Genomic DNA, 50515 nt, shown 5'->3' with positions numbered 1-50515 from the left:
CTATCTATTGTGTATATAAATACTCATGGTATGGTAGAATTTGACTGTGTTGATAACTATTTCCTAGCTGCAGTACACCGCTATTATGAGTCCAGGAGAAGAACGTACAATGACTCCCTACCTCATAGAGTGGCAAAGGTTGCTGAGAATAAGAAGAAGGCAAAAGAGAGGATACCAGGACAGGGTAAACATTATACACGCTGTACCTGACTACCTCGCGCGGTGTTGTGTTTATGATTTGTAAATCAAAATTCATTCCTGTATAGCATTTTTGTAGTGCTGACTCTACTGAGCAATTATGATGACAGAATGTTCATAAGAGTATTTTGAGAAGAGTATCCTTAAAAAACGAAACAGTCTTTGGTGTTGGAGACTCTAAATCTTATCACTAATAACTCTATTAGAATGGTCTTAGCTTTGTTCTTTGATTTTATCTTTGATTAGATAACTAACAGTTGAGGAATCCAGTGCAGAAGTGAATTTCAAAGTTTAAATGTAAACTTTAGATTAAACCATCACATTCTTACAACTAGTTTTTAAACCAGTCACGCGCCCACAGTGTACCTGGTTCACTGAAATTGTTTTACAAAAAGTGTGTGTATGCTTGTCTTTCCACACCTGCACCTGTGCGCCAAAGCAACTTTCTGGCTAAATCTACCGTATATTAAACTGTAGCTAAGCTTTAGCTCAAGATAACTTTCGTCTTTGCTCAAACTGAGTGTAGTGACAAATCTAAGTAGAGTGGCTGCATGGCACGTGGTTTTTAGAAGTAGCACAACATCAACTTGTTCCTTTAGATGCTCACTGCAATCTACGAGATAATGTTAGTGAGCTTTCAACACAATGTCAGGGTCGATAACACAAAAGATTTTCAATATGATAAACAAGCAATGGTTCTGCTGTTTAGTGCTTAGTTTGTTAAAGCCAAAGAGAATTTGTGATCTCAATAAAATCTCATATCTAATATATTATTACAATGGCCTGTATTTTATTAGATAGTCAAGACTTGTGCAAACATTTGGGATTAATTCTCATGTTTTAGAATTTTGTTTCACCAGCTAAATATGATAAATCTGTTTGTTTATGTTGCTTGCTTATATACAACTGTACAGGAGAAGAGAAAAGGTCATCAGGTCAGATGAAGAGCGAAATTTATGGGAGCAAATTGATCCACTGTACATGACAGAGGAGAGCAGTGACGAAGAGAGTGGATCAATGAAGCTTCACCATCTTGAATGGCAATCCGATGGTAATGTATGTGGTTAAATTGCTGTATTATACAATGGTTTTGGCAGAGTTAGAAGAACTGAAGCAAGTTTTAGACGACTGCATCAATGAAAAGGAAGTGTGTGCTGGTCGCTTCTCTGCCAAGCCTAGGATAGAAGGCGTTCCAACTTCACTGCCCATTCCAAGGAATGCAGTTCAATGGGCAGTGAAAAGGTGATCATGAGATTGAAGTTTTTATTATTAAAGTTGTTGTTTGCAGTACTTTACGTCAAGAGTCAGACAGAACAGAACATGCTGTGGTAGCTGTATATTTTGGTTCAATTTGATAATAATACAGTCACCCAACACCAACTTCTAATGGAAATAGAGGCAATCATTCCACCATGTAAGCTAAATTAGGGTAACCGTGTATTTTAGTTCAATTTGATATTAATACAGTCAGCCAACACCAACACCTAGAAGCAATCATTCCACCATGTAAGCTAAATTAGGATATACCGTACTTGTGTTATGTTTCTTACAAATCCACTGACACTGATCAGCGTCCTAGTGCAATCCGTCAGCCACCTTTACAAAGGTAGTTTTGTTTCTTTAGAATAATTAGGTTTATTTGTCAATATTTGTAGCTCATCATCGGCATCTGTGCAAATACTTAGATTTTGCTTTGATCATCGGCATCTTCTTTAGATTTTGCTTATTCCGCTATTCTGCGTTTTATAGTATCCCGCCCTCAATACAGCGTATCTCTGAATTTCATGTTAATACTGTAGTATAGTGGTTACTAAGTGGCGTAACTGACAGGCATCAAGTGATCATACCAGTATAGCTGAAATCTACTACAAGTGTGATATAAATGTTTAGCAATGATGAGTATCCTAACATGTTTTTGAATAAAGAGAGATCATTAATTTTATCCGACTATGTGGAAAAAGTAATTGAACCTCAGAACATAACTGCTTGGATATCTGGTATACCCAGTATAGTTTCACAGCTCTACTGAATACTATTCACTACCATTCCCTGATAATTTAGATTGTGTTTAAGTAGTGATGTACTTGTGGCTACTATTATCATACAAGCACGTTCTTGATATGTTTGCGTACCAATTGTAAAAATTTGACAATAGGTAGCCCCTGTGATTTTGTTACTTTGTGATGTACTGTATAAATGCATTGACATTGGTCCTAGTGTAATTCCTTTGGCTTTCTTAGTATAACTTGATATACACTTCATTATCTCTGTTTATAGTTCACCATCTTTGCATAGTCTTCTGCAACAGCAATCGTAAGTATGCAAACAGATGTTTTCTATTGTATTAAAGTTTGCCTTGCATAGTCCACAAATCAGTGGAAACCGTAACAGCACTGAAGGGGGCAATGCTACACCCAGGCGACCCAGGGGGTATGTGACTAACTTTACTATTATTTCATCTTGTTAACCTTTTTCAGATTCAGCAGTACTCAGGGAACGAGAAATTGCAGGATATCTTCAAGTGACCGGTATGTATATAGTAGGGCTGTGTGTCCAGTGTTACTGTGTGTACACAGTGTACAAACATGTGTTTAATGTGCTTCTCCAAGAAGTTTGTTTCTCCATATGGAACTGGTTCCATTGTACCATCAGCCTTTTGTCTAGTTTGTCAAGACTTGTCTGCTGGGCCCTTCACAGCTACGGCATGAAAGAGTTTGATGAGTAAACCAAGTTTCTTGCGTCATTCATTAAAACTCTTGGCCACCGGATATCTAATACCATAGTATCCTCCTCACTAATTTTCAGGGATATAGTGTTTGCGGTTAGGTGGCTGTTTTGATCAATACTTTCTTTGATTGCTGGAGACTATGTAGCTGGTATTAACTAGGGAAGCACCCTAACATGGTATTTATTGGAGAAACAAGTGTATGTTCTCATCTCACTTAGCAGTGCTGGGGTTGGAACTTTCCCTGGCTAACTTTACAGGGTGGTATATGTAATCTGTTAAGTAATGTCTGACCAGTGAGGGGAATTTGTGTGCTACCCAAACTGCAAACTGACTGAAACAATTAGAACATCAGATATTTATTCAGAATTTTTTTTGTGCAGACTGACGCTGAACTTAGAAGTTTGATAAAGGCTTTTTTGCTCAATCGTCACCTGCCAAAGTTAATCAATATGTGCTAGTTGCATCCTAAATGCTTATTTGAATGATCATGCTGTTTGCTTCTGTTCTATAGTGGTTCGTTCACTGGATCAAATAGCAGCATAGTGACACTGCAACGGTAAGTATTGTGTATGTTATATAAACTGCTGGCAAGCCTCTTTTGTCTTTTTTTAGTGGATTATTATTGCATGAGCCTGTCGGTGGGAGTAGTGATAATTACCCAGCTGCAACTAGAAATCACAGGTATAATTTTACTGTTCTAATATTTACACTTAAATGCGTACTCTTACTTTAGTCAGTTCAGTTCATCTCAAGTGCTGCAAGCAATTGGTGTTGATGATGAGAGTGACACTAGCAATTAACTGAACAAACTATGTATGCATTCTAGTATTGATTCATTTTTTGTTGTTGTGAATCATTGTACAATTGAATTACAAACAGTGTTTAAAATTAATTGAATTACGAGCAATATTTTGAAATACGGAAGACATTTGTAAGCTATACGGAGGCATAGTACTATCGGATACTATTGGTCAATCGACGAGAACACTGAGTAGCAAGCCCGGTGACACTGGGAATGAACTTCGAGAAGGCGGTAAAGCACTGCCGGTAAAACTGCTGGTCAGTGTAATTTTTGTCCCACTACTGTACATAAACGGTGATAGTGTGGCCGGCGAAACTGATGGCAGTAAGACTCAGACTAAGCGAGGTAAGCGGTTGATATACTGTCGACAATACCGATCGTTTATTTGATACGCTTTTGCTGTGCAAAGGCAACAGCAATACCAATCTATGCTACAATTCATAATGTTTATTCAATAAATTCTGATCAAGTTTTTACCAAATTAGTCTCAGAAGTCAACCTTTTCCTGTGAAGGCATGCCCCAGACTCCCCTAGTTAAATTATGCTTTGTATGCCAAATGTTCTTTGCACGCAATTATTATAGTCAACCAGTTATGGGCTTATCTTCACCTTGTGCTTTAGATTTTGCTGCTACACGCCTGGAATATGAATAACTGTATATCTTATCAACAATAAAGTGATTTTGGAGATGTGAATGCCCTTCTGGTTAAATACGTACATTTTGAGATCTTTGAGTATAGTTTCATCATAAATTGATTTTGCTGTATAGTACGTAGCACTGTATATACATGTTGAGGGAAGCAGCTAAAAAAAAAGAAAGGTGGGTTTTTCTCAACAGAAATAGCATTTCAGTCAACCATATGATTATTATAGTAATGTGCAGTAAAGGTGTCAATGTCAAGACTAGACATGTGTGGTTTGGCCTTTTTATAGGTTTGGGAAAGAGTGTGTGCTTTTATGGCTTCCCATGTTGAAAACTTTGATTGGTTATAAATAATGTCAGACATTATATTTTTATTGGCTCAAGCAGTACTACAAATGAGCCAATTTCAAGAAAAGTGTTTTTGAGGGCTATAAGCTCAAAGTGTAGATACAGAATATTTGGTGCTTTTAAGAATCAATCAATGTCAAGCAGTTTTAACTCACAACTTCTATGGGGGTTGCATCACCAGATTCCCTATTTTACTATAAAGATTTGAGTTGTATATGCTCAGGGGCATAGGGAGGGGGGTTCCAAGGGGTTCAGGAACACCCTGTAAAATTTACACTTCTGAGTTTACAGCAGGACCTTAACACACCATTTAGTGTGGCTGGACAAAATGGGTAAGTAATAGTGTATGGCACAGCAAACAATTGATAAAGCTTGCATTCATCTCTCAGGGAAGGATTTACAAAGGTAACATGAGAAAAAGATCAATATACTCTAATAGAGCAGTCAGGTATATACTCTAATAGAGCAGTCATGTATACTCTAATAGAACATGCATGTAAATATACATATGCTAAGGAATTTCATTAGTGGAGTTTTTCAGACATTCAATAAATGCAAAACTGAGCATGACCTTATACTGCTATAGCTTTGGTGTGCAATATAATAGAACTCCAGTTATTTATCGCTTGGGCATGCAGAATGAATCTATGCTATGCGTAGTTATAATTGTAAGTCATTCCATTTATATCAGTGGATTCATGGTTCCTATACTAGTGGGATAACTATCACTTACAGATGTCTATATGTGTCTCTATGTGTTATGCTGTCTGTTTCCACTAGGTAGCTTTATCTAGTACTAGCTTCATCCCAGGGGCACTTAATTAATGTACTATTTTTGTATAAAATACAAGCAAGTTTTGATTCATTAAAATATTGAAAGTCAGGTGGGTGCTGTGCCCCCAGACCCTTGCTTCTGATAAATCAATACTGTTGCTGGAACTCCCCTTCAAAAAATCCTGGCTATATACACTCCTGTATGCTGCATCTCTTGCTTGTCAGACTACTATAGAGACAGTAATGAGTGATTGTTTTTTAAACATGCAGCAACCCACAATAAATTGCTGTAAAATTGCTACCAAATTCGTTACATTTCTTGTGGGAATGCCCCCAGACCCCCTACATACCAAGTAACTGTACAGTGACCTCCACTTGTGCCTCCTGAACAAAATCCTACGTCTATTCTCATTGCTTAAACCTAAAACTCCTCTAAAAGTTTCTAGATCCACCACAAGTTTGGATGACTGTAGCTCTACTGTACATGCAATAATTTTGTATTATGATTTGTAGAGGTTAGCCACTCCACTACATCATGCAGCAGACGATGGCTTCAGTGACGTGGTTATGTCTCTCCTGGAAGCTAAAGCAACTGTCAACTGTCAGGATCAAGTAAGTTGATATAATATTATACAACTGTATATCAATGTACAAACACTTGGGTGTGGGACCTACATTGCATGTACTCAATGTGCATAGAATAAAATGCTTAGTGTACATACATGAAATAGTTGTATAACATGGGTATAAGTGGTTTGCCTAGTAGGTATGTCTGAGGGCCTCATGTAGGCCCAAGAGCTGAGTGCATACATATTAGTCAAATCCCAAGTACCCATGTTACAGCACACATGGTGGTGTGTCATGCGGCCAAGAAAGCAGCACATGACACCATGAGTATATTTACTAGAAGAAAGAAAATGCGATATCCATGCATACATATACACTATTCTTGTACCACAATTGCTGTAAATGTCCTTGACCTTCAGCACATCACATACCAAATTTGAGCAAGATTGTCTACTGCAATCATGAAATACAAGCCCTCAAATTTTGGCTTAATTCCTTAGTTTTTTTTCTTCTTCATTTAGGGGGTTGGGGGGCTTATATTATTCTTTTTGTACATTTTACAAAAACCTTATAAAATGCAAATGTGTAGCTCAATCCTTTTTAAAAGTTTGCAAACTTTAAGAACATATTGTGGAAAATCACATACCGGGTTTGATACTATTCTGATAAATAGTCATAGAGGTACATATGGTTATTTGCATTTAAAAAGGCCACATAATAAAATTATTCAGTGTTATATATATATATACACATACAGCAGTATTAATTATTAAAGCTCAGACAAACCTTTGAAGTGAGTTAATGTCTTGAAGTTTCTTACAAACTTAAATAGAAATAATTCTGGTGTGCATAGCGTATAATATTATGTGTATACTGTATAAGTGTTTGTTCTCTACTATAAAGGACAACAACACTCCACTATATCTGTCGTGTCAGAGTGCACGTATGACAATTGTTGAAATGTTGCTGGTGTACGGTGCAAACATCGAATGCAGAACAAAAGTGTGTTTGTTGTTGTTGCTGTAGCTATGTATATCAGTATAAGTACAGTGGAACCCCTCTTAACGAACACCCCTGAATGAATGGCAGACATCCTCTTTATAACAGACAATTAATGAAGTCTCAAATGCAACTTCCAATATCTGTGTGTATTAATACCCCTTCAATAGCGGTCACCTCTCTATTCCGTAAACCGGATCGCACAGCACAATTCCCAGTCATGCCAAGCACTGCAGTACAACACCTCGCTAATTGCAGACAAAAGTAACAAAGGTTCATTGCCAGTTTCAACAATCGATCTAACTACACATCATTTAATGCAGAAAGCACTGTCTCTATAACTATTGCCTATTCTAAAAAATGAGAGACAAAGCGCTGAAGTTATGAGAAGTCATATGAATGCATATACAAGTACCGCTGTTAATGTTCTTACCCAGGTCTTCTGAAAATAGTAGCTGGTGCACTTTAAGTTTAAACTGCACTACAGGATAAACTACATAATCTGTTTAGCCAACCATCTTAATAGCTAATCAAATATGGAGTAATCCAGACAAGTCTTTATGGGAGCATGTATAAACTTTTGTGGTGCCTATAATTGTCTGGATATAGCTAGTAGAGGCCACGCATGTACACCATAGGTAACCCATGCTCGATAACATCACTTCTGTTGCTATTAAACTGATCACACATGGTACCATAACCCATCTTGCTCCACCACTTGGTCTGTCTCATGCATTAATTTAAAATTTAGAAACCCCTTAAATAAGGACACCTCCATATAAAGGACATGATTCATTTCCCCAATGGTGTCCATCTTAGAGGGGTTCCACTGTATGTAACTATATGTTGAGTGTTTTGTGTGGAGCTTGTGACTTTTTATTGTAGGAATCGATGACATTTGTTGTCTTTCATGATCAATATTGCATGCAGTGTTGAATAATAATGTAGATTCACACACAAATATGTTTTTTTTATGCTTTACAGAATGGTTGGACTCCATTGCATATATCATGCCACAAAGGACATACAATGATTGTGAAAATGCTGTTACAAAACAATGCTAAAACTGACTTCAGAACAAATGTGAGTTAGCTTGTAATTAATTGCTGTATTGTTTTCATAAGCAGTTTGTGTAGTATTAGGCAAGAAAACAGAATCACATATTTTGTGATTTTCCAAACCTTTTGCATGTGGCTTTCTCTTTTGCTTCATCCAATCTGTACAAAAATTGGACTGTATATATATTCACAGAAATATGTTGAAACTTGGTCTTATAGTGACTCTTTGAAATGTTGCAAACAGGAAAGTGACAAATTTATGTAGCAAGAATCAGAGAAAAAAATTAAAGGCATGCATCTTGAAAACTATACCAAGCCAATTCAGCTCAAATTTAAATTTTGTAGCACAAATGGTTCATTTTTGTCCAGCTATAACTCAATTACAGATGGGTGAATGTTGCATTTCATGCAAATGCTTAACTAATGCACACCCACTTCTCTTATGTCTTGATTGTCCATTTAACTTTAATTTTGTCAACATTTGCAAACTTCCTCCTACCTTTTAGCAAACCTGTAAATTCTTGAATAAGCAGGTAGGCTTCTTCTCAACTGTCCACGCAAACCAAATTGGCTGCATGGTTGCCTATAAAAACTGAATTGACATGTGGAACTATTGAAATTGGTGTAAATGTTTTGTATAGTTGTGTAGCGTGCTTACAAAAATGCACAATTCTTCACTTTTACAATCTATATTATTTTTAAGCATTCAAATGAATGTAACTGTGTAAAAATAAACAAACACTCTCCTGATTAAGTGTAATATGTTTTTGTAGGATTACTACACACCACTGTATCTTGCAACAGCTAAGGGATATAATGAAGTGGTGAAGATACTGTTGCAGTCAAATGCTGATGTAAATTGTGTTTGCAAGGTATGTCAGTAGTTACAAATTTCCTGTTTTACACAAAGCAGGGGCAAGTGTAGCATGTAGCTAGCAGTTGTGAAGTAACATGCAGTGTTTAATTTACCACTGTAAATAAGGTTAGCAGACAAGGAAGCCTCTGGTATACTTGGTATTGAATCCCAACTGGAACCCACAATTGTTAATACTAGATACCATTGCACATGCAAACAACCATCACGTGATCTATACTTGTGGCAGAAGGAGTGCTATTTGGAATCGCTCATACTGAATTGAGTCATAAAGATTGAAGCTGCCGAACATGCCAAGAACAGTCACCCACCCACCTTCCCTTGACTAATCACTGGCATCCACCCTCAATGCAATCATGCCATGCTAGCACACTTTGTATAAATATATTATTCCACATTTTGGGCACCCAGGGAATGGCGCAGTCAGGCTGCTCCATATGACTAAGTACTGGCTGTAGCAATAGAAATACAGCAGCTAACTTCCTCACTAGGGCCTAGCATCTAAGTCCTAGCGTCTATGTCCTGGGCTGTCCCATTTATCTCCAAACTATATGTAGCTCTAATGCATGCCATATAGAGCAGTAGTGCATGCAGGCCAGCTGATGTAGGATGTCAGTTACAATAAAAACTGGAACCCCTGGTAAAAAAGGATATAGGTCAAGTTATGAATAGTACTAGTTATAATTCAGTTGATTTCTACTAAATATAACACAATATGCGCTGTGTATGGTTGCGTACTGTAGTATAACTAGTATTTATGTTTGTTGTGTAGAAAAACTATACACCCCTGTACATAGCTGCCCAAAGAGGGCACAATGAAGTGGCGAAGACATTGTTGCAAGCAAATGCTGATGTGAATTGTATGTGCAGAGTAAGTCATTTTAATTTGCAACATACATGTAATTTTTCCTTACAATTTGTTTGTTTCCTTTTCAATTTTGATGATGTAAAGTGAATACATTTAAATACAGTTGTCATTCTTACTGTAAATTATGTATATATATCTTTTATGACCAAACTACACCACACACTATATTTAGTGCGGTACACTGCAATGAACAAGGAACAATGAAAGTCATTTATAGCACAACACAAAGCCATTTTAAGGCACATGAAAAGACCAACATTTGCAGTATTATGCACTTCTAATACAAAGCCAAAACATATTAAGTGTGTTTGAACAGGTGGAGAAAGGAGAAAAAATCATAACTGGACCTGCCTTGAACCTGCAGCCATCCGATTAATGCTTGAACGCTTACAGGAGTCTGCCAGGCAGTCAGGATGTTTTCTCCTTGTCAATTTCAAGTGTATATGAGCGCACATAGAAAATCTATTGGTAGATCTACGAAATTATAAATCTTTACTTAAACTTAAATTAAACGTTTCATTCATAAAGTAGAAAGGTGAACAGCCATAATAGCAGTGGATCTGACATTAAGGATTTGAGTGTTAGGTGTGAAGGTCCCTGGTTTAGTTTGAATCTTGGCAATTATTTTTCTGACATTTTTGTGTACTTTTTACCTAGTGGTAACTGTTCTATTAGAATATATATATATATATATTTCAACCCTGCAATTTTACACTTGTTTGGTTTTTGCTTTATAACTATATATAGCTGTTACTCCACTGTTTTCAAATCATCAAAAGACACTTTTATCATGGTTAGCTTATGTACAAACCAATTTTCAAGTTATTCCCATATGCCGTTCACCCTGTAGCTGTGACAAAAGTCAGATCTTTTACATCCACAACACCTTGAATATATTTATCACACAAAACAGCCAAGCTGTGAAAAAATGATGCAGCCTTAAAAATCCCTGGGTGAAAAAAGTTGCAAAATCAAAGGTGGTGGTTAAGAAATGGCTGCAATGATGTTAATGCTAATAAATTTGATAATAGCTGTTATTAGCATTAACATCATTGCAGCCATTTCTTGGCTGCAATGACAAGGCGCAGAAGGCACAAACTCATCAGAACCCCAAAAGACACATCCCACTGGTAAGCTTATTATTGTAGCATAAAATGGTGGTCATGTGTTCCTTCGTTTGGCCTCTAGCCTTGTGATTGTCTCAAATTTTTTATAACTCTATATCCAGTCACCTGTAAATGTTTTCATCTGTACTTGATGTTAAACAGACTAATATTATTCCATAAAGGTGATTTTCATTGCGTAAGATGTTTCTAGGATGATTTCTAAAGCAGTGTTTTTGGCAGTGTGCATTTTTGGGAGGATCCCTACTTAAACAGTACTACCATATATACTGTTTGATAAATTCATCTTTATAATTATTCTCTTCATCTACACTAAATTTCAAGCATATCAAAGTACAAGTTGGTATTTTTGCACAGCGTGCAAGAAAATATAGAAAGCTTAATCCCTACAAGCCCTTATCAAAAATGACATAGAAAAAATTCAAAGTTTTGGCCACCCATATCTTGGAGTGAATTCAGTCAAATTTGGTGCATGGTAAAATGGCACGCTTTGAAGAAGTTATTCATATGTGATAAATCATGTTTTCTTCCTTCCTGTCAATACATGTACAGTGTTGCATGCCAATGTACTTGGCTATAAAACATGCTACCATAGATTTTAGAGAGAGGATAAAAAACTATCACATGATTTATTAAAATTTGTTGTGACAATCAGTCTTATGCAATTCTTTATCACAAACTAGTACAGGGTACCACATAATGGTTTATAGTACTCTCTGGTAATGCTTACTCTTGTATCTGAGCATTCCATGACTGCCTGGTTGAGTTTTATTCCTGTGCGCACTCCTCACCTACACGAGCTTGTGGTACACCTTACCAGCGACAGGAGTGGAATTTGATAATTCTTGAAAGATCTAATCCTTCACTGATGGATGTCATACATCCGGGAATGTAATAAAACATCAATGATAAAGTCCTCTGGTCATTATGACTGAAAGCGGCAAAACATGTTCAACTTCAAATGATCTAAGTGTAATTTGTGGCACGGCTTACTCCTTGATATATAACAATGATTAGATGGCTCTGCTTCAAGATACAAAGTCACTTTGTGCTACTATACACCCAGCAGTAAACAAATTTTCTCTACAAACGTTTATAAGTTTACAAAAGGTGTAAATGGAACTAGGTGAGGAGTGCGCCCACAAAATTAAGTTTTCTATCCCCCTCTATCATCTATGACACTACCATGTGTCTTGATCTAGGTACTTGCAGCCAGCTATGTAAATGTTACATTGTGTGACATTATGTGACATTATGCTGTGTATACCTATTGCTACAGAACCAGGCTACTCCAATATATGCTGCTATAGTTCAAGGTCACCTGGATGTAGTGAAAACACTACTGGATTACAATGTGAATCTTGATAATGTGAACTTGGTGAGCATAATGAAAAGATTGTCATCTACAGTACTTTAATAGTGTACAATTACTATAATATAAACAATTTAACATAAAGCTAGTGCTTTCAAGTTTGCCACCACAATTTTTGTGTATTCGTACAATAGTACCAATAACGTCATTTGTAGGATGTCAGAGTAAAACTGAAAGTGGTAAGGCTAAATCAGCCTAAATGTGTATGCACTGAGTGCAGCCATGGACAGCTATAGTCTAGGGGCATACAGGTAATTTTTGGAAATGAAATGCTATCAGGAGGCAATTTTGGCTGATAGTGTTCAACGTTACCAATGGAAGAATTCACCTCTGTACTTTAAATGTTACCATTTCTGTTCATCAGTAAAGAGATAAAGTGTAAGGAATGTTTACAAAGCCAAAGCTGAATAGAGCAATAACTATTTTAGAATTTCGTACATGAATGGAGATGACATCAAAGCCATTCTAGTTAAAAGACAAGTACTTATTGCATCATAATTAATTTAAATTTACAGTAACGTAGTTTTGGCTTTACCAAGATTTGAAAGTTTTTAAACTCAGCCAAAAGAGAGTGAAGCTTTTGCCTCGCTTGTCACACTTACTCATATGCCTTAATTTGTACCCAAAAGTACCATACTGTAGTACTAAGTTGGGGTATGGTATACGTAAATGGGGCCTAGGATATAAAACTGGATATAAACATACATATATGTCTACATAACATCTCTGTAACTGATATGTCTTTATCTATTCACTATACAAATCTATTTTAGTATAATGAGACTCCACTGAAACTTGCTGTGGAGATTGAGAGAAGTGATATTGTGAAGTGCCTTGTAGAAGATGGCAACATTGACATTACCAGACTTGATCAGGTGAACTATTAATATATAATTTATTAGAAGTAGGGATCCAAGCAATAAAGGTGGTGGTATTACAGCATAGCTCTGTGAGAGAATCCCTACATTGGCAAGGGTGGATTTAGGGGGTACATGGGGTGCTGAAGCACCTCCTCCAAAATTTTACTCTAGAAAGCAGTAGAAGCTACAGTAGAGGTGTAGTTTATCTTATAATCATACATGGACAATGTAAAGATGGAAAGAGCATGAATGGAAGAGCTCATCTCTTCCAGGAATCAACAACATAGGGTCAAAATTATTTGTGCTAAAAGCTGCTATAAAAAAAAACTGATACAGCACATAATTCATATGTGACCAGATTTTACAAAATCAATCCAAATCACACATCAGACAATCAAACTAACACCACCAGTGGATAGCTACACTATCGTACTACTAGTTTTGATCCTCAGTACTACTCAAACTACTCAAGGCTGGTTTTAACAGACGTCTTTTCTGGGTGCTGTGGAGAGCTTGAATGGCAATTTCCGGCCTTGTGAAGGACCTGGCTTGGCAAGAATCAGTGGTTTACTCTGATAATGTTAGCTAGATATTTTTTCAATCTTAAATATTGAAAAGGGCAGCCAAATAACCAGCTAATTAGTATTATAAGAAATTAATTTAGGATGAAACAAATGTGAATTTAGAACACAGCTGGATGATTAAGGTTCAATGTTAAAACTTTGTTAATTGCAATTAGCAACATTCATTTTTGGCTGCTTTAGATATCAGCTGTTTCAGTTGCCAGTTACTTTTACTTTCATGGATGCACTTGTTTTATAGCTATTGTTTCAAAACTTTGGTAATTATAGTTAGTTGTATATATTAACATTGATTCTTGGTCACTCCAGATATCAACTCTTTAAATTACCAGTTATTGTTACTTTCATGAAGTCTTTTTCTACGGCTGAGCTGTATTTACATTGGGTTACAGGTACTTGTAGTTTCTTGGACATGCCCTTTTTTACCGTGAAGGTGTTTTGGGGGGTATATACTGGTATTTGCAGTTTGGAATTATGGAATTATTTTATCAGGGGAGGAAATGCACAGACATTGAAGGGAGTTTTGCATGGTAAACTCAGTTATTGAAGGGAGTCTTGTGTGGCAGACTTGAGTCCAGTTTTTCCCATTCCAAGAGTAGTTTTCCTTCCCAAGACTAGCTTGGGGTATGGGTTGTTAGGATTGCCTTGGAATCCCTGTGGCTTCAAAGTCAGGAATACCCAGGTATTTCACCTCCAAGCTTCATGTAATAAAAAGCCCATATCACCTGCGGTTGCATATACTACATTTAACATATTAATTTTAGCAAAAAGACCAATGCATTGGCAGATCAAAGGAGCTACCATGGGTATGTTTGTAACGTAGCCCAGCAGACAATTCAAGATACACTTTAAAAAGTAACCATTGGAGAGAAGATGTCATTTTATTAAGAGCTCAATGGGTATATGCTTGGGTTCATCAGTCATAATAATGTTACAAAAGAGTAAACATATAGGTATAAGGAAAATTAAGAATTTTAAGTTCAATTAGTGATCATAGAAATAAGAAGTAGTGAAACAAGGGAGATCGTCTATATATATACACCTGAAAATATACTAGATACCAGTGGACTTTTTATCCATAATTAGTCAAGGGTACAGACTGAAATATAGGGATTTAAGGTCAACTAGTATATCTGCAGGTATAGGTGACCTCCCTTGTTTCACTACTTTTTCCTTAAAATGATGTGTAAATTAACTTGATGTATATCTCAGTACTTTCAAGAACGAGTTACAAATCTCCTTCAGCTTGAAGCAGTTCTTGAAAAAAGCAAGACAGAGGTACACAAAACACTACTAAGGATACAGAGTGAACCTGCCACACATTCACCTGTTACTATCCCTAAGTCAGTGCTTTGTAGATCAATCAGTTCTTACACTTCAAACATGACTCTTAAAGAAGTTAACGAAGGATACATCGATGGCTCATTGCCAATAGTAGATCCACGTGCAGTATTGTTAGGATGTGAAGGGTCTGGGAAAACATCTTTGATTGACACATTTGTGGGTAACAGCTTTCAAAATACCCCAGCAACAGAAGGAGCAGATCAGATGGAGATCAGTGTCACAACAATGGCCAACTGGGAACTCATGAATGAAAAGCAAAAATTACAAGATCTTAAAAAGCAAGCTCTTCTAGAAGCAGAGTTCTTTTTATCAATAAGGAAATGCTGCCAATCTCTTGACATGCCTCAATCAATTTTGTCATCTTCAACTTTGACAACTTCTGCTCAACCAAGTTTGCATTCTACTACTGCTGCCACTTCAACACTTTCTGCTTCAACTGCATCAGCTACCATCTCATCATCTTCAGCTGATAAAGAGGCTGTGGCAGGAATTCCTAAATCTTCTCCTCAAGCGCGTTTTAGCCACTGTAATGCTCCCAACCATTTTAAAGGTAATTTTGTCTACATCACAAAAGAGGAATTTCAGGAGTTAAAAACCATGACGGAGAAGTATGATCCAAAGAAAAAGTACATTCATCTTTGGGACTTTGCTGGTCAGCAGATATTCCAACATTTGCATGGCTTGTTTGTTTCAGAGGAGGTTGTCTGTTTGATTGTATTCAATGCTGGCAAGTCACTCTATGAGGTACCAGGACGACGTTACCCCAATGATATCACTCCAGCTAAATCAGCCATCAAGGTGATATGCTACTGGATGGAATTAGTCAGTTCTCGCATTAGCAGAAGAAGCACTGACGGAGATGATTTGTCAGAACTTTTACCAACATTTATCCTGGTCGGTACCCATATTGATGAACTGGATGCTGATATAGAAAAGGCTGAAAAGTTGGCTTTTGAGTACATTGTACCAGCCCTGATCAAAGAGCTAGCAACTAAACCATTTGCCAGGCATATAGCTGGATCCAAAAACAACACATTGTTTGCCAAAGGCTCTTCATCTATTTTCTTTTTAAGCAACAAAGATGAGATGAGAAACCAAGTTGTCATCAATAGGCTTAAAAGAACAGTGATGAAAGCAGCCTCTATTACCAGAAAGGTTCGTCCAATTCGATATGTCAAAATGGAAAGGAAATTGATGCTACTTGCTTACCAGGAGAATGTATATGTTATTGACAAGTTCATGGCAAGAGAAGTTGCTGAAAGTTGTGGAATTACCTGCACTGATAAGCAGCTAGTTGGGATGCTACATCATTTTCACCAGAAGGGTGCCCTTCTTCACTTTCACAAAGTTCCTTCTCTGTCTGATATCATCATCCTCTCCCCTCAGTGGCTGGCCAAGCTGCTAACATATGTTCTGACCACTTTGAAATGTCAACCTGTGGGACCACCACTTGCAGGCTTTGTGGAGAAACTTGAGAAAACAGGATTGCTTGAACAGGAGCTGTTGGAATGGAGTTTGCAGCAGTTTTCTAAAGATGAGGAATCCAGGGGACACAATATGTTGGATATACCTGGTATGAGTATTGCAGAGCTACTTATCAACTTCAAGTTGATGGTTAACATTAGCAATACCTCACTGGTTGGCCGAAAGCCCAGAGGTGCTGGGAAGCAATTGTTTTTGGTACCTCATCTTTTACCTGCAGAAAGGCTTGTTCATTCAAATGTTTTTGGCTATTACTTCTATTACTATTTCCCAGCAAAGTTTATTCCAGAACACTTGGTTGATCAACTGATTGTGAAGTGTGCCGAATGGAATGGGAGCAAACAGTATGACCTACTCAAGTAAGTGATATATGTAGCATATTAGTTATGTACATACTATTGGTGCCACCATACAGGCTGACATACCAATGGGTGTGCCTGGAACTGGGGAAACATCAAATCTATGAGCTTGAGCCTTATTTTGATCACCACATAATTTGCTTGAAAATTATCCCTGAGCCTAACCTTCCTCTAGAAGCAAAAGAGAAGGCTTTTTCTGACAGTAATGAGCTTGTCAGATCAGTTCACAAATTCATTGATGATCTAATGCTACAACACATGACTGCTACATTTGCAAAAGCTCCAGTGATTTGCTACATACCATGTTCACAGTGTATGAAGATGCACTTGAAAGTGGACAAAGCAACTGAGAATAACACCATGTACTGTCCTGTGAAACGTGTTCATGCTGACATTACTGACTACCACCAGATTTTAACAGGTATGCAGCCATTTCTCAATTTTTTTATGTGCGTAATTTTGTTTCAAGAGTTTGTAATATTTCATGATATAATTTGTTGCTTCTTTGTAAAGCTCACCTCTGTAACTCTCCAGGACAAAACAAACTTTTAAACAGCAACTCATCTGCTACTGCTGTAGAGATTAATGATGATTATGATCTTCCAACTATCATGGAACAAGGTGCGTACAGCATAAGTGGACTATATGTTCACCAATTATCTTACATCCAAATAGCGCCAACAATGAAATGTTTACATCAACTGGTGATCCACAAGGTTGCAGCAGAATGGAAAACCATTGCAGACTTTTTGGACTTTGAGTCTTCAACAATTAATATCATACAAGATCAGTGTAGGGAAAATCCAACTAAATGTTGCACTGAACTTTTCAGGGAATGGTTACACACTGATCTTGGACTGAAACCAAAGACCTGGTCAACACTGTTTGATGCCCTCAAAAATGTCAAACAACTGACAACAGTTGCAGAAGAAATTGGGCAAAAACTAAAAAGTAAGTCAATTGCATTATATTACTAGTATCATTCAATATGGAAAGTTCAAAGACCTCAACTTCTCAATGTTTCTTAATCATGTGATTTCAAATATTTACTCCATGGTCAGCATCCAGTTACAATTCACTTGCAATGCTGTTTGTAGCTCACCACTTATAGCTAGGTATACCATGTCTGTATGTAACATCCTTTCATTGTGTTGTAGATAACCAACCAGCAGATACAGCTCCAACTCCTGACAGTAAAGATAGTGATATACTCAGTCATGGTGTGTTGATGGTAGTGTGTATCTCGTGTACATGTCATTATGTTGTTATAGCACCAAAAATGAAATATCTCAACAAGTTTGTGATAGACAGAGTTGCCCCTGACTGGAAAAAGGTAGCAGATTCTCTCGAGTTTGACATACAGACAATCAGATTGATTGAGAAGAAGTGTGCAAATAATCCATTGGACTGCTGTGATGAGTTGTTTCGTGACTGGTTAAGTTCTGATCATGGGCTTAAGCCAAAAAACTGGGAAACACTAATCACAGCTCTTAAAGATATTCAGAAATTACAAGCCACTACTGCAGATATTGAAAAAGACATTAAAAATATTCCAGTATGATGTCACTGATGTGGACAATATTTATTGTAGCCCACAGTTGCATTCACATTTTAATCCATGCATTTACATTATGTTATATAGTAATGTGTAGTCCATTATCATATGAAATTATATTTTGTGGTTTTGTAATGTTTTGTGTATGTATCTCATTGTATATGAGTTGCACTGTAATGACCGTAAGAAAACTGTTTTTGCCAGATTAGCTACCGCTTAAACTCGGCTGGGTTACAATACTCAGATCAGTTGTTAATTATTTGTTTCTTGTCGTCCAATACTCAAAATAGCAATGAGGGAGGGTGGATTTTTATATTGCCCTAATATAGTTGAAATAGATAGCTCACTTGGCTTGGAATGCAATTGTATTATTATAGAGTAGTGTTTGTTTAGAATGTTAAAGGTGATAGAAGCTGAGTTGCAGCTGGAGTCTAAATGACTGCTTCAGAAACTTGTTATATACATTGCGAAGTATTTTACACAAGACTCCAAATAATAAATATTTTGTCACTGCCTACATTGTGAGGCAGCTGCAGATCAGGGAAAAAATTATTCAGATGTAGTTTAACATCAACATTTTTAATAGTATGCTGTTTGGTAGGAGGGAGGGGGTGCGCAAAAAGAGTACTCTCTGTACACTTGTGAAAATCTAATGATTCCTAACTCAAAATTTATGTAAATTCGTAGTTTTAAATGTCAGTAACAAAGCTGCAAAATTAATGACATACTCAGATTTTAGTAGTGGATCCTGGCGGATGAGTAGGATAGGCCTTAATCACAGCCGGTCTACCACTTGATAAAGTTGATGCAGTCAGTGCAGTTATATAATGATACTTAATTTGTATATACTGTAGCTTGAAAATTACCTGAATTGGTCATCACAAAATCACTCATATTTTGTATGTTGATTTTATAGAACTCTTGGAGCTTTAGCTATTAGTTACTGAATCTTTAGATATCAAATCCTTTTGATTAAAGCCTAATAGTATTCTTATTCAATAATACTATTGAAATATTGCTAAGAAGTTATGAGTTTTGACTCTTTATCACATGCAGATCTATATAATTATATTGTCAATTCACATTCACCTGGCCTCTGCCAAAAACAGTAATATCAAATAAGTGAACGCTTCCAATGGCATTGTAGCATGTCATTGTGTTGTAGTTAACATGTTTGCGTGCCTGAATTGCCCATACTAGGATATTTTCAAAGCTTATCACTTTTTCTCAAGGCACTTTCTTTCTACACAAAGGCAAAAAACAGTGTCACAGTGCACACGTTTAGGCCCAAAGTGTGCACCATTACACTATTTTTGTGTGCAAGCACACTTCATTTCTTCACAGTACTACTAAATGTTTAGCAGCTGGAGTATGTAACAAGTTTTATTAACACAAAGGGGCAGAAGCAGCTTTAGCTACACTAGGTAGCTATATAGCCAGAGTGGAACCACTCTGAATATATGACTACATATCAATGGAGCACCTGCCGAATATTCATAAAAATTGGTTAAATGTATAATTATTTTGTTTAACCCTTCGTTCCCAAGTATTGTGCAGCATTTATACTACTTCACATAATGTTTTATATCTCATTCATACATTTAGCTATCATCATGAAATTTTCTGCACTACTTCTCTACACCCCAGTGATCAGTTGAGAGCATGGGTGTGATCATCAAATAATCTAATTAGGATTGTGGTTCATTTAAACATTAAATATTTTCAATAATTTTTACTACATACAATGACTGCTCTACTAGGAATCTTTGGATAGCCACAACATTCAGCTACCTGTAGAAAACAATTGGAATAGAAAAGCAAGTTCTGTGATGTTTTTATGACTAGAATAAGGTTGTTCGCTACCACATGAAAGAATAGGAATACAAATAGCCATTATATTGCTTGAAGGCATAAACAAGATTAAAGGAAATTTCCATTTCTAACCTGTGCTTAGAGGTTACTAACCAAATAAAAACCAGCAGTTTAAAGAAAGAACTTTCCATCTCAGAAAAAAAAGATTACCAGGATGTACAAAAAAATGTATGGAAAAAAGGTGCTGGGAACCAAGTGATAAACTGACCATAATTAAAAGTATGAATTTTTAGTTTTCAGATATTACCCTATACAATAATCATACATGCTACACTGGAGTGGATCAGGTATGCACTGGTTGCCACTGTACAACTTCATCAAAGCCATTCTACTGGTTTGTTTATGCTACTGTCAAATTACCAGTAAGTACAAAATTAGTCCAGGAGAACTTTTATGTTTTTATGTTTACATAGTGCATGACATGATTTCACAAAACCACTCTAAAGTTGTATATATGTTGTTTCTATATATGGTCACTTCTTCAATAGAATACCGTAAAAGTTAATGTAAGTTGTCAAACTTTAATTTGATTCAAGGTTATGACATCATGACTGTAGACTAACCATGAAAGAATCATAAAATGCTAATATAACTTAGCGGAGCTATATAGCTATAAGCTGCAACAATATGGAGTACACAGAAGTATATACCTTGTCCATGTTCACCCATTAGCCCTCATCTTTATCTTCCATCTGCCAAAATATTATTGTTGTGAAGTCCTTGTCAGTTAGTTATGACTGCTGAGGTCATCAATAATGTGTATTGGGGGTCAAGTTCTGAACACACCCTACCCTATCTTCTCCTGTAGCTACACCTTGTTATTGCTGAGTCCAGGGTGTCCATTGTACGTGATTCCCCCCTCCCCTAGTAGGTCTGTAGGTATCCTAGCTTTTCTGTAGGCATATAGTCTATCCCTTTTTAGTCTAACAGTTTTTAATTACTTCTAGGTTTCCATAGTGACATGTGGGTGGAAGGGAGTACCATTAGGGCCGATTAATTACTTTTCTTTCCAATCTGTTATTATCATACAAAAAAAGATTCTGCAGCACGTGACACTAAAACGGCCACATGTACGGACTAACCCCGCGTGTGGGCTACCAGATTGCTAATTCGCACTAATTAGATTGCCGTTATAGCTAGTCAGGCTACTCTTTTCTGCCCACCCACTGATCCTGACGCCGGCCGGTTGTTTATAGTGTGTGTCAAGTCCTTGGTGTGTGTGATGGAAATGATTACTGAAAGAATACTGATGTAGCTACGTATCGCCCTGAACACTCAGACACTCAGAGCGGACTGCTAGCTACCGGGTAGTCTCGCGGCGCCCGACAATAAAAAGAGGGTCTCGTGAAACTGTGTACAAAAAGTTTGGCGCTGCCGGAATGTTGGAAGCTCCAATCAGATCGCTCCATTTCAAACTGATTATGTAATGCGTACATTTCAAAAGATTCGCGGCTTACGGTTAGGCCACTCCAAATAAATTCTCTGTTTCCCGTCCACCGCCCGCATCTGGTTACTGCCAGCTCTAAATATTCCGTATTCTTCCATTATTTTCCGGTTATTCTTGCATACTGATAGGCTCAGTAAAAACAGTGTCAACTCATGTGTCAGCAGTGCTATCAAGTAAGTACAGACTTTGCGTTTGTGTTATTTTTGCAACTTACAAAGGAAGGAACAAGCTTAAGCATGCTTTTATGCAGCCTTTTTTGCAGTGCCAGGAAAATAATGGCTTGAATAGCTAGCCAATCTTATAATGAAATAAGGCCACTCCAAATAAATTCTCTGTTTCCCGTCCACCGCCCGCATCTGGTTACTGTCAGCTCTAAATATTCCATTATTCCGTATTCTTCTATTATTTACCGGTTATTCTTGCATACTGGCAGTCTCAATAAAGCTCACGTGTCAGCAGTGCTATCAAGTCAGCACAAACTTCACGTTTGTGTTATTTTTTCAATTTAAAAAGGAAGGAACAAGCCTAAGCATGCATTTGTGCAGCTTTTTGTGGTTGTACCAGGCAAATACTGGCTTGAAAAGCTGTCAATCTTATAATGAAATAATGGAAATGGACCGCCCGCCCGCATGCAAATATGCTTGAGTCCAGGAGGGGAAACAGAGAATTTATTTGGAGTGGCCTTAATCAGTTACATCCGGTGACTCTGCTGCTTAAACTCATTGAGAAAACAGCCATACAATTCTGTTGGGTTCGTTTTAATGTTGAATAAATAAAGTAGCGCTATTGGTTTGGTCATGCTGTAAGCGGATCTGGTTAAATGGATGTTGTGACGTAAACAGTGCACTTACGTAACACGTAAAACGTCATCCAATAAACATTCCAGAGCTCAAACTTTTTGTACACAGTTTCACCAGACCCTCTTTTTAGGGTCGGGCGCCGCGAGACTATAGCTACCGGGTGAGATCGAGTCACGACTAGACAACTAAATGAGTTTCACCTCGAGTTTCGCTGAACTCAGTATTTCAAAATGACAGATTTGACTACAAGAGTTGGTGGGGAGTTTACCCTAGGAAAGAAGAGATTGCCAACTAAGGTAGGTAGGTAGCTAGCTAGCTATGGCAGATCAGCACTCAGTTCTAATTAGTAATCCTATCGTGTGTTGTGTTCTTTGTTCTCGTCATTGTTTTTATATTAGTTTTGTTGTCCATTTATTGTAGTTGTATACCAACTTTTCAAACACACCTTCTGTAGCTAAAGTCTTTGAGCAGGCTGTAGGACCAGGTGTCCTACAGACCTTCAGCATTTGTGCTTTAAAGCATTAATAATTGTGTATCTGGGGAAGCCTGAACTGGCTTATCCCAAGGCCTCACACTGTAAACTACCATCATTATTAAGATGAGAGAATGTGATACGTTAAACATATGCGAAAATCCTCGTTCACATGTGACCACAAAGACTGGCTCAAAAGTGAAACCAGCGTGGGCATGGCAAGGGTGAAAGTACAAAAATATAATGCTACAATCACCTCTAATTATAAGTTACAAGATTCAGAGTTTAAGTAGGGCACAGCCACTCCCTGCTGTCCTGTGCCATAAATATCTCAGTTTTGAGATGCTGTAATGCTAACCTTCGAGACACTGCCGTCTAAAATTTGTCTCACTGGTGCTTTTGATATTGGTAAATCTTGAGCAATAAAATGGAGGACATTCAAAGTGTTCTTGACAGAAAATTGTTGGTAATGTCCCAGTACACTAATTTCAAGGGTTTCATAGAAGTTAGAAAAGTTCAGCCGATCTAATTCTGCTAGAATTTGATGGTAGCTATTCTACTTTGTTTTGCTTACGGGATCAAGCCTATGATGAGAGGTGATGATTAGAATCGAATGGACATGTAGCTAGTTATACTGTATTGAAATAACTAGCTGCAGTAGTAAAGATCACACTGTTAAAAATGAAGTGCTGTAGCACCTAGAGGTGCTATTTTTTTTGACTGTAGTAGTCAAAATTTAGCACTTTTAGGTGCTACCATAAGATTTTTAGGTGCTATCACACCACTCATTTTTAGCACTGGATGTACTTTAAGCAGCTGCAGGTGAGTATCAGTACTGTAGCAAGTATATTTACAATGGTATAGATATTATAGTTGAGGCCATCGTGTGTTGGAATTAAATTTTTAAATTAATTTTCAGTTTTGTGATTCGTACGCTACATATAGTTAACATGTAAACCTATACAATTGTGCTTTTGATCCACAAGTTGTGTTACTTTGCAGCATATATACTATTAAAAGCAGTTGCTGTTGTGGTGTGCAGTCACTAATTTTAAACTTTTAAATGTGTAATCTCAGGCTACTGGCCATCTTCAAAATATTAATTTGTTTGATGTATGGAGTGTGTATAGGTTATTCTATGCAATAAATTTTATATAAACATCTTATAAGAGCTTTTAAGCTCACTGTATTTGTTGCTTGCGTGTACGAACAGGTGGAATCTGAACTGCCATAATCATCCTCACTCAGGCTGTTGAAACTGATTATGTCACCTACAGTGCTATGGCACCTACAAAAATGCTAAATTTTGACTACTCCAGTCAAAACAACTGATGCTACCATAGCTCTTTAGTTTTAACAGTGCTGTGAACTATAGTATTCCATGCCACATACCAAGTAAGGATTTAATTTTAAAATGCTAGCAAACCATATATAGTAGCCTTTAGCAAGCAATATGATGGTCAAGTAGTTGTGTGGTCTCTGTATTAGTTCAAGGGGCTTCATGATTGTGGAAGCACTATGATTTTGTGTTTGATTCACCACAGGTATGAATCTTAGTATTGAATGGTATACTAGATCTTGACTCTTACCAAATAAAAAATTCTTTCTTGATGAAAGAAAAGATAAAATGAAAAGGACCCTTACTAAGGCAATTGTTTAATCTGGTTTCTTTATCAAATCTCCAAGGAAAGTGGAGACGCTGCTATATGATCCATAAATGGCATTTCCCATTATATTTTATATATCTCATGGCAATTGGACAGATTTGATAGGAATTGTTTGGCCCAATTTTGGAGGCAAAATCCCAGCTTGGAATTAGTCTAGACATTTTAATGGTGGTGACAAGACATGATTATATTGACGAAATCTATGTAGCTATGTGTAACATGTATAGGCATGAGGCTGTTGAGCTTATAAACTTGAGTATTATGCTTTTGAGAGAAGTGTTCAGAAAATTCACCTATTATGCTTTTCAAAATTTGAGAAATTAATGCCACAATTTTAGCTAATAATGTCACCTTTTTGCAGTATCAGACCATGTTTCAGCTTCTAGACTTCTTCTCTTTGTTTGGTTGCTGTATTAGAGAGTATTTATTTCATCTCCTATTTGTAACCTATCATTCTTACTGCATGACTGCTTTATTAGAGTAACATAACTAACGTGACTGTTGTATTAGAATTATTGACTGCTCTATTAGAGTATTTCAATCTTTTACCGTTACAACTGTTAAAGCTTTTAAAATACCAGCATAATTCCTGATTCTCATTGTTCCAGCATAATCACTGCATCCCTTGGCATGTAGCTACAAATATTATTCAAATCCTTGGTCTCATTTCCAAAATTACTCATGGCATTTGCGCTAGTGGTAGAAAGAAGGCGGTAGCACCGGATGTATCCATGCATAGTCAGAAGAAGAACAGCATGCATATAAGGACATGCACTGTCATACACATATATAGTTGGTTGCTGGCTTTTGAGAGGCTCTGCAGCCCTTCGTACCATAGTGTACTGTGATGTGACAGCATTCTATTATGATATAATGGCTGCTTCCATGACATTGTAAATGACTTTGTGACCACAAGATGTGTATGTTCCTTCTGAAGTGTCCTGATGCCATCTTTAGTAAATAGCATGTCTTTTAAGTAGTTCTGTGATGTTACTTTTGAATATCACCAGGTTTTCCGTATTATTGCTGCGAAGTAATAATTATAATGTATAATTTCTAGTACACATGTTCATTTACATCATTTTTATTACTTCATATACATGAGGGAAGACACTTAACTGGAAGTAAATAGTGACATTTGATATAGGATAGCTCAAAAGTGTGCAGTCTGATATGGTGCATTAGGAATTGTATAATGATACATACTAATTAGCCATTCAGTCCATAATAATGTATTGATGATCGATTGGAACATACACATGTAGTACCTCCATTATCCGAATGCCTGTGTGCCAGTTCAATCATAAACGCGTTCAGATAAATGAAACCCATTCATTAATACAGAGTTCTGTTCAAATACTCTAATAAAACGTTCACCTAATACTCTAATAGAGCAGTCACTTACACTGTTCAGATAATTGAGGGTTTGGATAATCAAGGTCCTACTGTATATACAGTCATCATTATAGTTGCATAATGACCCTTTTTATCAGTATAAAGACAATTACATGGTGTTGTGACTATACAATATAGTTGCAAAATCCTTAAGTTTATATAACATACAGAATACAATAGAACCTATAGTGGTAGGGGGCATGTACCTACATATCTAAGTCATGCATAAGGTGCTTACATAACTTGTTTTCTTTATACATTTTAGGAAGAACAAATTCTGCTGCTAAATGCTATTATAGATGGCAATATTGGAGTAGTGACTAAGTTATTAAATGATGGAGTTGATATGGATAGTATCATATATGAGGTACATATGTACATTATTGTGAAGGATAGTATTATACTGTCATATGGTACAGTAATACTGTATGGTAGGGTTCCTCTCCAAAGAAAAAGTGGCATCACCATAAAATGCTGCCATTAAAAATGATCATGATATTATAGAAGCATCTCTTCACAAAATAACATGAAAATCTTCTGTTAAATACCATACAAAAAGCACGATATCATTTAAACAAAACTGGTGAAACTTAATATTTAGTCTGCTCGCCTACTGTAGCTGCCTGTCTGATCACATTCAAAATGCTAAAGGCTAATGATGCATTCTGCAGTGTCTATTTTACACGGTAATAATGAACTCATGCCTTTTGGATTTCCATGAATAATATTTGCATTTTGCTCCATTACTTTACATCTTCAATTCTTCTTGTCATCTTCATGTGAGGAAACCTTACCTATGCATAGGTCTTTCTATGTGCATACATACGGATACAATAGAAATTTAAATTTTAAATGACTGACTCATGACTGTTGCCTTCAGACAAGCATAGATTAATGTCAACACAAGCTGTAACTTTCTGGAACATGTATATTGTTGTTTGCTTTATAGATACACATGAGGTGATGGAAATGTCATACACTAATTTTTCTTGTAGGAATATCAACAGAGACTTCTACATGTTGCTTCCTACAGTGGCCAGAACAAAATTGTGATGATGTTATTATCCTTACATGTCAACATAGAATGTGTGGATCATGTGAGAAAATATCAGCAGCGTATTATTTAGTATTGTGTATGAGTGGATTGATTGCAGAGGTACATTGGAGCATGGGTATTAAAGTGGCTTTTAGTTAGGAGTGTACATTCAGAGACATGAATTAAATGCGTCTGGTTCCATTCTTTCTTTGATGCAGTATATATGCACAGACTTATCATTCATAAATTATTTGCAAAAATTAAAACAAACAAACAAATGCTAGGAATTTCAAATTTGAGTAGGGCTCAAAAACAAGGGAAGTCACCCACACATGCAGCTACACTAGTTGACATCATTTAATCCCTATACAGCTATAGCTATTGACAAGTTACATATATTATATGACTGAAGTAGGAATTAAATGTGTACTATACATATGGAATCTATACCAAAACTGGCAAGCTATGAAAAACAATGTGGTCCCAGAAAAAGTGAGTTGTGAAATCAAAAGTGGTGGCCAAGAAATGGTGCAATGATGTTAATGCTAATCATTTTAATGATGACAGTGTAGTCATAAAAAATAATTGGCATTGACATCATTACATCCATTTCTTGGCTGCTATTTTTAATTTCACAACTTTTTTTCATCCAGGCTTTTTCGGGGGGCTGCACCCTATTTTCACAGCTTGGCTATATTGGTATAGACATCACTCCTTTTCCATATAGCTGGACTACGTATGTCTAGCTGTGAGACTTGCTTTTTACTTTCTTTATACAGGAATAAGAGAAAGACTGAATATTGGTGACTTTTATATAAACTGGGTTAACTTGTTACATAAAATAATGAACATTCTACAGGGTGACTTGTCTAAAAGGTGACTTATTGCATATATAGCTGAATGTAACTTGCTACAATGCTGAACTTTCTATATACAAGTTGACTTGTTATGTACAGTAGCTGAACACTCTGCAGGGTGATTTGTTGCATAGCTACACTTGAAAAGGTGACTTGATACGTAACTATGTAACTGAACTTTCTACAGGCTTGTTATGAAACTGAATATTCTACAGCATGACTTGTTACATAGCTGAACGTTCTAAAGGGTCCCTTGTTACACATATATACATACATTCTACTGTATAGCGGGTTATTTTCGAACCAGAAAATTTTGCAATAGAGGCAAAATCTGAATTTCGAAGGATTTTAATTTCAAAGAGTGCATATTTCAAAGTCTGAGTGAATTTCAAATAAACGGAAATCCGTGTCACAAATTATGAAGATACATGAATGTTTGCCCAAAACTGACTTACTGGTGGAGTAATCCCCATCGCTGTGCACTGGAGAGAAGACTGGGGAAGTCTCGAGTGGACTAAATTCACTGGCTCAATGAGCCTTATCCGCAATTACGTCACAACGCGAAAATAATGCAAAAATGGCGAAAAGTGTGGGGTCAAGTGGGATACTTTGTATGGAAGGGATAACGTTTCGAGATGTTTCACGTGAGGGAAAGCATGAGAAAACTCTGGTGAGGCTTATTAACTATCTTACTATGTAGGGGCACGCATTTTCGTACTTCTCCAGTAGTCCTACGGTCTGCTTTTGGTTTCTTCCCAATGGCTCTCTGTACAAAAGGCCCCCACACTTTTCGCCATTTTAGCGTTGTGACGTAATTGTGGATAAGGTTCATTGCGCTCGATCATAGCTAGCTATTAATGGCCATCTACCACAGATTCTAGAGCAGACAGCATCAATTCCCATTTTGGATGACCTGTTTTCTGGTTGTTGGCACAGTAATGACGCAGATTACCTGTTATCATCAGTAATACTGAGGGGAATACACAAGCGAAAGTTGGATTGATATTGGCATTGTTTTCACTTGTGGGGATTTATTTTCGAAGAACAACCGGACGTGGGAATTTATTTTTGAAGAGAAGAGCCTCTTCGAAACATCCAAAGTAAAAGCCCTTTGAAAATTACCAGCTATACAGTATATACAGGTTTTTCTTCTACAGGACCAATATCAACATGTTTTTTAATAATGTATTGATTTTGTTATATTTTTACAACTGTGATTACATAACCAACTTTAATTTTATAAGCTGAATGCTCTATTAAAGTGACTGCATGCACTATTAGAGTATTTCAATCATGCCCTTTCTACACATGTTGCAATGTTTTAATAGCTGATTTATTCTAAACAACCTTCTATGATGCCTAATCTATGTACAAACTGATTTTCAGCTTGTTCCCTTTAGCAGTTTCCCAGTAGGTGTGAATTGTTTTTTATTGCAACACCTGATTGTATGCTTGTTACCCATCTTGGTTTTCACATTATAACAGGGACGGATCCAGGGTTTGGAAAGAGGAGTGCACGTAGGTATATGGAGTGGGGGGTCTAGGGGGCACTGCAGTGCCCCCAAAAGCTAAAGCTATTTATATGTTTCAGACTGAAATTTTGATGTAGAGTAGTTCATGCACAAATGTCTAAATTGCACTGCTCTCTATTGTAAGTCATCTTCATTCTTCATTGATCAAGAGTTGTATACTAAGTGATAGTCATGAGAAGTTCAGCTAGCTTTATTGTGTATGCCTAAGGAAGGCATACACAAGACCATATTATGCATTTCATGCATTTTCTTAGCAGGAAAAGTGTGCCCATATATGGGATATGGTGCTGCAGAGTTTAATTTTCATACTCAGCAACTATGGAGGATTCTCAATAGTGTTATCTGGTGACTGTTCTATTAGAGTATTTGACTGACTGTTCTATTGGAGTATCTCAATCTTGTGTATAACTTTTTTTCTTTTTGGGGAGAGAGGGCCACGTGCCCCCTGTTTAAATCTTCCACTGTATAACACCATGGTTGTTATTCTGGTTTCTTTCAAACTAAAACAATGTTCGTATTTCAATGGCTACTTCATCTACAGATGGATTTTCAACTCAGTCCTTACAGTGGTTGGCCTGACAGAAAATCGATCTTTTCACGTGATTAATGTACTTATGTAGTGTATGCATGTATGTATGTATGTATGTATGTATGTATGTATGTATGTATGTATGTATGTATGTATGTATGTATGTATGTATGTATGTATGTATGTATGTATGTATGTATGTATGTATGCATGCACATGCATGCATGCATGCATGTATGTATGTATGCATGGATGTATGTATGTATGCATGGATGTATGTATGTATGTATGTATGTATGTATGTATGTATGTATGCATGCATGCATGTATGTATGTATGTATGTATGTATGTATGTATGTATGTATGTATGTATGTATGTATGTATGTATGTATGTATGTAAGTATGTATGCATGCATGCATGGATGTATGTATGTATGTATGTATGTATGTATGTATGTATGTATGTATGTATGTATGTATGTATGTATGTATGTATGTATGTATGTATGTATGTATGTATGTATGTATGTATGTATGTATGCATGCATGCATGCATGCATGGATGTATGTATGTATGTATGTATGTATGTATGCATGCATGTATGTATGTATGTATGTATGTATGTATGTATGTATGCATGTATGTATGTATGTATGTATGTATGTATGTATGTATGTATGTATGTACGTATGCATGTATGTATGTATGTATGTATGTATGTATGTATGTATGTATGTATGTATGTATGTATGTATGTATGTATGTATGTATGTATGTTGTATGTATGTATGTATGTATATACAGTGGCGGATACGGGGGGGTTGCAATGGTTTCAACTGAAACCTCCTCTGAAAATAGTACGCACCCCAAATTTATTTACGATTCGTGTGGGTGATAAAATCACCAGGAGTTATACATAGTGTATTATATTGGGACATCGACATTTTCTACTGGTAAAACTCCATACTTTGCCTTTGAAATCACTGAAAAAGATATTACGGTGTTTAAGCATGTTTAGTGCCTCTAAAAACAATTATCATTTAATGAGTGTAAGTGCTGTTTTGCTTCTGCGAATGCTTGGATTGGTAAGATTTAAACAATATTATGGAGTGATTTTTATTGATTCGTTGCTAGCTATAGATCTATGTAGCTATAGGCCACTGAGCTACAGTTGTAAGTTAACATTCACCCCAGCTGGACTATACTACACTTCTCAGTTTTGAAAACTTCCTGAACCTGAAGCCCCTTCTGAAAATTTCTCGATCCACCACTGATGTATGTATGTATGTATGTATGTGTGTGTGTGTATGCATGCACGATGTTCAATATGTGTTTTATATATAATAGCGTTTAACCACTCCACTGCATCATGCAGCAGAAGATGGTTTCATTGATGTAGTAATGTCTCTCCTTAATGCTAATGCCAATGTTAACTGTCAGGATAAAGTGAGGGTATAAGTAAATATCAGACTCAGTATTATAATGTGATACATGTGCAATGTGATAATTACTCAATAAATAATTGTTTACTTTATTGTTATTTTGATTCTGAGGCTCAGATCAAGAATTACTTTCCATATGAAATGAATTACTGCCATATATCTATTGTTTATATAGCTACATATGAATATAATTAGAAATTTTGCCTTGATTCAGTGTAGCAAAAATTGTTTACTACCATGTATGTATGTGGACATTTTTTACATGTGTAAATTCAGTTACCTAATTTTCCATAGACAGAAAGGCTTTGAAAACTGGATTCCTAGTAATTTGATACATTTTTTGCTACAGTATGAAAGTTGTAGTTTTATCAGACACAGTACAGGTCATTGAAAGTTTCTGTGTGAACCAATGAAAATGAGCAATTGCTTAAAAAATTTAACAGTTTGAAAATCATTATTAAACTTCAGTGATAAGAGATTTTGCTAATTAGCCAATATCAAAATTTACACTATGGCTGGTACTGATAACCGATCTGATGTTTATGTTTACCAAAATTCCACATGTAAGAGTACCATTATTAAACATTACTTTTGTCTTATTGGTATGAAAACAATACAGGTTTTTACAATTGAATTCATCATGACTTTGTTCCGTTTGCAGTAGAGTTCATTACTTTTGCAGTAGAATCTGTCCCATTTGCAACTGAATTCATCAGTTTTGCAATTGAATTCATCACATTTGCATTAGAATTCGTTGCGTTTTTACGAGAATTCGTCATATTTATATTGACTGCAATAAACCAGCTGCTCATCACAATTAGGTGGATCATTTCGCCATGGAGAATACTTGAGACACTACAGGGTAACTGGACTCGTATTGAGTTGGTTATATGTAAAGCCGTTCAAGTTAATTAGCTTGTTCGCGAGTGACCACTCCAATCGCCAATGATGAAGCACAATTGTGAATGCTGTTGAAGAAGCTGTAATAGAAGTATTATTGCCTTATAAAGAGTTATTTACAGCAGTTGTACTTCAACAAGATCATGAAGCAGCTGCTACATCTTGTTTTCGTGTTTACTGCAGCTGCTATATCTTGTTTTCGTGTTTACTGCAGCTGCTACATCTTGTTTCTGTGTTTACTGCAGCTGCTAATCTTGTTACGGATGAATTCTTGTGCAAACATGACGAATTTTAATGCAAAAGCGACAAATTCAATTGCAAAACTGACGGATTCAATTGCAAACAGGACAAATTCTACTGCAAAAGGGATGAACTCTACTGCAAATGGGACAAAGTCAATTGCAAAGGTGACAATTCAATTGCAAATGTAACATCTAAGGAGTAGTAACATTAATCGGCTAAGTAACTTGTTAATTACCAATGACATCATTGCTAAAATTTGGCCAATAAACCAATATCCAATTATTTACTGATTAATCAGTGCATCACTACAATAGTTAGGCTTATTCTGTGGATTTGACTTACCCATACTTCTGTATTTGTGACTGAATTTGACAAAACAAGGCTTCGACGCACAAAGCTTTGTTAGGAGATATGGCGATTTTAAAGAATCATTGTGTAATAACTTCCCAGTGCCTACAGCTGTGCAAACAAAATTTGCACCAATTGTTCATCTGTTCACTAGCTATCACTGAGTGGGTGTATACATTTCTGATACCCAAAATTTGCCCTGTTTTGAGCAGCTTTTTTCGAGCTGGTAATAATATCACAGATGGTAGTAATAAGGGTGGGAGGGTGGGGGTGGACGGTGGTCTTAATATACGGGTATAAAATGGTGTAAGAAGACGATTGGAATCCAGAGGCCAAGTTTGGGCTCTCCATGGCCCTCCATGGCCCTCAAATTACTCCAAATTGACTGAGAACACTATTGGCGAGCTCTCTGTGAAGTCCCAGCTCACTACACACCATTATCACAAAGCCACGGCCATTTAATGGTGCCAATCTCACACTCGTGGCTTTGACAGGGTCGGAAGAAAGCTGCTACAGAAACCAGACTTGCCAGTGCTGAAGGAAGTACAGTGTGAAATATGATAGTGTATTAGACCAGCAATCCATTTCTGGTAAAATCGTAAGTTTGAGTTTGTGTGTGTGGAAGCCTTGTTATATGAAATCCGGTCACATTTATTTTTGAAAAATAATGTGTTATGCTACAATGTTGTATGGTGTTGAGTGAAAATTTCACACAACTCATGATGTACAAGTTTGTAGGTAATGGGTGCTTGCAAGATACTTGTCATTTACAGCATAAAATTTAATACTATGCACTTTGGCTACCACTACATAATGATTGCACAATCCATTCTCCAAAATATGACCAGGCAGGAAGCCAGATTGAGCCTTTTATATCAAGACACACGGTAGTGTGTTGTGCGGCCAAGAAAGCCGGCGCACCACACCGTGAGTATATTTACAGGAAGAAACAAAACACAATTTTCACGCATATGTAGCTCAGTGCTCACTTCTCCAATTGGAATCATTTTTATACTGCAGATGCCCTCCATCTTCAGCACCCCACATACCATATTTGAGCAAGATTGCATAATGTAATCATGAAATATAAGCCTTCAAAATCCGGCTTAATTTCTTCATTTTTTCTTTGTTTTGAGGGCTTAGATTATTTTCACACACTTTACAAAACCATTATAAAATGCAAATGCATAACTTAATTGTCTTGAGCTTTGGTACCCTTTAAGAATGTATCGTGGCACAATCACATACCAAGTTTAGTGCAAATCTGGTTATTAATGGTCATAGAGCTATGGACGATTATTTGAATTAAAAAAGGCCAACTTGTTGTCACACCTACAGAGTAAACCACTTATGGGAATAACTTAAATATCAGTATGTGTATAGGTTAATCATCATAGCTCAAACCTTTTGTGGTTTACAAGACATCACATTGACAGCTATAGAGTTACAAGGCAAAAACCAAACAACTGTGAATCGCAGGGTTGAAATACTCTAATAGAACAGTCATGGGGTAAAAAGGTGCACGAAAAAATGTCGAAAAAACTTACCAGCATTTGAACCAGTTACCTCCATATTGAACACCCTAATCCTTAACCACTGAGCTGCTGCTATCACGGCTGATCACCTTGCTTAATTTCTACTTTATAAATGAAAATTCTAGCTAAAATCTACTCAATAGTAAAAGTTCAGATCAATATCTCTATCAATGGAAAATCTAGATTGTTCTAGAACATTCTATGTGTGTTCTATTAAAAATCCTCAAAAAAATTTAAGTAATCAAATAAACTCTAATACAATACTATTACAACTTCTCTATATTCCATTGAATCATAAAACCAATACTATAGCCGTTTTGGTACAGATCAGTGGGGTAGTACACTGCTGTTAAGACCTATTCATGCCAATTATCATCACCATCATCATCATAATCATAATCATCATAATAAGTGCTATGCTATTAAAACTTGTGACAACAGGCTGCAAATTGTATTCTAGTTTATAAGGTGCAGGATTTGCTTTGTAAAAGTTGAGCAACTGCAACTTATCACGTTTTGCATGAAAAATCGAGATACTCTAATAGAACAGTCACTGCAAAATCTTAATAGACAAATAGTATACCTAACTTAAAAGGAATTTAAATACTATTGCAAATAAATTCAGGCACTACATATATGCTACAACTTTATATAGCCATGAACAAGCAAGCACAAAATTATATCAATATAAATTGGCTTTAGTATCGGATCAGTAGGTAGCTATTTTTCTGTATTGGTAGAGCACTAGTTTGATATTATCATCTTCATTGCATCTGTAGATAAGAAGAACAATGATTTGTGTATAAAAAACCTCAAAGCCAGTTTATGATTGACTTTGGGTATATATTTAAACTACAAAAAGAAATCCCCACAAAAACAGCTCAGCTGTATAAAAATGGGTGCGACCTTCAAAAATCCTGGGTGAAAAGTTGTGAAATCAAAGATGGCGGCCATGAAATGGCTGCAATGATAATAAATGGCTTTGTGCATTAATAAAATTATGATCAACATCATTGCAGCCTCCTTTGATTTCACAACTTCAGGCTTTCTGAAGTCTGCACCTTTTTATACAGCTTGGCTGTTGTTGTGTGGATATTATATGCTTGCACAATAAAATTTGTGCGAACATTTGATGATATAATGTATTCATATGATTTATGGCTAGAAAGGTTTTGATAAGTAATGTAAGGCTGAGGATTAAAAGTTTTTTTTGTGATAAAATTCAATATTGGTGGGTTTGCAATTATTTTCTTATTTTATAATGTACACTAAACAAGGCAGCAAAAATTCATGAAAATTCCATGAAACTAGTTCTCAGAACCATTACTTTTATTTCCCAGTAAAACTTTTCATGAATAGAGTGTCACCTATTCCAATTTGGATGAATCAGTGCACAGTAGTGTACATAAACATGCGTGTGTTCTCTTCTGCACAGGACAACTACACTCCATTGCATATATCATGTCACACTGGACACGTGATGATTGTTGAAATGTTGCTAACATATCACGCAAATATTGAAAGCAGAACTAAAGTGCGTTGATCTTCACTTACGTAGAGAATAATGTATGCACATAGCTCTAGCGATGTGTACATTTCAAAGCCAACTACGTATGTCCCAACCCTCAGTGATGTACCAATGTATTTATTATGCATTTCCCTTGCCAGTATTTCTACTATATGGAATCATGAAACACTTTTGTTTATTTAATAGGACAGCTACACTCCATTACACATAGCATGTTTCAAAGGACATGCAATGGTTGTGAAAACATTGCTACAAAACAATGCCAATTCTGAATGCAGAACAAACAAATCAAAAGTGAGTTGGCTGATAGTTAGGATTGTGTAAAGAAATCTTGCAATTTTGTATACTTGTGTGCGTGTGTGTGTGCGTGCGTGTGTGTCTAAAAGCTTGCTTAGGCTTATATAATAATAGTGCATTTGGAGAAATCTTGCAAATGTACAAAGGAATTGCACTTGACTAGTGATTGCTTTGTTAGGGCATCTCTGAAATTTGTTCCAAATTTTGTTCATTACTTACTGTATATACATAATTATTAGCATCACAGACACTATAGTCTTTAGTTCTACATATGACCGAACTTGTAATTGTGTAAGATTAGATAGATACATTTTCCTGATGAAGTATTGCCGTATTATCTCATTGTAGGAATACTATACACCACTGTATATTGCAGCAGCTAAAGGACACAATGAAGTGGTGAAGATATTGTTGCAGTCAAATGCTGATGTGCATTGTATTTGTAAAGTGAGTTGATTTTTATGTTTTACTGTCTTAGATAGCAAGTACAGATGCAGTACATATATTATAATATAGACAAAAGTTTCAATGGTTTTTATGGATGCATAATAAACTTGTATGTATTGTCACAAACTAGTCTCATCTTGACAGACAGAACCCCATCTACTCATTTACTAAATTGGTACTTGTAATTTGCAGGTTATAAGCACTGCCAGTCTACCTACTTTGTATAGCATGGTATTACCATCATTTGATAAGGAGTCTGCCCACACAAAACTAGTTACAAACTATACATGTGCCATGAATTGGAACATTTTGCCTCCTTAAAGGAAATTTCATTCGTAGACATTTAACAGTCTGTGGATAACAATCCACAACAATGCAGATCAAGTATATATCTAGTTGTTGCTAGGAGAGTATGCATCACTGAAGTTAAAAGTATTCAGGAATCACATTGCAAGACTGTAAATTGTACAACAGCTGGTTTAGGACTAGCAAAGTTAGGCCAAGTTGTATCAACAATCATTTATATCAAAGTTAGTTACATAAGACTTATACCAGCAAACAAAGGATTTGCCAAGATAATAGCAAAGACAACTCTTAGGATCAGCTTAGCTTAGTTTATGTTATTCAAAAGGGTGAAAATCAGGTATACCTAATGGTGGATTATCCAATATTTACATTATATAATACATGTTGCTGATTCTGCCTAAACAGTGTGTTTGTTTTTTTGTGTAGAAAAGCTATACACCCTTGTACATAGCTGCTTATAGAGGACACAATGAAGTAGTGAAAACATTGTTGCAGTCGAATGCTGATGTGAATTGCATGTGCAGGGTGAGTCAAAGTTTGCCCAAAATTTTATATGTATTTAGATACACACACTTACATAGCTGTACAATATTTGGCTGGGGTGGCTCTTTGGGTTGCCGTAGCACTCTTCTCCTTTACAAAAACAGGCATATTCCCTGCAGTTGCCTGAATACCAACGCACCTGGTTACTGAAATTGGTTTAAAAATACTTGTGTGTGTCTGCATGTCTGCACACACCCATGTGACCAAAAGATTTTATAAAGAGTGTCAGAATCTTTTAAACCCTGAAGGCTGCACTGGCTGCACTGGCTGCACAAGCCTCTTCTGCTCAGCTGAGGCTTTAAATCCTCTCACATACTGTCAGTGGCGATTCTAGAGTTGACCTACAGGGAGCGCCAAGTAGGGAACAGCATGACTATTGTTGTATGGCTGTAATATAAAGTAAAATTTCAGGGGGGTCTGGGAGTGCAACCCCCAGAAGCTTCAGGGTATTTTAAGGGATGAAAACAGCCTAAATTTTATGCTAAAAACATGAAAAATGTTAAAAATAACTATGCCAATCTATACTGCAACTTTCCCCAAGATTTTTCAAAGCTTATTTTTCAGCAGGGGTAGGGGGGGCATGGCCCCCTCTTAGAATCGCCTATGCATACTGTGTTACAAGCTTCATGCAGCAGTGAAGCTAGTATGAATAAATAAGATGATTTGACTTCGAACACATCAGTAGATATTTAGCCTCATTGACACATTATGTTATTAAAAGTGAAACAGAAGCCAGTTAAGCTCTGCAAGGTATCAACACCTGGACAAAAATGGTGATATCCTACTCATAATGAGGCTTAACGGAGTACACAATTAGCTACATGCTTATTTATTTTAAACAGGCAGGGGGGCTAGTTCCCCCCCTTCAGAATTTTTTTATAGTGTTGTTCATTGAACATAGCTAGGCACCTTAGACATAATTCAAACATTTTTGATGCAGTTTATGACTATGTATAATATACTAAATCTGTCTCTAGTAAATTCTTGCCAATATAGGCATAGCACAAGGGGAATTAGGTGGGTCAGAGCCCCTTCTATATTGAGAGGTCAAGATACTCTAATAGAACAGTCATTTACTCTAATAAAGCAGTCAAGAGTAGCATAATTATAAAACACTGTTTGTCATTTTAAACAACTAAAACACCTGTTCTAAATTGAGTTATTGACTCTATATCTACACCCTAGTGACTATAGAAATTCTCTGGAGATGAAAAATCATGCAACTGCACACCACATGCCAGCATAATGTTTAAATCTTTTTTGATGCTTGGACCTTATGCTAATTCTGTTTTGTTGGCCTTTACACTATACCAATTTTAATTCAGTAGCTATACTATTAACATTCATACTTCCAGTGTTGAACTATCAACAAATTTCAGCCAAAATTGCCACCAAATTCAATCTCAGAATGCTAAATTTCCTGGGGGGAAGGGCATGCCCCCAGACCCCCCTTCGCATTTCGCAGAGTATGCTTCACACACTGTGGAGTGACTTCTACCTGTGTACCCCTCCTTAGCAAAATCCTGGATCCACCCCTGTTAAATGCTCTCAAGTTATGAAGCCTGCATTAATGGCCTGTGGGAAACATGTAGCCACAGCCAGAGGAAACATACATACATATAAATCAGGACACATGATAGTGTGTCATGTGGCCAAGTACAGCTAGTGCGGATGCGTAACAGACAAGTGTGTATTTTACAGGAACCAAGAAAATGTTGTTTTCACGCATTTGTAGCTCAATAGTGCCTGAATGGAAATTAACAAGTTTTGCTGCGGAAACTCCCTCGGGGTAGGGAACCTCCTATTCCAAATTCCAACCAGCCATCACTGAGATATGCGCCTTCAAAATTCATCTTATTTTCTTCATACTTTTCTTCATCTGCTTCCGGCTTCTTTCTTCTTTTCGCTATAACTCGCGCATGCTTTAGTCGATTGACTTCAAGTTTGGAAGGCAGTAAGAGTATAATGCAGCACATTTACAGGCCAATTTTCATAGAGATCGAACTAAGAACAATGGAATTATGCGTGACTTTGAAAATTGTAAAAGCGATTTGTTGTCACGCCTACAGGGTAATCCACTTGACAGAATAACTTGAAAATTAGTCTGTTTACTGTCATAGTGCAAACCTTTTGTGGTTTGAAAGTACTGAGAGTATTAGCTAATGAAATATAAAGCAAAATCAAACATGCAAAAAAAGCGCGGTCGAGATTCTCTGATAGAACAGTCACTGACATGTAAAAAAAACATCAGAAAGAATTCTCCAGGTTCAAACCAGGGACCCTCCACACCTATATACCCAAGCCCTTACCACTCTGCCACTGCTGTCAGTTCCTCACCTCACTTAATTTCTATCTTATAAATGAAAGTTCCACTGGAATGCACTGTGAAAAAGGTGGGATATATGATGGTATTTCCAGTGGCTTATTGAATACAAATAAGCCTTAATATAAACCCTGTATTATACTCATGTTATACTTTAGTATAATGCATACTATACTATTACATATATGGTTTCAGTTTATTTACCACATTACCTGAAATAGCTTATATCTACTATAATGTCCACACTATACCATCACATATATGGTTTCAGTATGTTTAACACATTAACTAAAGCCTTACATGAGATTGTTAGTATAATACAGGTTATATCAAGCTTTTTTGTATTCAATAAGCCACTGGAAATACCATCTTATATCCCTCTTTTTTCACAGTGATGATAACCCATAGATCTATCAGTTGTAATTCTAGAACATTCTATAGCTATGTGTTGTATTAAAGTGCTCAGAAAAATGTGTGCTCTATTAAAGTAAATGTGTCGTGCAGCCAAGTACAGCTGGTGCGGGCGGGTGACATACTCGTTTTATGGAACCAAGAAAATGCCGTTTTCATGTATCCGTAGCTCGATAGTGCTTGAATGGTAATTAATCAATTCTGCTTTGGAAACTTCCTCAGGGTAGGGCATCCCCCATGAGTCGAATCTGCCCAGCTATCTTTGTGCCTTCAAAATTCAGTTCCATTCGTAAATACTTTATATAGCCACGCAGTCTTCGACGATTGCTGTAGTAAAGGAAAAAAGTTCAAAGGCGAGTTAAAAGGAAATGTCAAGGCCAATGGCTTTGGAACTTGCAATTACAAAAAGAAGTGATATCCTCACAAAAACAGCCAAGCTGTGAAAAAAAAGTGTAGCCTAAAAATCCTGGGTGAAAAAAGTTGTGAAATCAAAGATGGCGGCCAAGAAATCGCTGCAATGTTGTTAATAATAAATTTTAATAATGGCTGTGTGCATTATTAAAATTTATTCACATTAACATCATTGTAGCCATTCTTAGCTGCCACTTTTGATTTCACACTGTTTTTACCCAGGCTTTATAAGACTGCACCTTTTTTCACAATTTGGCTGTTTTTGTGCATATTACTAATTACAATAGGTATTACAATTACATCCCTACTTATATCACTACAGTTGTAATTAGTTGTATATACTACTATAATACAAATTAGCAATCATGAAGTTGGTGGGGATCACATACTGTATGCATGTTGGCATTTTGTTAGCATCCATGTGTTTTGTTGTATGGCATCATTATATAGTATGTATGTACCTATAATTACAGAACCAGGCTACTCCACTACATGCTGCTGTATTTCAAGGTTACCAGGAGATAGTGAAAACATTACTGGAATATAATGCATGTCCTGACCATGTGAATGTGGTGAGCATTAAAACCTGCCACTGAGTGAGCAGTTGTATGGGAATTGCAATAATTTGTTTGACAGATGCATCGTTCTTTCCTATATAACTTCATGTGCTGTAGCTATGTACCATACTTACTGAGCATTGTTTGGACTCCATTGCGAATCATTACTATTAACTTAGCATAAACTTTTGGCTTGCCATCTACATACCTTTATATTAAGCCTGCTGAAATGTGTTGCTGAAATGGCAAGTTCACCTTTCCACTGTGTGCATTCATTTAGTATAACGTGACTCCATTGCAACTTGCTGTTGAAACTGAGAGAAATGATATTGTGAAGTGTCTTGTAGAAGATGGCAACATTGACATTACCAAACTTGATCAGGTGAATACTGTGGCTTGTAAATTGTATGTCACATAAGTATGGTTGTATCATACAGTACTATCGTACTGTATAGTAGGGACCACAAAGGTGTGGGCATGGCCCACAAAACAAACCATCACCCAAAAACTAGCCTCACTTTTCCCTGACAACAATGAAGCAGTATAACTAAGCCCAAGCAAGCCTTCAGATCAACCCAAAACACTTTCAACAAGTTGCTATGAAATTTTTATTTTAAATTTATTAAACAGAATTTTCTACTGACTGACTGAGTAACTGACTGACTGATGCCTTCAGACAAGTGTAACTCGATAGTGGCTAAGGCTACGGGCTTGATTTTTCACTGTTTGACGTCGCTTCAGACAGACACGTGCCTTTTGGCATACCACAGTACATACAATGCATTCTTCATGGACTTACCCAGTGTCCTCCTTTGTGTCACATTCAACTTTGCTGGCAGAGAAAAGTGTCGATTTGGCGGTAGCGCATGATGGCTTCCCATCGTAACGGAAATTGTCCATATTTTTCATAGTGGCTACTTTGATTGCAGAGGTGCTTTTTAAACAGTTCTTGATTTGTACAATGCTGTGTAACGGGTTGAATATAGCTGACAATGAAGCGTAATGGATACTTCACTTTTCAGACGATAATTGATAGCTGAGGTGCATGGCACCATTTCTTTCTTTTGATACAGTATGCTTCACCAGTCATAATAATTTTATTTACAAAAAAAGGTAACAAACAAGTACACAAAAAATTTGGAATTTTCAACTAGAGTAGGGACCATAGCACATCGATAAAAGTACTGAAACAAGCTGGAGTAGTGCACAATATTAAATCACAGTAAAACAATAGGAAGTGTTATACTCCTACTGTGCATTTCCGTTATGGTATCTTGAGCACAGTAGGGATATAACACTTCTTATTGTTCTACTGTGATTTAATATTGTGCATTACTCCAGCTTGTTTCAGTACTTTTTATCGATGTGCTATGGTCCCTACTCTAGCTGAAAATTCCAAATTGTTTTGTGTATTTGTTTAGATAAAAGTCACTGTAGGTGAACAATTAAATATGCTTATATGTGTACCTGCACAAAACCTTTAGATGTCATTATGAAATTTGGCTGTTGATGCATAGATGCCTAATGCCTATGCCCTCTTTGGTAAACATAACAAAACTGTACCTGGCTCTGTTTGTTTCAAGTCTCCATGCATGGACACACACTGTCATCACTAAATGATTAACATTATAATACCATTGCGGTCGTTGTCTTTGGATTTTGCAACTTCCACCCTTATATCTCTTTGGGAGTGATTTCACAACTTGGCTGTTTTGTATAAGTTAGCTGTATATAGCACAGGACACTTGAGCTTTGGCTAATTTGGATGCATGCATATAGATCCATGCATCCAAGTATGCTTTCAGAATTTGGGCACGCATTTTTAGGGTTTATAGACAAAGCCCTTTTGCCCATTTTCATACCCTGTAGCATAATTATTTAAATAATTAGTTATACCCCAAGAGATGTCTTTGGAACATCCAGTCAATTTTAAATCTTTCTTATTCAATTTTGCATGGTAGTAGCAATAAATCATTACATGCTCAGTCTTAATTTCAGCATTCACTCTTTTTTGTGTGTGTATCTCAGAAATTTCAAGTACAAGTTGCTAATCTTCTTCAGCTTGAAGCAGCTCTTGAAAGGAGCAAGACAGAGGTACACAAAATGCTACCACAGATACAGAGTACTCCTGCCATACATATATCTGTTACAACTCCAAAGTCTGGACTATGTGGCTCATTCAGTTCTTACACTATGAATATGACACTTCAAGAAGTTAATGAAGGATACATTGATGGCTCATTGCCAATAGTAGATCCACGTGCAGTATTGTTGGGATGTGAAGGATCTGGGAAAACGTCTTTGATTGACACATTTGTGGGTAACAGCTTTCGAAATACCCCAGCAACAGAAGGAGCAGATCAGATGGAGATCAGTGTCGCAACAATGGCCAACTGGGAACTCATGAATGAAAAGCAAAAATTACAAGATCTTAAAAAGCAAGCTCTTCTAGAAGCAGAGTTCTTTTTATCAATAAGGAAATGCTGCCAATCTCTTGACATGCCTCAATCAATTTTGTCATCTTCAACTTTGACAACTTCTGCTCAACCAAGTTTGCATTCTACTACTGCTGCCACTTCAACACTTTCTGCTTCAACTGCATCAGCTACCATCTCATCATCTTCAGCTGATAAAGAGGCTGTGGCAGGAATTCCTAAATCTTCTCCTCAAGCGCGTTTTAGCCACTGTAATGCTCCCAACCATTTTAAAGGTAATTTTGTCTACATCACAAAAGAGGAATTTCAGGAGTTAAAAACCATGACGGAGAAGTATGATCCAAAGAAAAAGTACATTCATCTTTGGGACTTTGCTGGTCAGCAGATATTCCAACATTTGCATGGCTTGTTTGTTTCAGAGGAGGTTGTCTGTTTGATTGTATTCAATGCTGGCAAGTCACTCTATGAGGTACCAGGACGACGTTACCCGAATGATGTCACTCCAGCTAAATCAGCCATCAAGGTAATATGCTACTGGATGGAATTAGTCAGTTCTCGCATTAGCAGAAGAAGCACTGACGGAGATGATTTGTCAGAACTTTTACCAACATTTATCCTGGTCGGTACCCATATTGATGAACTGGATGCTGATATAGAAAAGGCTGAAAAGTTGGCTTTTGAGTACATTGTACCAGCCCTGATCAAAGAGCTAGCAACTAAACCATTTGCCAGGCATATAGCTGGATCCAAAAACAACACATTGTTTGCCAAAGGCTCTTCATCTATTTTCTTTTTAAGTAACAAAGATGAGATGAGAAACCAAGTTGTCATCAATAGGCTTAAAAGAACAGTGATGAAAGCAGCCTCTATTACCAGAAAGGTTCGTCCAATTCGATATGTCAAAATGGAAAGGAAATTGATGCTACTTGCTTACCAGGAGAATGTATATGTTATTGACAAGTCCATGGCAAGAGAAGTTGCTGAAAGTTGTGGAATTACCTGCACTGATAAGCAGCTAGTTGGGATGCTACATCATTTTCATCAGAAGGGTGCCCTTCTTCACTTTCACAAAGTTCCTTCTCTGTCTGACATAATCATCCTCTCCCCTCAGTGGCTAGCCAAGCTGCTAACATATGTTCTGACCACTTTGAAATGTCAACCTGTGGGACCACCACTTGCAGGCTTTGTGGAGAAACTTGAGAAAACAGGATTGTTTGAACAGGAGCTGTTGGAATGGAGTTTGCAGCAATTTTCTAAAGATGAGGAATCTAGGGGACACAAGATGTTGGATATACCTGGTATGAGTATTGCAGAGCTACTTATCAACTTCAAGTTGATGGTTAACATTAGCAATACCTCACTGGTTGGCCGAAAGCCCAGAGGTGCTGGAAAGCAATTATTTTTGGTACCTCATCTTTTACCTGTAGAAAGGCTTGTTCATTCAAATGTTTTTGGCTATTACTTCTATTACTATTTCCCAGCAAAGTTTATTCCAGAACACTTGGTTGATCAACTGATTGTGAAGTGTGCCGAATGGAATGGGAGCAAACAGTATGACCTACTCAAGTAAGTGATATATGTAGCACATTAGTTATGTACATACTATTGGTGCCACCATACAGGCTGACATACCAATGGGTGTGCCTGGAACTGGGGAAACATCAAATCTATGAGCTTGAGCCTTACTTTGATCACCACATAATTTGCTTGAAAATTATCCCTGAGCCAAATCTTCCTCTAGAAGCAAAAGAGAAGGTTTTTGCCGACAGTAATGAGCTGGTCAGATCAGTTCACAAATTCATTGATGATCTAATGCTACAACACATGACCGCTACATTTACGAAAGCTCCAGTGATTTGCTACATACCATGTTCACAGTGCATGAAGATGCACTTGAAAGTGGACAAGGCAACTGAGAGTAGCACCATATACTGTCCTGTGCAACGTGTCCATGCTGACATTACTGACTACCAAAAGATCTTATCAGGTATGGTGTATATTATTCTCTCGTGAGTAACCAAATTATTATTACTATATGTAGCTCATCTGAAGGAACCTTCAAAGCAAAGTGACTTTGACCCTGCCTTCGATGCATTTGATAAATCTGAAGAATTACGATGCAGTGTAATTGAAAAACATATCGAATTATCAAGTAAGTGGATAACATTACAACTTTAATCACATTAGTCATGTACACTGTTTATACAGCTAAGCATGAAGAACCCACAGAGCACATTGTACAGCAAGTCACATGTAGACCAGAACCAACAATGTGTATCTACAAACAGGAAGGTCAATGTCATTTTTGTACATAACACTTCAAAAAAAATACTATTGTATATCCTACAGGTCTATCCATCCAAGTTTCTGATGCAGACAAAAACTTGTGTTTGAACATTTCTGAACAAGGTATGTATGTACATCGTGAAATAAATTATGCTCACATCATCTCTTCAGTATATAATAGATGGTTTAATGCATGCATTTCCTTTAGTATAGGTGAAGAGATGTATCTAGTGCTTCAATTGTCTTACTAAATAGACCTAATCTGCATTTACGTCACAATATATAAATGGCAGTGATAGTATAGGGACTTTGAAGAGAAGGAAATTGGTATTGGTGTTTTGCTATGATAACGTTTATATATACTTGCAGGGGGGGAGGTAATGCATTGTATCCATATCAGAGGTTAGGTCTGTTTTACCCATTTTGCATCACCACAACATGTTTACTAGTATTTTACCTTCATTATCCAATGGTTTCATGTTGTGAAAACTGCAAACAAAATTCATTTTTGTTACTACATAATAAAGTCCCACACTATCACAGCCATTTTGTCAATTATGACATCACATTTGTCAATACAGATAAGGTCCATAGAAACTCGCACATACATACACTGATAAGACACTTCCACACATCAAAGTAACTGTTTATAATATTGGCTACATGATCACAGAAACTGATATGCATACATGTACTTTAATAGGCTATACATACACATGTACAATTAAACATAATTATAAATGGAATATTTTTGTAGGTTTACAGGTCAGATATTTGGTATTAAATGTCAATTTTCTCCCATTGATAATAGGCTGGTCCAAGCATTTAAACTATAGGTTATCTACCAACAATACTTTATCTCAATACAATGCACATAAATTTAATTTGAAGACATGCAAGCACTGAATGCTCTATGTATAATGCAGTCATTACAGTGTATGTGTGTTACACAGAACCAAGCATGAAACAACTTCATTGCTATGTGATACCCAAAATTGCTTCAAAATGGAAAACAGTTGCAGAATTTTTGGAGTTGGATACTTCCACAATAAACATGATAGAGGAGAAATGTACAAATGATCCAAAGACATGCTGTGAGGAAGTATTTAGGGAATGGCTAAAGAACAATTGTGGACTGGGACCAAAGACCTGGTCTAAATTGACTGCAACACTAAAAGAAATTGAACAACTCAAAGATGTTGCTGAAGAACTTTATCATGAGCTGAAGATTGATGGTAAGTAAAATAATTGAGTTTGTAATACAGTTTGTTATATAAAATAAGATCATAGTATATTGACTTCAAAGCCAGAAGTCCACAGTAAACCTGGTTTGTTGACACAGTGATGTATACCAATTGTGTGTATGAACATAGTGTATTTCCACACAGGTGCACAAAAACAAACATGTAAGCAGCTTACAACTGGTACATCTGATATAATGGAACAAAGTAAGCATATACAAGACTGCTATACAGTACAATTATATTATTTTATCACTATAGAACCAAAAATGAAACATCTTAATAATTTAGTTGTGCCTAAAATTGCAGCCAACTGGAAAAATGTTGCTGATTCACTTGAATTTGAATATTGGACAATCAAAAATATTGAAGTCAAATATAGAAATTACCCTGAAGAATCATGTCAAGAACTGCTAAGAGACTGGCTCTCCCTTGATCATGGCATTGGGCCTAAAACTTGGTCGACACTTTTGAAGGCTCTTAGAGAAACCAGGAGTTGTGTAGCTGTCACTGAACTGATTGAAAGTGAGGTTAAAATGTTACCTCATTAGGAACGTCTATAATTATAGCTAGGCTTTAACTCTAACAAGATTCAAAAAAGCTATGATTTATGATTACTTTGTTTAAACTCTGGATTTCAGTTAAGGCTGTTCTTCTATTCCACAATATACACACCGTTACACACATACTATTACAAAACAAATACAAAAACAAAGCAATATGTGACCGGATTTTGCTTCCACACAAATCCAATTCTTTAACTTTAATGTATGCTAATTACCTACAATTGTCACACAATTCTTTCGTTGCATAACTGCATAATATACTCCTACATTGGAGTTATGGTCCTTTAAAGTCAGAAATCCAAATACGTACGTGCCTGGTTTTGTCAAATCGGGTCCTATACTGTATACGCATGCCAAGAGACTGTCATGAATGCTGCCATGAATGCAGTTGTTGGTCAATTCTCAACTTCAAGCATTTCAAAAGCAACATTTAGAAGCATCAGGAGACTGCAATGTCAGCTTTAGCCAGACCTTGATATTTTACCTTAAAACAACTCTTCAGTACTTTTGTCATTATTGCCAAGCACAATGCAGACAAAAACTAATCTATATATTGCCAGGGGCTCAATGAAAACAGAGCCATGCACAGGAGTCATTGGCAATGTATTATACAGACCATGCATATGGCAAATTCTGGTGTTGGTCATGGGTTTTTTGTATTTATACTCTACGTATTATACATACAGTAACACTACTTAATCCATGCAGAATGCTTCTACTATACATCTGACTGTTTGTTATAAAACTTTTGTCATGTATTGCTAATTTGCTATATATACAGCCTATAGCTACCTCATTAATCTGACAATTTTTGAGCACCATGCATGAGCATCAGATTATAGAGCATGCATAAATACGACCACAAAAATAATTATGTCATCATTGATTGAGAGTGTCCTCATTAGTAAAGATAGCATACAATTGCATGATCATGATGAAGTACAGGGTCATAACCCATTATGCAAAAGTGTGGTCAACGTTTATCACAGTATCAAAAGAAGGTGTATAAAAGGTCTATTATTTAGATATCTTACTGGGGCTGATATCTCATGAAGGACTAGCCAGAATAAGCATGTGTCAATTTAATCTGATAATGCAGTCCGGAAAAGAGAAAAATTGTAAGAAATTTATAATCCAACAATAACAGTAATAATTGTTAATTATACAATTAACATAAATAATGCATTGGTTGAATTAATATCTCCATAATGGGAAAAGATCAGTTCCAGGTATACGATCTCGTACTTCCAAGTCATTTCCACACACTACGGTAAACCTACCTACAGTGAACAGTTTCCTACTGTGGAACTTCTGTTGCAAACTGTCTTTCAAATTCTTAATCAAGCTTAAAACAGGTTCTTCACTATCTGTTATAAACTGCTCTGCACCCACAATACAGGTTAACAGTTTGGGAGAATTCCCAACAAGACTAGCAATAGCTTTAATAGACACTGACTGTACGTCAAAGACAACATGTACTAATCCGCCATGAACTGATACTGTCTCCATGAAAATGTCAGGAATATTAGTATTGTCTTCACCTGCAATTATGCTCAACTGCTGCAAAGTAGAAGTGCAGACTGAGGACAGAAAACATTCAGTAAAATTATAAATGCATGACAGAATTGTAAGTTGTTTACAACTGTTAATAACATCTTGTACGACAGCTGAATGTTTAACACTGAACCTGCAGTACTTGAGTGCTGGGAAGTGAGACAACAGTGACCAATTAATGTCACACTCTTCACACCAATCACAACTGTTCCATGACACAATTTGCAATGCTTGCAGACTAGAACATTTCTGAAACAAGTGTACCAGCTTTGGTTCATCAGAGTTCACACTGAAAAGGAGACACATTTCTATGTATAGATGTGTTAGCTTCATCTCACTCAATATCTTCCAAAATTCTACGTGACTTCCTATTACATCAAATCCAACTTCTGGCATGTTCAACCCACACAAATACGGACAGTGGAAAGCAATTGTACACAGCCCTTGCAAAGTAAATGCATCTCCACCACTACCCTGTAGGCAAAGACGTTGAAGTTTTGGACATGCAAAAGCCAGTTGTTCTAATATGTCAATTCCCAAGGATAGTGTGGCATACAACTCAGTAGCACAACTAATACTACTATCCAAATTATTAAACACCATGTTTTGGTGACCAAAAAAGTTAGGCAATGTATTGTCAACTTTATAAACTCGTTTACCATTACAAACATGATCTGTTAATGCTAAGACATCACATTTTAAGTTGAGTATTCCAAATTTACTAGCTTTCACAAATGGTAGGATAACGGTTTGATCAATTTCTAACTGAAAGTCGGGTAAATTAGGGAAAAGATTTAGTGGTAATTCAAAGTGGTAATACAACTTGAAATATGAAGTGTACCCTATTAGTGGTGCAATGTTGCATTGTAATAGCGACTCCAGAAAACTGATTTCTTCATAAAAATCAAACCTTTCAGTGATAAGATTAAAGTTACAAGGAATACAACATTTCTTCATCCATTCCTCTACCCATGGAGTACACAATGAATGATATTC

The 50515-nt window shown here is 36.6% G+C and overlaps 3 protein-coding genes across 10 annotated transcripts in view; all 3 read left to right on the top strand.

The window, feature by feature from the left end:
* Positions 1-3833, top strand: part of LOC136259067 (uncharacterized) — a 9136-nt gene extending 5303 nt beyond the window's left edge. The window contains exons 1-13 of one of the 7 annotated variants that reach the window (XM_066052480.1): positions 1-184; positions 1113-1133; positions 1187-1249; positions 1296-1440; positions 1487-1612; positions 1666-1704; positions 1770-1804; positions 2476-2511; positions 2563-2628; positions 2676-2726; positions 3438-3482; positions 3539-3607; positions 3660-3833. The exon at positions 1-184 is cut by the window's left edge and continues 2147 nt beyond it. In XM_066052480.1, coding sequence (XP_065908552.1) covers positions 1-184; positions 1113-1133; positions 1187-1249; positions 1296-1440; positions 1487-1553 — 480 coding nt within the window. In that variant the 3' untranslated portion in view covers positions 1554-1612; positions 1666-1704; positions 1770-1804; ... (4 more) ...; positions 3539-3607; positions 3660-3833. The other 6 variants (XM_066052482.1, XM_066052485.1, XM_066052481.1 and 3 more) reach the window with 6 other exon arrangements.
* The window catches only part of LOC136259066 (uncharacterized), a 36184-nt gene extending 17450 nt beyond the window's left edge, over positions 1-18734 (top strand). Inside the window, exons 4-16 of one of the 2 annotated variants that reach the window (XM_066052479.1) lie at positions 6007-6105; positions 6964-7062; positions 8044-8142; positions 8891-8989; positions 9764-9862; positions 12263-12361; positions 13129-13230; positions 15009-16981; positions 17038-17402; positions 17516-17602; positions 17657-17932; positions 18139-18201; positions 18253-18734. In XM_066052479.1, coding sequence (XP_065908551.1) covers positions 6007-6105; positions 6964-7062; positions 8044-8142; positions 8891-8989; positions 9764-9862; positions 12263-12361; positions 13129-13230; positions 15009-16981; positions 17038-17402; positions 17516-17602; positions 17657-17932; positions 18139-18201; positions 18253-18542 — 3750 coding nt within the window. In that variant the 3' untranslated portion in view covers positions 18543-18734. Of the gene's footprint in view, positions 1-6006; positions 6106-6963; positions 7063-8043; positions 8143-8890; positions 8990-9763; positions 9863-12262; positions 12362-13128; positions 13231-15008; positions 16982-17037; positions 17403-17494; positions 17603-17656; positions 17933-18138; positions 18202-18252 lie in introns of both variants that reach the window. The other variant, XM_066052478.1, reaches the window with a different exon arrangement.
* A 3907-nt stretch (positions 18735-22641) lies between these two features.
* Positions 22642-48064, top strand: LOC136259065 (uncharacterized). Its single transcript, XM_066052477.1, has 18 exons — positions 22642-22951; positions 26455-26556; positions 27185-27286; positions 31494-31592; positions 36050-36148; positions 36329-36436; positions 36788-36886; positions 37619-37717; positions 41354-41452; positions 41718-41819; positions 43466-45438; positions 45495-45859; positions 45914-46024; positions 46081-46164; positions 46222-46281; positions 47112-47393; positions 47547-47606; positions 47661-48064. Exons 1-18 carry the CDS (start codon positions 22886-22888, stop codon positions 47948-47950), a joined length of 4200 nt encoding a protein of 1399 aa, XP_065908549.1. The 5' UTR covers positions 22642-22885; the 3' UTR covers positions 47951-48064.
* Positions 48065-50515: the final 2451 nt, after the last annotated feature.

Source organism: Dysidea avara, chromosome 6 (genome assembly GCF_963678975.1).
Source record: "Dysidea avara chromosome 6, odDysAvar1.4, whole genome shotgun sequence".
Classification (NCBI taxonomy): Eukaryota; Metazoa; Porifera; class Demospongiae; order Dictyoceratida; family Dysideidae; genus Dysidea; species Dysidea avara.
The sequence above is the reverse complement of the archived record's forward strand: the minus strand, read 5'-3'. Positions and strand labels throughout refer to the sequence as shown.

Bases quoted from the DNA above. Each gene is read 5' to 3' on its own strand.
- LOC136259065 (XM_066052477.1), top strand. From the start codon at position 22,886: ATGACAGATTTGACTACAAGAGTTGGTGGGGAGTTTACCCTAGGAAAG. The intron at 41,453-41,717 runs GTGAGCATTAAA...GCATTCATTTAG, and splicing joins GTCCTGACCATGTGAATGTG to TATAACGTGACTCCATTGCA. The intron at 46,025-46,080 runs GTAAGTGGATAA...CTGTTTATACAG, and splicing joins AAAACATATCGAATTATCAA to CTAAGCATGAAGAACCCACA.